Source organism: Lolium perenne, chromosome 7 (genome assembly GCF_019359855.2).
Source record: "Lolium perenne isolate Kyuss_39 chromosome 7, Kyuss_2.0, whole genome shotgun sequence".
Classification (NCBI taxonomy): domain Eukaryota; kingdom Viridiplantae; phylum Streptophyta; class Magnoliopsida; order Poales; family Poaceae; genus Lolium; species Lolium perenne.
The window spans coordinates 136,988,864-137,060,952 of NC_067250.2; the positions used below are offsets into that span (position 1 = coordinate 136,988,864).

At 41.3% G+C, this 72,089-nt stretch overlaps 2 protein-coding genes and 1 long non-coding RNA gene across 3 annotated transcripts; all 3 read right to left on the bottom strand.

Annotated features, from left to right (window-relative positions):
- Positions 1-12,217: 12,217 nt before the first annotated feature.
- On the bottom strand, positions 12,218-14,625 carry LOC127301731 (protein COFACTOR ASSEMBLY OF COMPLEX C SUBUNIT B CCB1, chloroplastic). Its single transcript, XM_051331994.2, has 4 exons — positions 14,322-14,625; positions 13,993-14,117; positions 12,752-12,904; positions 12,218-12,644 (listed from the first exon to the last, which is right to left on the bottom strand). The coding sequence occupies exons 1-4, from the start codon at positions 14,601-14,603 to the stop codon at positions 12,458-12,460; spliced, it is 747 nt and encodes a 248-aa protein (XP_051187954.1). The 5' UTR covers positions 14,604-14,625; the 3' UTR covers positions 12,218-12,457.
- Positions 14,626-26,529: 11,904 nt separating this feature from the next.
- On the bottom strand, positions 26,530-27,567 carry LOC127298184 (uncharacterized). Its single transcript, XM_051328111.2, has one exon. It carries the CDS (start codon positions 27,507-27,509, stop codon positions 26,721-26,723), a length of 789 nt encoding a protein of 262 aa, XP_051184071.1. The 5' UTR covers positions 27,510-27,567; the 3' UTR covers positions 26,530-26,720.
- Positions 27,568-29,761: 2,194 nt separating this feature from the next.
- On the bottom strand, positions 29,762-32,991 carry LOC127301732 (uncharacterized). The gene is made up of 4 exons (XR_007852425.2): positions 32,977-32,991; positions 31,400-31,603; positions 30,944-31,000; positions 29,762-30,062 (listed from the first exon to the last, which is right to left on the bottom strand). It is a non-coding gene; the product is annotated as an uncharacterized lncRNA (long non-coding RNA).
- Between the last annotated feature and the right edge of the window lie 39,098 nt (positions 32,992-72,089).

Genomic DNA, 72,089 nt, shown 5'->3' on the forward strand with positions numbered 1-72,089 from the left:
GCAGGGTTGCTTGAGAGGGATATCTTTGACCTCTTCCTCCCTGAGATCGATAAACCTTGGGTGATCCACTTAAGGGAAACTTGCTGCTGTTATACAAACCTCTGCTCTTGGAGGCCCAACACTGTCTACAAGAATAGAAGCTCCCGTAGACATCAAGCACTTTTCTGGCGCCGTTGCCGGGGAGGAAAGGTAAAAAGGCACTCATACTTCGGTTCCAGGTAAAGTACTTTTCTGGCGCCATTGTGTTTGTGCTCGAAGCTATTTCCTTTAGATCCTGCAATTGCAACTTTTTGTTTCTTGTTTACACTAGTTAGGCATAATGGACAACAATGAGCTTCTTATTTTATTTCCTGAGTTAAGACATGAATTGTGTGATGCGAAAATTAAAGAACCTATGGAGCCTCAATTGCATGCTAGTAGCAATGTTATTAGTATGAACGCAATCACTACTAATGCTATGAATAAGTCTAAGCTTGGGGAAGCTAGTTTATATAAAAATAATCTTTTTTGCTCTTCAACTTTGGAAGAAATATTTTGCTCTGATAATGCTTTATCTCCCATATGCGATAACTCTAATGATGCTTCTGATATTTTAAATCCACCTACTGCAAGTACTTCTTTCAAGATACCCATGAAAATTATTGAACGTGTTATGGATAACCGTTATGAAGGGAATGGAACTGTCCATCCTGGAGATCATTTACTTTTTTTGCATGAATTATGCGGGTTATTCAAGTGTGCAGGTATCTCTATGGATGAAGTGAGGAAGAAGCTATTCTCTGTTTCGCTGTCTGGTAAAGCGGCGCATTGGTATAAATTGTTGGAGAATAGTCATTCTCTTGGTTGGGAGGAAATTGTACCTCTCTTTTATTCTAAATTTTATCATCCTCATGAAGTGCATATTGATAGGAATTATATTTATAACTTTTATCCTCGTGATGGAGAGAGTATTTCTCAAGCGTGGGGGAGATTGAAGTCACTAATGCTCAAATGTCCCATTCATGAGCTCCCCCGTAATGTTATTGTTAACAATTTTTATGCGAGGCTTTCAGGACAACATAAGGACTATCTGGACGCATGTTCGGAGGGATCTTTCACAAGCAAGGAGGTTGAAGCTAGGTGGGATCTTCTTGATCGGATTGAGGACAACGCTGAAGGATGGGAGAACGACAAAGGTAAAGAGTTAGGTATAAATTATGATTATGAATGCATTGAAGCTTTTATGGATACCGATAAATTTCGAAATATGAGTGCTACTTATGGTCTTGACTCTCAAGTTGCTGCAAATCTTTATAAAGCCTTTGCTTCTCATTTTGAATTGCCTAAAAAGAATTTTGATAAGTATCATGAACCTTTTAAAGAGGCTTGCATGAAGAATGAAATTGTTATTAATTATTGCAATAAGCATGCTCAAACTCCTAAGAATGTTATTTCCTATAAGTATGTTAATTTTTGTGGAATACATAGACCTTGTGGAATTAATCAAATCAAAGATGAATATTGTATCCATCATGCTAATGAAAAAACTAGAAAGTGGTTTAGGGCTCTAGATGATCTTGGTAAAAAAGTTTGTGCCCTCTATCCTTTTATTTGTGAAGTTTGCCATGAAGTGGGTCATTTTAATTTTCAATGCTCCTCCAATGATAATTTGAACCCAATGAGTGCTGCAAATTTGTATTGTGATGATGAAATTACTCCTAATCAGCATGATGAACTTACTTTATTTTTGGGGTATGAAGAACTGTCGAGAAAAATCTCTTTGTTACATATGAGTGATCTTGACATTGATGATGTCCTGCATGGGTGTTTTTCTTATTGCATTGATAATAGCCATACAAATACTTACATACAAAATATTTTAGAAGATGACACCTTGCCAAAATATGATAGGACCGCTGTGTGTTTTCAACTAATTAATGAAAAGGAGGGATCCTCCCAAGTTTCTTCTATTGTTTCTGAAAGTAAATCAGGTTATGCGGACAAGCCACCCTTCAAGCCTCTTCCTCCTAAAGAAGGGAACGAGGAGAAGGAAGAGAAGAAGAAGAAGAAGAAGAAGAAGAAGAAGAAGAAGAAGAAGAAGAAGAAGAAGAAGAAGGGAACGAAGAAGAAGAAGAAGAAGGAGAATAAAAAGAAAGAGGTAACGGCGTATCCCCGCGTGAATGAGATAACGCTAGGTAACCGTAAGTATGTTGCTCCTAATGATTATTATGATAATGAATCTGAATATGATGATCTTCCTATGCTCTCTACATACATTAGTGATCATGATTTGAATGAGCACACTACTTTTGACATTGCAAATCTCTGGGAAACTAATTCTGAAAATGATGATGATAATAATTGCCATAGTGTCAGTGCTATCCATGCTTCCTCCCATAATGATATAGAAAGCTCTAAGCTTGGGGAAGAGGTGTTTGAAAATCCTTTTGCTACTGGTCATTATGTTCTTGATACATCTCCTTCTAATAACAATGATGGTGTGGACACAGATAAACCGACTGTGAAAGATAACTATTCTATTTCCTATGATGACACTGTGCCTCCGACCTTTGATGATTATTATAAAGAATGCTATGATATAGGCTATAACTATCCTTATGAAACTTGTCATAGTTATGATTGGATTGCCAAAAACAATTCCCTTAATATGCAACTTGTTTACCATGTTCAAATTCTTGATAATAATCTTGCTCCAATTACTATTAATGAGAAGAACTCTTCTTATGCCAAAATTAATGATACTTCTATGCATACGAACCATGATAAGAATGTTTTAAGTGATGGGTATATTGTGGATTTCATCAATGATGCTACTGAAAGTTATTATGAGAGAGGGAAACATGGTTATATGCATCTTAATAATATTAAGTTTCCCCTCTTTATGTTGAAAATCTTGAAGTTACTCGTATTTTATCCGCTTATGCTTGTCACTTTGTTCTTCATGAATTCATTTGTGTACAAGATTACCCTTCATAGGAAGCATGTTAGACTTAAATTTGTTTTGAATTTGCCTCTTGAAGCTCTCCTTTGCTTCAAATACTATTTCTTGCGAGTGCATCATCAAAACCGCTGAGCCCATCTTAATGGCTATAAAGAAAGAACTTCTTGGGAGATAACCCATGTGTTATTTTGCTACAGTAATTTGTTTTATATTTGATGCTACTGTAGCAACCTCTCCTTATCTTAGTTTTGTTTTTTGTTGTGCCAAGTAAAGTCGTTGATAGCAAGGTTGATACTAGATTTGGATTACTGCGTAGAAACAGATTTCTGTCTGTCACGAATCTAGGCCAAATTCTCTGTAGGTAACTCAGAAAATTATGCCAATTTACGTGAGTGATTCTCAGATATGTACGCAACTTTCATTCAATTTGAGCATTTTCATTTGATCATGTCTGGTGCCTCAATAAAATTCGTCTTTACGGACTGTTCTGTTTTGACAGATTCTGCCTTTTATTTCGCATTGCCTCTTTTGCTATGTGGGGTGGATTTCTTTGTTCCATTGACTTCCAGTAGCTTTGGGCAATGTCCAGAAGTGTTAAGAATGATTGTGTCACCTCTGAACATGTGAATTTTTGATTATGCACTAACCCTCTAATGAGTTGTTTCGAGTTTGGTGTGAAGGAAGTTTTCAAGGATCAAGAGAGGAGGATGATATACTACGATCAAGAAGAGTGAAAAGTCTAAGCTTGGGGATGCCCCGGTGGTTCATCCCTGCATATTTCAAGAAGACTCAAGCATCTAAGCTTGGGGATGCCCAAGGCATCCCCTTCTTCATCGACAAATTATCAGGTTCCTCCCCTGAAACTATATTTTTATTCGGTCACATCTTATGTACTTTACTTGGAGCGTCTGTTTGTTTTTGTTTTTGTTTTTGTTTGAATAAATGCTTGTGTGGGAGAGAGACACGCTCCGCTGGTTCGTATGAACACATGTGTTCTTAGCTTTTAATTTTCATGGCGAAGGTTGAAACTGCTTCGTTAATTATTATATGGTTGGAAACGGAAAATGCTACATGTAGTAATTGGTAGAATGTCTTGGATAATGTGATACTTGGCAATTGTTGTGCTCATGTTTAAGCTCTTGCATCATATACTTTGCACCTATTAGTGAAGAATGCATAGAGCTTGCTAAAATTTGGTTTGCATAATTGGTCTCTCTAAGGTCTAGATAATTTCTAGTAAGGTGTTTGAACAACAAGGAAGACAATGTATAATCTTATAATGCTTGTAATATGTCTTTTATGTAAGTTTTGTTGTACTAGTCCGTGCTTGTGTTTGCTTCAAACAACCTTGCTAGCCTAAACCTTGTATCGAGAGGGAATACTTCTCATGCATCCAAAATACTTGAGCCAACCACTATGCCATTTGTGTCCACCATACCTACCTACTGCATGGTATTTCTCCGCCATTCCAAAGTAAATTGCTTGAGTGCTACCTTTAAACGATTCAAAATTTATCACCTCTGATTTGTGTCAATGTTTTATAGCTCATGAGGAAGTATGTGGTGTTTATCTTTTAATCTTGTTGGGCAACTTTCACCAATGGACTAGTGGCTTCATCCGCTTATCCAATAATTTTGCAAAAAAGAGCTGGCAATGGGATTCCCAGTCCCAAATTAATTAACAAAAATAGACACTCCTCCATGGTATGTGATTGTTGGACGGCACCCGAAGGATTCGGTTAGCCATGGCTTGTGTAAGCAAAGGTTGGGAGGAGTGTCAACATAATAAAACTAAAATAAAGAGGCACTCCTTCATGGTATGAGATTGTTGGCAGGCACCCGAGGATTCGGTTAGCCATGGTTTGTGAAAGAAAGGTTGGAAGGAGTGCCACCCAAAAATAAAATAAAATGGGAGCCGCTCTTTGAAGGTTTGTCTGGCAAGGGGGTTAGAGTGCCCATTACCATTCGTTGACAACAACATACACCTCTCAAAACTTTATTTTTATGCTCTCTTTATGTTTTCAAAATCAAAGCTCTAGCAAAAATATAGCAATCGATGCTTTCCTCTTTGAAGGACCATTCTTTTACTTTTATTGTTGAGTCAGTTCACCTATCTCTCTCCACCTCAAGAAGCAAACATTTGTGTGAACTGTGCATTGATTCTTACATACTTGCTTATTGCACTTGTTATATTGCTTTGCATTGACAACTATCCATGAGATATACATGTTACAAGTTGAAAGCAACCGCTGAAACTTCATCTTCCTTTGTGTTGCTTCAATGCCTTTACTTTGAATTATTGCTTTATGAGTTAATTCTTATGCAAGACTTATTGATGCTTGTCTTGAAGTACTATTCATGAAAAGTCTTTGCTATATGATTCATTTGTTTACTCATGTCGTTACCATTGTTTGGATCGCTGCATTCATCTCATATGCTTTACAATAGTATGATCAAGGTTATTTAAGTAGCATGTCACTACAGAAATTATTCTTTTTATCGTTTACCTGCTCGGGACGAGCAGGAACTAAGCTTGGGGATGCTGATACGTCTCCGACGTATCCATAATTTCTGATGTTCCATGCTTGTTTTATGACAATACTTACATGTTTTGCTTGCACTTTATAATGTTTTTATGCATTTTCCGGAACTAACCTATTAACAAGATGCCACAGTGCCAGCTCCTGTTTTCTGCTGTTTTTGGTTCCAGAAAGGCTGTTCGGGCAATATTCTCGGAATTGGACGAAATCAACGCCAAACCTCCTATTTTTCCCGGAAGGCTCCAGAACACCGAAGAAGAGTCGGAGAGGGGCCAGAGGGCCACCACACCATAAGGCGGCGCGGCCTGGCCTGGGCCCGCGCTAGCCTATGGTGAGGCGCCCCCAGGTGCCCCCCTGCGCCGCCTCTTCGCCTATATAACCCCTTTCGACCTAAAAACACCGTACCAATTGACGAAACTCCAGAAAGACTCCAGGGGCGCCGCCGCCATCGCAAAACTCCAATTCGGGGGACAGAACTCTCTGTTCCGGCACCCTGCCGGGACGGGGAATTGCCCCCGGAGCCATCTCCACCGCCGTCTCCACCGCCATCTTCACCGCCATCGCTGCCCCCATGATGAGGAGGGAGTAATTCACCCCCGGGGCTGAGGGCTCCGCTGTAGCTATGTGGTTCATCTCTCTCTCTTTGTGATCAAGTTGAATATTATCTATGTGCTACTCTAGTGATGTTATTAAAGTACTCTATTCCTCCTGCACGGTGTAATGGTGACAGTGTGTGCATCCGTGTTAGTACTTGGCGTAGGCTATGATTATAATCTCTTGTAGATTATGAAGTTAACTATTGCTATGATAGTATTGATGTGATCTATGCCTCCTTCATAGTGTGATGGTGACAGTGTGCATGCTATGTTAGTTCTTGGTGTAATTGTGTTGATCTATCTTACACTCTAAGGTTATTTAAATATGAACATTGAATATTGTGGAGCTTGTTAACTCCGGCATTGAGGGTTCGTGTAATCCTACGCAATTAGTGGTGTTCATCATCCAACAAGAGGGTGCAGAGTAGTCCTATTATGTGATCGTTGTTGAGAGTGTCCACTAGTGAAAGCAGGATCCCTGGGCCTTGCTTCCAAGCATCGAATCTCCGTTTGTTTACTGTTTTGTTGAATGTTTACTCGCTGCCATATTTTATTCAGATTGCTATTACCACTCACACTCATCCATATTACTTGTATCTCACTGTCTCTTCGCCGAACTAGTGCACCTATTGTATTAGGTGTGTTGGGGACACAAGAGACTTCTTGCTTTGTGGCTGCAGGGTTGCTTGAGAGGGATATCTTTGACCTCTTCCTCCCTGAGATCGATAAACCTTGGGTGATCCACTTAAGGGAAACTTGCTGCTGTTCTACAAACCTTTGCTCTTGGAGGCCCAACACTGTCTACAAGAATAGAAGCTCCCGTAGACATCAAAGCTCTGACCCCATCCGCAGCTGCATCAACAAAATTATCACGATCAGTGTCGACGTTACGCACTGATCCATCTGCGATACAAGTATTATCGGCTGAGGAGGGAAGATCAGCGCGGGCAACTTCAAGATTCATTGGACCATTATATTCATCCTCTAAACCTGTTTGATCAATGGTGTGGAAATCTACTGGGATTGAGGAGCCTTTCCCCTCAGAAGTATTATCCGGTGAATCACGTGTATTTTCAGAAGCCATAGGGATCTGGCAAAGAAGAGTGACAAGTAAGAACAAAGGTAATCATGTCGGCTAAGCAAGGAGCTATAATAGAGATGTGAAAAAAGGAAAATACCCCTGATGGTGGATGATCAACGTCAAGGGGAGCATAAGAAGAGATCAGCGGAATCGAATCTTCCTGGTTGAAGGAAGTAAGACGACGAACTTCATCAAGCAACTCTTTTTCTGATAGATCGGCAGCATTGATCCTGGTCTCATCCTTTGGACCTGAGTACAACCACATCGGGTGAACTCTGGCCATGACTGGCTGAATTCGGCGCTTCAGGAAAACTGCTGCCACCTCCGTACCAATCATAGTTTGGCCGTCAGCCTCTTTGATTCGAAGGAATTTGGCAAACAATTCTTCGGCTGAGGCCCTTTCGTCGGCTGAGAGGATGTTCTTCCAAGAGTCCTTGGGCTTGGCTTCAGTAACGTCGGTATAGCAGGGGAGTCGACATTCGGGTGACGAGGAATCTTTAGCGTAAAACCATTTCAACCTCCATCCTTGCACGGACTCTCTCATTGGGAAATTAAAGTAATTAACTTCTGAGCGAGCAACAAAACCTACTCCTCCGGTGACAAAGTACCCATTACTACTGCTGTATCTTTTCACATAGAAGATCTTCTTCCACAGCCCGAAATGAGGTTCAATACCCAAAAACGCCTCGCAAAGGGTGATGAACACAGCAACATGGAGGATTGAGTTGGGGGTAAGTTGCCATAATTGAATTTCGTACGTCCGCAAGAGATGGAGGAGGAATCCATGAGTGGGGAGTGAAAGGCCTCGATGAAGAAAAGATAAGAACATCACGGAAAATCCAGCAGGAGGATCAGGCCGAGAGATCGCACCTGGAAGGATCACATCTCCCGCGTCGGAGGATATCAATCCTAAGCTTCGAGACCTCTTTTCGTCGCGCTTGGTGACGGTTGAAGCTACCCAGTCCCCAGGTTTGGCCATCGAGCCCGACGGCGCTGGCGGCGCCGGAGCTGGGGGAGGGGCGTTTGGAGCGCTCCCCTTCGGAAGAGAAGACGAGGACTTGGCAGCGGCACCTTCGCTGGTGGAGCTAGCAGCGGCGGCGGTACTCTTCTTCTTCACCATTACGAGATCTGAGGAAGATTGAAACTGTGGCGGCGGCGCAACAATGGCGAAAGAAGGAAGAAGAGGGAGAATGAGGAGATGCTGCGGGAACCGTGGAGAGAATTGAGAACTTTGTGTCCCTTGGAGATTTTAAGGAAAGTTTGAAGTAAGCACGTGGCGCTTGAGGAAGGGAAGGAACTGACGGCCCACTACGCCCACGATTGCGCGAAGATCGAGGAGCCACCTCGGTCGTTACGCGTATAGTGGTCAAGCCCTAAAACATTGATTGAGCAGGGCTAGGGCTAGCTCGTCATGATGGGCCCGTCAAATCAGCTTGCAGCAGTTACACGTTAGCAATGACGTCATAATTTGGAAGCATTCGAAGAAAACATAAAAAGTTATCGGATGAAGGATTTGAGTCCACGCACGGATTTCGAGCATCCGTACCTAGACTCGGGGGCTACTCCCATCGGGAGCGCTGACGCGCACCCGATAAAATAAAGACTCGACAGAATGAGCAGTCGAAGGAAGGAGGTTTGAGTCAGCACTCGGTTGCAAAGCGCTCGCACCCAGACACTCGGGGGCTACACTCCCATCGGGAGCTCGTGATGCATACCTGATAGAAGTTTTTTGCACTCCAGGATCATGCCCGGGGACTTGATTCTGTGTAGGGTAACGGTGTTTTGCCATCGGCAGTTAACCAAACAGCAGTTGGGCACGTTACTCATTATCCTTTGCATAAAGAAAATATATCGGAAGACTTGCAGGAAAAAGCTTCGGCAGAAGGAAATGTTCGAGTAGTACAACTTGAGTCTACGCACGGATTGCAAGCATCCGTACCTAGACTCGGGGGCTACTCCCATCGGGAGCGCTGACGCGCACCCGATAGAAAATAGAAGACGGAAGAAATGCAAGAAGGATCAAGGAGAAGGACTTCGGAAGAAGACATGCTTTAGTCTCTACCCGAACTATGTTCAGCTAGACACTCGGGGGCTACTGACGTGGGCATTACCCTTCGGGTAACCAATGTTGCTCTACCATACGCGGCCCAACTGGAGGCCCATGAAGGTACCCGATGGCAAGATGGGCTACTAGGACGGTGCAGCGGAAGGTTTCTTGAAGTACAAGGCACGGAAGGAGCCGAACAAGGAAAGTTTAGAGATAGATCTACTGTAAACCTAGTCGTACTCGATTAGACCTCTCGAGACCTGGCCTCCTATATAAAGGCCAGGAGAGGGGCTATCGGGACACACGAACAATCTTAGCAACCTTAGCCAGGAAAAGCTTAGAGCTAGGTAACCCTAGCAACACCAATCTCGACTAGATCTCAGCCGAAGTATTCGGCACCCCATTGTAACCTGTTTTCATCATAATCAAAGAACAGACAGGCAGGACGTAAGGGTTTTACCTCATCGAGGGCCCCGAACCTGGGTAAATCGCTCTCCCCGCTTGTCTGTGTACCGATGTCTCGTGTCAGCTTGCAGGATTCCATCAACCCTATGCCCCTATCGGAGGGCATTGCCGAGGAGCACCCTCGACAACGAGTGCACCTTATTCGTTAAAATGGAGGGAGTATATATTTTCTCCTTCAATTGTGAAGGATTCTACTTGTCCATCATTAAACAGTTATCCCTCTGTTCTGATTTAGTTTACGTCCTAGAAAGTATTACACAAACTAGTATTGCATTTATTAGTACTAATTCAACAATCCAAGCTATATTTGAAGTAGTGACATTCAATAGAGAAAGCAAAACTGCTTTGTTTTCTATGTTCTTTGTTGACTAAAACTAGAATGTAGATTAATAAGGACTAAAAATTTGATCTAGAATGTAGACTACAACATAATGGAGCGAGTATTACTCAAATTAGTGAAATTTATAGTTAAAGTTGGGCTTAAATTTTAAGGAGCCTTATAATCCCTATTAGATGTACTATATGTTCCATAATTTGTATAAGTTCGAATATAAACATCAAGTGAGAAACTACGGTCTAGATTATTTGGCATAAATTATTTAGATAAGAAATACTACCTCCATCCCAAAGCTTAAGGCTTATATTTTGTTTGGAAAGTTAAACCAAGTAAAGTTTAACCAGAACTTTTAGAAGAATCTATCAAAAAATATGATATTTTATAGATACCATATGAAAATATATTTCATTATCTATCTAATGATATTGATTATGTATTTTGGATGTTATTATTTTTTGTTAAAAACTTGATCAAACTTACATAGTTTGACTTACTATAAATTGTACAAGCCTTAAGCTTTGGGATGGAGGTAGTAGTAGTAACAATATCCTTTGATCGTTCAAAATAAAATAAAAACTGTCTATGTGATGTCCTTTTGAACATTACAACAAACATTTTTTTCTACAAATAAGGAGAGGCCCGAGTATGTATGGACCGGACCTGATGGACGATCACGGCTGTTCATGGTTTGTGCCTTGATTCAGAACATCCAATCTGGATCAGGCGGGCCGCGATAACTGTACCTTCTTTGCACGCACCCCAAATCGATGATGCGCCATTTGCACTGTTCTGGGCGAATTCAAATAGTAGCTTTATTGATCGCAAGATATACCAGCTTCATCAGCCTGAAGATTGGTACTAAGATAGTCTGGTACACCTGTTAAGCCAACTAGTCCTCAGCATCAAAGTTCAAGCATAATAAAGAGATGGATTTGTCAACCTTAACAAAAGAACTAAAACTATCTCTCCAACTTTTTGAAGGCGCCACAGCTGAACGGGAAGATATTTCGTTTTCCATTGGCCCATCCAGGGATATCAAATCGTTAAATCCATTGATATCAATACCGATTTGCTATCGGCCCATCGGTCTCCAGCGTGGGTTTACTTCCCCCGGCCACCTGGGCCTAGAACCTCTCCCAGTTATCCCTGCCTATGGTTATATCAGAACAGAGGTCAATTCACATGTAGCCATGCTTACATCAGAGACAGAAGTAAGCAGCACGAACAGAGAATTGCCTCATCCTCTCGATCTTATCAAATCCGCACTTGTTCTGCGCGTTTTGGTACTCGTCTTTCCTCTTCTGTAGTACGGGAGAGCTGCCGCTGATAAAAACGAATCTGAAGTAGACACACGACAACCCAAAGTTCCTGGAATATATGCACTTCCTTAATAATCTGTACAAACCACACCGGCGTGCACTGACCTATTTCTTTCTCATGCGTGTCTCCTTTTGAATGGACGAACAACATATCTGGTACTACCTCTGTCCATAAATAGATGCCAAAAGTTTATCTACTTTGAATGTATCTAGCCACGTTTAGTGTATAGATACATCCGAATTTGGACAAATCTTTGGCATCTATTTATGGACGGAGGGAGTACAACATTCGTTGCGGCTTGCGAGCTCCTTTTAATGCACACGAATGTGAATAAAACACCCATATTGTCGACAAGTTCCCCTATTTTCAAAATATTATATTTTATACGTGCGATCCTATCATATTCATGTGGCTTCCCTATTCATATGTTTTTTGTTCCTCTTATCAGTTACTATCCCCGTCCACAGATAATGGTACTTCTAATTCTTGTCTTAGGTCGAAAAAATAAGTTTTGACCAATTTTATTGAAATAGAAGCATGTATGATATCAAATCGATAATAATATGAAACTACATGTCAAGAAGGATCTAGGAATACAAAATTGATGGTATAAATGTTTGTTTCTCATAAAGCTGGTCAAACTTTACAACATTTGACTTGAGACGAGAGGTTTTCTTTAGCAAAACTTGAGACAAGAGGTCGAAGTACACTCATTGAGAACCGGGGGAGTAAGCGATAAGGCTATATTCGGTATTAAAGTAGATTATATTAATCTAAGTATGATGTTTTTTCACTGAGCTAACAATCGTGTTTTCCATTAAAGTTTACCTTTTTTCCTTCTCGTTTCTCTGACAACTTACTTATCTGCTGTCATTAGTACCTTCAACTTCCTTTAAAACAAAACGTTCCTCAAAGGGTGATTGTGCCTTACTATTCAAGTGTGGACAAAACTTCTTACAATTTGAATAGTCTCATATACAAATCATTTGTTTTTCTCGAAGCCAAGATACAGATTTGCCCGTGGGTGTTCAGAACCCACCATCCCTCTTCTCTCACCTTCAGTTTGCATCATAGGAAAGCCTTGTTTTAGCTGTTTGTTTGGTTGCTAGATGCTAGATATGAAGCTACTAGTCATGTTTCAAATATTCCCTTCACATATATCATTCCCTTCTCGCTGAATTTGAGCTCCTTCCTCATCTGCTCAACCTGCACATCATCTCCTCGCACAAGAACTTCGGATACGTTCCCGTCATCTGCCAAGACCATCTTGACCTTGATCTCTTCCGTCCTTGATGCTTTTGTCCAGTAGTACGCTCCCCTGCACCATTAAGAAAGGAGAGTTACTACATTTATGTCGGAAATTTCATTACAAATTTCCTGCTAGCAGAGTTTCATTTTTTTGGGAGTAGAGTTGCAGAGACATACGCCAAGGGGCTCAAGGTCATAAGCCAGAACCAGTTGTTGCCACCTTCTGGGACTGCAATTGACAGAACAAGGCCAACGCTCCCGAGGCTAATGCATGTGCAGAAGGTCAGCAGTGCCGCTTGTCCTCTGCTTGGTGTCATTGTGCCCTCAAAGCTATTTGGAAACGAAGATACGTCAGTTTACATGGGAGGTCCATTTAAAAAAAGTAAACTCAATAAGCTTGTGCCAGATTACAGCTTCCTCGCTGAATGGACAACATATAGAACAGCTAAATACTACAAGTATTTATGATTATGAAACAAGAGAATCTGATATAGGATGGGTATCTTTTTTGACAACGTTTAGATGACATCTTCTTACAACAGAAATCAACTAACGACTGTAACACAGTTAACTGACCCCATAAATGTAAATCTAACATGAAGCACCCTCTATTAACAAGTACAGAGTACTACTAATGATGTGGTTACGCAATAAATTTGAGTGTCTGAAGTCTGAACTGAAACACCAACATACATGTCCAATACTTAAGTTGACTTCAGTTTTAGGCTGGTCATAGTGGGGAGTAACTTAGAGTAGTAACATATGTCATGTTACTAGTCTAAGTTACTACTACCTCCGTTTCAAGGAATAAGGCGCACGCGTATTTCGAGACAAACTTTGACCATATAAATTAAGCAACAAAATCTTGATTATATTATATGTAATTAGTATCGTTGGATTCGTATTGAAAAACACTTTTTAATGATACTAATTTCATACAAACAATCTTCATGTATTTGAAGTAATTCTTAGTCAAACAAAAAGCACGTAAAACGAGGGCGCCTTATTCCTTGAAACAGAGGTAGTACCTCCATAGTGGGTAGTAACTTATACGTGGTGTCATGCATTGTGTCATTTATTATGTTGTAGACTCATCATGTCTTGGGGTGTGTGATGTTATGGTAACATAGCTAGTTACCACCTCACTCTCTTTCTTCATTTATTGATATGCCATGTCACTAAAATGCCTTGAGATGTGTGATATTACTACCTATGTTACTCCCACTATGAGTAGTCTTACTCTACGTGATTTAAACGACTGCAACAGTTAGCTTGGGAAGAGAATCTAAAACCACAATAACGCAAGTAAAGCAATTGTCACGCGATACTGAAGTACAGTTTGATGGTTCTATTTTGGACGCCTGCAGAGCATTGTCAGATATCATGGCACTAAGGTAGAAAGCCAGCGTGCTACTTACGTGATGACCTCGCCACGGTCAGAGACGTTGAAACTGTTGCGCGTGAAGAATGACAGGATCTCCCCAGCCACCAGGCTTGGCGCCATGGGTTGCCCTTCCTCCTTAACAAACGTCTTCTGCACAATCTGCAATAGGAACGGCCAGAAGTGTTAGTACTATCTTTGTCTAAGAACCAAAGAATACATCTAAGAAGTAAAACACATGAGCCTCAGATCGACACTTCACTTCAATCGCTTTCCAGTTGCTATGAGCTTATGATTATTAATCAAGAACAGAACAAGGTGTAAGAAGCCAAGGAAGCAAGTGCGCGAGGAGTAAGGGGAAGAAACCTTGGATTTGACGGAGCGTTTGATGAGCGACCAGAGCCCAGGCACTGACAGCACGAAGAGCCCCAGCGACGTGTAGTAGCTTGCCTGCGAGTACCCGGTCCCGACGGCGGCGTCGAGGAGCACGGCGGCGCGGTCGAGTGATGCGCGGGCCGTTACCAACCGGACCCTTCTTCTAGTACCCGCTCGGCTCCGGTAGCAGGCGACCGCGCCGGCCGCCGCTGATCGCGGCGGCGCGGCGCGGAGCGGGAGGATGACGCTGCTCGTGGAGGTGCAGGCTTCCATTTGGTTGGGGATAAGACCGGGAGGACAAGTAGGACGGTCTGTTGAGTGTTATTTCTGTTTGGGGACCCCACATGTAAGTGGAACACACTATTTGCTTTTAGTGAACCCAACTTGGGAGGAGGGGAATTGAACACGTGGAGGACCAATTGCTTATAACTTTTCTCATAGACCAATTTCTTATAACTTTTCTCATAAAGCATTCTTTTTTTTTTTGCACGGTCTCATAAAGCATTCGGCGTAGTACGGCTTACTCCTTGCTGCCGCCGATAATAATGTTGCGCATAATTTTTCGTTCAAGTTTAAATTTAGAAAAAGTATAAACTATACGAAGATCTATACTAAATACATATAATATGAAAATATATTTCATGATAATCTTAAAAATATTAATGTATGACTATATATATATGTATATTTTAGTCCCTATTGCCTAATAAAGATCGCTATACTGAAAAATCTATATTTTAAATTTTTAATTAATATACATAGTCAAACTTTGCAAAATCTGACTTTGACCAACGTGTTTTAAGCAAACAGGGAGTAGCAAAAGCTTTAATGGGAAAACTTTTAAGTAGAGTTTTTTGGCTTTTCGCAAAGCTATAGAGGCGCACTCTCTGGGGACGCGATCAGAGAAGAAATTTTTTCGGCGACTCCTTCCCCGAACGGCCACTTTGTCAGCGGCTGTAGGGGAGTCGTCGGATGCTACGATATGTTTAGTTGTAGACCATGGTAATTTACTTATCTAGGTTTTTCCATCATCCCCTCTGGCCCCGGTGTGGTTCATGGAGCATGCAAATAAGGTATCTCCAAGCGGCGGCGAGGTGGGCGATGACGTAGTACGAGAGTTTGTTTCTCCCCGTCTCGTTTCTTCTCTAGCGGCACGGTGGAGACATGTACATGAGTCTTGGTTGGTGGCTATCATCACAGCCGGCGCTGGCAATTCGAGATGTGATTATGGTCCAAGATTTAGAAGGTGGACAGATGGGTCCGGGTCTGGCGTTTGGCCTTGACGACGTGGATGGCAAGCGGCGGTTCCGGGACTCGAGGAGCACGGGGATGCTACCCGATTGACATGCCAGCGAGACATCGTCTCAGAAAGCCCTATCAAGCGATGGTGCTTTTCGCGTCGGAAAATGGCAAGAAGCGACGATGGTGGCGGCTAGGGTGTGGCCGGAGTTCGCCGGAGACAGCGGCGACATCGCGGGCGACGCGAGCGTCACCATAGAGAAGGGTAGAATTAGGATTAGGGTTCGGGGAATGCAGCCGGCAGGACGATCGAACCTAACCCATTGGGTTTAGTCTGACCAGTTGACTAAGGGGTATTTTGGACATTTCCAAATTCCATGAAAAGGGAATAAATCCTTAAAACCCCAAATAAAGGCCTAAAAAGAAAATAAAATAGGAAAATTGTAAAATAAACTTTTCTACATTAGAATCTAATTTTATATTTTTTATAACATTTCTTGAAAATTAATATTCCTTAATGTAAAATATGTTTATGAATTATTTAAAAGATTTTCTTAAGTATTAAAAATTGTGAGGAATTATATAAAAATTAAAAATTACATTTTCTTGGAATATTCAAGTCAAAGATTCATAACAAGATTTCTCTCCTAATTATAAAGAATTTAAGGAAAATCTAAACATAAATTATAAAACCATTTCAAAATTTTATGGAAATTCATTATTCTTATTTATTAACAATTGTTAGAAATCTAATAAAAAAAACTTTAGGAGAAATCAAATAAGTTCAAACCTTGAAAATTCATTTGAAATAAATAAAATATTATTATTAAATGAATGTAACTTGTCATAAATCTATAGAAATATAAATTTCCTAAATAAAACCAAAATAACAATTATAGCACATGGGAAAATTAAGATAATACATTTTCCTAAAGCATACTTGAAATTTTAAACATTGCCCTTACTACACAATGGTGCCATTTTGGAGAACCCAAGGTCCCGAGTCGGTCCAAAGTATCCAACTGCACTACCTTAGAGTATACAGACAAGTTCATCACTGGTCATGTCATTTGATTACTTTTATCAAATTACTTGAAAATACTTTTAAAAGTAAAGCATTAATTTTCCAATTATGAATATGAGTATATGGTGGGCAATGGAACCATGGTTTGAGTTACGGTGGAGATTCCATTGCATTGAGTTTATATCCATCTAGGATTAATAATAAATGTTGTACAATGATTTTTGCGCTGTAAAGCTTGTGTTAACTATAATATCCAGTGTCGGACGAAGAAGTCAGCTGGATCTACTTCCTTTCGCATATCAACGGATGCGTTGTACCATAGCTATTGGCGTCTTGCGGGAGCAATATGAGGGTGGGAGCCCTTGAGTCCACATGTTACCAGTGGTTGTTCGCATCAGGCTATCTATAGGGTAGAGGGGAGGACATATGCCCTGATCGGTCTACCAATATGGTAGGTGTGCTGGGTCGCGGAGAAGAACTGTGATGGCTTGGAATTTGGACAAGGTCCCATACTAAAAGTGTATGGACGGAAAGGTACGCCTAGTTGTGCAACAAGGCTACGCTCTCGTATGGGTAAAGTAACCACTTCTGCATAGTGTATTAAAGTGTGGCTTGTCACTTCCTTTTCTAGGAAGAAACTACAAACACGATAGTAAATAAACTCCATGAAAGTTCTAGACACCCTATGAAAACCGACGAAATAGCTTTTCAGAACAAAAGCAATCGTTTAAATAAATTATTATGAAACTTGGATTTCCTACGACTTTCTGGTCTATGGATGTAGTTAGTGCATAAAACACTCATTCTTATAACGAACTTGTTGAGTACACTCGTACTCATGCTTCTTTGAATCCCATTCTTAGACTGTGAGAATACCACCTTGGAGGCCAGCGAAGGAGCTTAAGACACCGAGGATGTCTTATATTAAGAACCGGATCTATTCAGAGGAGTCCACTACATGATTGCCTATGGCACCGAAGAAGTAAAGAAGAAGACCGAGGAGTAGGAGTACTACTTAAGATAGTTAGCCAGGCAGTACCGAACCATATACCATAAAGTTGCTCGATTCGTCATGGTACTTAGTTTACTTTTACCAGTTCAACTTAAGTTCGGGCGATTCAAACTAGAGTTACCGAGTTACCCTCTCTGGACCAATGTGGAACTTGAAGCTAATGTACAATTATGGCTTGTAATGATAAGTGCTTGATGTCTACGGGTGCTTCTATTCTTGTAGACAGTGTTGGGCCTCCAAGAGCAGAGGTTTGTAGAACAGCAGCAAGTTTCCCTTAAGTGGATCACCCAAGGTTTATCGAACTCAGGGAGGAAGAGGTCAAAGATATCCCTCTCAAGCAACCCTGCAACCACAAAGCAAGAAGTCTCTTGTGTCCCCAACACACCTAATAGGTGCACTAGTTCGGCGAAGAGATAGTGAAATACAAGTGGTATGAATGAATATGAGCGAGTAACGGCGCCTTTAAAAGTGCTTGTCAAGGCGTGCGATTGATGGTAGTAATATTGCAGAAGTAAAGATGCAAGAAACAGTAAACAAGCAGCGATAGCAGTATTTAGGAACAAGGCATAGGGATCATACTTTCACTAGTGGACACTCTCAACATTGATCACATAACAGAATAAATAGATAGATGCTAGACTCTACACCCTCTTGTTGGATGATGAACACCACTAACTGTGTAGGATTACACGAATCCTCAATGCCGGAGTTAACAAGCTCCACAATATTCAATGTTCATATTTAAATAACCTTAGAGTGCATGACAGATCAACATAACCAAACCAAGTACTAACATAGCATGCACACTGCCACCTTCACGCTACGAAAGGAGGCATAGATCACATCAATACTATCATAGCAATAGTTAACTTCATAATCTACAAGAGATCACAATCATAACCTACGCCAAGTACTACACGACGCACACACTGTCACCATTACACCGTGCAGGAGGAATAGACTACTTTAATAACATCACTAGAGTAGCACATAGATGAATAGTGATACAAAACACATTGCAATCATAAAGGGATATAAATAAGCACTTCACTATGCTATTCATAACAGTGAATAAGTATTCTGTGAAATATAGCCTAAGAGACCCACACGGTGCACACACTGTCACCTTTACACACGTGGGACAAGGAGTCTCCGGAGATCACATAAGTAAAATCCACTTGACTAGCATAATGACATCTAGATTACAAGCATCATCATATGAATCTCAATCATGTAAGGCAGCTCATGAGATTATTGTATTGAAGTACATAGGGAGAGGGATTAACCACATAGCTACCGGTACAGCCCTTAGCCTCGATGGAGAACTACTCCCTCCTCATGGGAGACAGCAGCGGTGATGAAGATGGCGGTGGTGTCGATGGAGAAGCCTTCCGGGGGCACTTCCCCGTCCCGACGGCGTGCCGGAACAGAGACTCCTGTCCCCCAGATCTTGGCTTCGCGATGGCGGCGGCTCTGGAAGGTTTCTCGTACCGTGGCTTTTCCGTCTCGAGGTTTTAGGTCAGGGAGCTTTAAATAGGCGAAGAGGCGGAGTCGGAGGGCTGACGGGGCCACCACACAGTAGGGCGGCGCGCCTGGCTCCTTGGCTGCGCCGCCTTAGTGTGTGGGCCCCCAGGGCCCTCCTCTGGTGGCTCTCGGGTGTTCTGGAAGCTTCGTGGAAAAATAGGATGCTGGGCATTGATTTCGTCCGATTCCGAGAATATTTCCTTACTAGGATTTCTGAAACCAAAAACAGCAGAAAACAGCAACTGGCCCTTCGGCATCTCGTCAATAGGTTAGTTCCGGAAAATGCATCAAAACGATATAAAGTGTGAACAAAACATGTAGGTATTGTCATAAAACTAGCATGGAACATAAGAAATTATAGATAGGTTTGAGACGTATCAAGCATCCCCAAGCTTAGTTCCTACTCGCCCTCGAGTAGGTAAACGATAACAAGAATAATTTCTTAAGTGACATGCTACCAACATAATCTTGATCAACATTGTTGTAAAGCATATAAGATGAATGAAGTGATTCAAAGCTATAGTAAAGACAATGACTAAACAACTGAACCATATAGCAAAGACTTTTCATAAATAGTACTTTCAAGACAAGCATCAATAAGACTTGCATAACAATTAACTCATAAAGCAATAGATTCAAAGTAAAGGCATTGAAGCAACACAAAGGAAGATTAAGTTTCAGCAATTGCTTTCAACTTGTAACATGTATATCTCATGGATAATTGTCAACACAAAGTAATATAACAAATGCAATAGGTAAACATGTAAGAATCAATGCACACAGTTGACACAAGTGTTTGCTTCTAAGATAGAAAGAAGTAGGTAAACTGACTCAACATAAAGTAAAAGAAAGGCCCTTCGCAGAGGGAAGCAGGGATTAAATCATGTGCTAGAGCTTTTTAAGTTTTGAAATCATATAGAGAGCATAAAAGTAAAGTTTTGAGAGGTGTTTGTTGTTGTCAACGAATGGTAATGGGTACTCTAACTACCTTATCAACCAGACTTTCAAGAGTGGCTCCCATGAAGGACGTTATCTCTACCAGCAAGGTAGATCATCCCTCTTCTCTTTGTTTACACATGTACTTTAGTTTAGTTTTTATTTTTTTATTTTTTTAGATGACACTCCTCCCAACCTTGGCTTTCTCAAGCCATGGCTAACCGAATCCTCGGGTGCCTTCCAACATTTCACATACCATGGAGGAGTGTCTATTTGCAAAATTAAGTTGCTTACTGATGAATCAGAGCAAAACATGTGAAGAGAATTATTAATGCAAGTTAATTAATCGGGGCTGGGCACCCCATTGTCAGCTCTTTTTGCAAAGTTATTGGATAAGCGGATATGCCACTAGTCCATTGGTGAAAGTCTGTCCGAAGTAAATGACAAGATCGAAAGATAAAACACCACATACTTCCTCATGAGCTATAAAACATTGACACAAATAAGAGATAATAGCTTTTGAATTGTTTAAAGGTAGCACATGAAGTATTTGCTTGGAATGGCAGAGAAATACCATGTGGTAGGTAGGTATGGTGGACACAAATGGCATGGTTTTTGGCTCAAGGATTTGGATGCACGAGAAGAATTCCTCTCAATACAAGGCTAGGCTAGCAAGGTTGTTTGAAGCAAACTCAAGTATAAAACGGTGCAGCAAGACTCACATATGAACATATTGTAAACATTATAAGACTTTACATCGTCTTCCTTGTTGTTCAAACACCTTAACCAGAAAATATCTAGACTCTAGAGAACAATCATGCAAACCAAATTTTAACAAGCTCTATGTAGTTCTTCATTAATAGGTGCAAAGTACATGATGCAAGAGCTTAAACATGATCTATATGAGCACAAAAATTGCCAAGTATCAAATTATTCAAGACATTATAGCATCTACCATATGCAGCATTTTCTGTTTCCAGCCATATAACAATTAACGAAGCAGTTTCAACCTTCGCCATGAAAATTAAAAGCTAAGAACACATGTGTTCATATGAACCAGCGGAGCGTGTCTCTCTCCCACACAAGCATTTATTCAAACAAAAACAGAAACAAAAACAAACAGACGCTCCAAGTAAAGTACATAAGATGTGACCGAATAAAAATATAGTTTCAAGAGAAGAAACCTGATAAGTTGTCGATGAAGAAGGGGATGCCTTGGGCATCCCCAAGCTTAGACGCTTGAGTCTTCTTGAAATATGCAGGGATGAACCACGGGGGCATCCGCAAGCTTAGACTCTTCACTCTTCTTGATCATAGTATATCATCCTCCTCTCTTGACCCTTGAAAACTTCCTCCACACCAAACTAAAAACAAACTCATTAGAGGGTTAGTGCATAATCAAAAATTCACATGTTCAGAGGTAACACAATCATTCTTAACACTTCTGGACATTGCACAAAGCTACTGGAAGTCAATGGAACAAAGAAATCCATCCAACACAGCAAAAGAGGCAATGCGAAATAAAAGGTAGAATCTGTCAAAACAGAACAGTCCGTAAAGACGAATTTTAAAGTGACACCAGACTTGCTCAGATGAAAATGCCCAAATTGAATGAAAGTTGCGTACATATCTGAGGATCACGCATGTAAATTGGCAGATTTTTCTGAGTTACCTACAGAGAACCCTGCCCAAATTCGTGACAGACAGAAATCTGTTTCTGTGCAGAAATCCAAATCTAGTATCAACATTGCTATCAAAGACTTTACTTGGCACAACAATGCAATAAAATAAGATAAGGAGAGGTTGCTACAGTAGTAACAACTTCCAAGACATAAATATAAAACAAAAGTACTGTAGTAAAATAAACACATGGGTTATCTCCCAAGAAGTTCTTTCTTTATAGCCATTAAGATGGGCTCAGCAATTTTAATGATGCACTCGCAAGAAATAAGAGTTGAAGCAAAAGAGAGCATCAAGAATCAAATTCAAAACACATTTAAGCCTAACATGCTTCCTATGCATAGGAATCTTGTAAATAAACAAGTTCATGAAGAGCAAAGTAACAAGCATAGGAAGATAAAACCAGTGTAACTTCAAAAAAAATCAGCATATAGAGAGGTGTTTTAGTAACATGAAAATTTCTACAACCATATTTTCCTCTCTCATAATAATTTTCAGAGGCATCATGAACAAACTCAACAATATAAGTATCACATAAAACATCTTTATTCACATACATAAAAGTATCATTACCCTCCACATAAGCATAGTCAATTTTATTGGTAATAGTGGGAGCAAATTCAACAAAGTAGCTATCATTATTATTCTCATCAAGTGTAGGAGGCATAGTATAATCATAATCAAATTCACTCTCCATAGTAGGCGGCACCAAAAGACCACTATCATTATAATCATCATATATGGGAGACATATCATAATCAACATAAACTTTCTCCTCAATACCCGGAGGACTAAAGAGATCATTTTCATCAAAACCGACCTCCCCAAGCTTAAATTCTTCCATAGCATTAGCAACAATGGTGTTCAAAGCATTCATACTAATAATATTCCCATTAGCATGCATAAGTTCCATGGGTTTTTTAATTTTCTCTTCAAACACATCATGTCCTAATTCAAGATAAAGTTCATAAAGATCTCTCATTTTGTTGTTGTCTTCCATTAAGCCTTACTAGTGTAAAACAATAGACAAAAAGATGCAATTGCAGGATCTAAAGGAAATAGCTTCGAGCGCACACACAACGGCAACAGAAAATTACTTAGTTACCTGGGACCGGAGTATGAGTGCCTTTTACCTTTCCTCCCCGGCAACGGCGCCAGAAAAGTGCTTGATGTCTACGGGTGCTTCTATTCTTGTAGACAGTGTTGGGCCTCCAAGAGCAGAGGTTTGTAGAACAGCAGCAAGTTTCCCTTAAGTGGATCACCCAAGGTTTATCGAACTCAGGGAGGAAGAGGTCAAAGATATCCCTCTCAAGCAACCCTGCAACCACAAAGCAAGAAGTCTCTTGTGTCCCCAACACACCTAATAGGTGCACTAGTTCGGCGAAGAGATAGTGAAATACAAGTGGTATGAATGAATATGAGCAGTAGTAACGGCACCAGAAAAGTGCTTGTGGCGTGCAGTTGATGGTAGTAATATTGCAGGAAGTAAAGATGCAGTAAAACAGTAAACAAGCAGCGATAGCAGTATTTAGGAACAAGGCCTAGGGATCATACTTTCACTAGTGGACACTCTCAACATTGATCACATAACAGAATAAATAGATAGATGCTAGACTCTACACCCTCTTGTTGGATGATGAACACCACTAACTGTGTAGGATTACACGAACCCTCAATGCTGGAGTTAACAAGCTCCACAATATTCAATGTTCATATTTAAATAACCTTAGAGTGCATGACAGATCAACATAACCAAACCAAGTACTAACATAGCATGCACACTGTCACCTTCACGCTACGAAAGGAGGCATAGATCACATCAATACTATCATAGCAATAGTTAACTTCATAATCTACAAGAGATCACAATCATAACCTACGCCAAGTACTACACGACGCACACACTGTCACCATTACACCGTGCAGGAGGAATAGACTACTTTAATAACATCACTAGAGTAGCACATAGATGAATAGTGATACAAAACACATTGCAATCATAAAGGGATATAAATAAGCACTTCACTATGCTATTCATAACAGTGAATAAGTATTCTGTGAAATATAGCCTAAGAGACCCACACGGTGCACACACTGTCACCTTTACACACGTGGGACAAGGAGTCTCCGGAGATCACATAAGTAAAATCCACTTGACTAGCATAATGACATCTAGATTACAAGCATCATCATATGAATCTCAATCATGTAAGGCAGCTCATGAGATTATTGTATTGAAGTACATAGGGAGAGGGATTAACCACATAGCTACCGGTACAGCCCTTAGCCTCGATGGAGAACTACTCCCTCCTCATGGGAGACAGCAGCGGTGATGAAGATGGCGGTGGTGTCGATGGAGAAGCCTTCCGGGGGCACTTCCCCGTCCCGGCGGCGTGCCGGAACAGCTGTCCCCCAGATCTTGGCTTTGCGATGGCGGCGGCTCTGGAAGGTTTCTCGTACCGTGGCTTTTCCGTCTCGAGGTTTTAGGTCAGGGAGCTTTAAATAGGCGAAGAGGCGGAGTCGGAGGGCTGACGGGGCCACCACACAGTAGGGCGGCGCGCCTGGCTCCTTGGCCGCGCCGCCTTAGTGTGTGGGCCCCCCAGGGCCCTCCTCTGGTGGCTCTCGGGTGTTCTGGAAGCTTCGTGGAAAAATAGGATGCTGGGCATTGATTTCGTCCGATTCCGGGAATATTTCCTTACTAGGATTTCTGAAACCAAAAACAGCAGAAAACAGCAACTGGCCCTTCGGCATCTCGTCAATAGATTAGTTCCGGAAAATGCATCAAAACGATATAAAGTGTGAACAAAACATGTAGGTATTGTCATAAAACTAGCATGGAACATAAGAAATTATAGATACGTTTGAGACGTATCAGTGCTTAAATAAAGGATCGGCTATGTTTCTGTTGTATCACCCCAAGGGATGTAATATTTGCAAATTAGTACTTCACAAATGTTATGCCAACGGCTTTCGTACTACAACATGCAGTGCTATCATGGGTCACCTCATTTGTTTTGGATAAGAAAATCTGAGGGCTTGTTTGATTCAAAGGAATTATGTACCATTCTTACATAGAAAATTTTCTTTTAGAGGTCGTTTTATTCAAAGGATTAAACCCTCCAAAATTTCTATGGATTGCTTTCCTATACTGCAATCCAATAGAATTTCTAGCAAGAGGTTAGACTTTGAAAAAAATTCTATGTGAGACATGTATTCAATCTCTATAGGAATTTTCTGCGGTGCAATCAAACTACTTTTGCCACTAATTCCTGGGCGGTTTTTTCAAACAAATTTGGCAAAAGGACATGCAAGAAATAAATGATCGACGGTCTCACAAGAATCATAAAAACAATACTTTTGAGATCCATTCCAACTCCGCTTAGCCAGGTTATCCTCTGTTAACAACACTTTGTTACTTAGGGACTACATAAATATTTTTGATCTTGAGGGAGATTTTCAACTTCCATAAATACTTATGAAGAAACCTCGTATGACCATTCATTAAGTCTAAATGCATCGATTTTACCATAAATAAACTAGAATTTGTGAGTTTCCATACAAATTTATCTGGCTCATTTGAAATGGTATCCGCTGGCTGCTGACATAAGTGTAACCATTTGTTCACTTAAGTTCCTGAAACAACCTCCTAAAACAAATATTAAGAGGAGTTTGAGCTAGTACAATCGTCACCAAAACATTTTTGTATTGAAAGATGTTATATAAAGAGGGATATTGATGCACAAGAGGTAAATCGCACAACCATTCGTTCTCCTAAAAATGCACAATAAACATCTACTGAAAAAATCTTGTTTAACCCGCATAAGGCCCTTTCAAATGGATAGTCCGTTGATTTTACTTCTACTTGAACCAACAAAGTCTTATTGGATTTTAAAATATATGTTACCATGTAGGAATGTGTTCACTCTGCTAGTTGAGGTTAAATCTCTCCGTATCATTTCTCGGTCTGAATTGCTAAATGGCAATCAAATGTTCCTCTCTAGATCGACGAACTCTAGATTTAGTTTCAAATAGCTCCATTATTGGCTTTAACTTGTGTCTAGCAAGTAGCAATGGTTTTGTTATATCTTGTTGAACTCTTGTGTAGAAATAACAACTAATTTGGAATCCAACTTATAATTTCTATTTCCTCTGTTCTAAATTTTTTGATGCAGTTTTTTTCCAAAATAAGTAAACCTACACTCTGAAACTCGTCTAGATAGGTCGACTGAGTCGGACCAGAGGTGCGCCAACTAATTTGAAACTGAGGGAGTATGGTAATAAACATTTTAAAACAATTCTATAATAATAATAATAATAATAATAATAATAATAGCCCCTTTGATTCAAAATAATTTTCGGAGGGAGTATTAGATTAGCTCAAAATACGCGACACTTATTATGGGTCGGAGGGAGTATTACATTTGTTATGAGCAAATATTGCTAGGAAAGCAATCAAGGTTCTCATTTTCCATTTCCAACTAAAGTTTAAGTAGGTCATCCACATATACTTCGATAGTGAATTTTGTTTGCGTAAAAAGTATTTCTTAATGTGTAAAGATATAAGGATTTCCATAATTAAATTTAGCAACTGAGAACCAAGATATTGCGCATGCATGGGTGGGTTCACTGTGCTAGTTGAGGTTAAAGCCCTCTGCAAACATTTTAAATCCCAATCACTAAGCGGCGGGCAAATTTGCCGCTCTACTAAGGAGGGAATCTAGTAATTATTGGCGTAAGCTGGCTAGTAGTGGTTTTGTTTTACCTTGTTGTACTCTTGTGTAAAATAACAAATAATTTGAAATTCAAATTTCTATAATAATAGTACATGTAGGGTACATCTCTTTTTATGATCATATATTGCCAGGAAACCGATCAAGGTTCTCCGTTTCCACTTTACAGCAAAAGTTAAAGTAGGTCATCCACATATACTAGTTCGATAGTGAAAAAAACATTACTGCCCCTCAATAAACCACAATCAGAAGTAAGGGGTCTCCTCCAGGTGCTGCAGCCTGCACCGCCGCCCCAACGGAATGGGCCGATCATAGAACATTTCCGCCTTGTCAGCATCAACGCCAGGATGGCGACCAGCCAGCCTACCGTAGGAGCCCTTCAGGGCCCTGGAGCGCGCGCGCAGCGCCGCAAGAACGAGCACGAGCCTCTCCAGGTTCATCAGCACAGTGGGAGCCGGCACGGTGGCACCTGCAGCACCGATCCCTGCCACCGGGCCACCATGGTCGAACTCCTCCGCAGGCACGATCACCATCTGCTGCTCGTAACCAGGAACGGCGCCGTGCTGATCTTTGGTGATGGCAAATGGCGGCGCCTCCTCCTCCTCGTCTTCGTCTTCGGCTCGACTCGTGTCGTCGTCCTCGCCGAAATCAAACACTACGATGGCGCTATCTTTCCAGCTGGAGTCGTCGAACGGGTCGGCCATGTCTGGCTCGCTGGGCTGCTTGAGGTCGAGATTGGACGGCGCATCCATTCTCAGGAGGTCCTGTAGGCTTGGCCTTTTCGTCGACTGGTTGTCGTCTGTAGTTGCACTGGCACGCGCGCACGCCCTTGATCTGAGGACGGCAGCGAAGGGCGAACAGATAAGCCTGGCGATGCCGTGCCTCCTCCTTCCCGCGGAGCTCCTCTGGGCGTTGGCCGGTAGAAGCAGGGGCGAGGGAGACGACGCGCCCGAGAGCGGCGGGGACTGGCCGAACGGTGGCGTAGCCTCGCCGTGGCCAAGGATACTGGAGTAGGCGTCCTCGGGCCTTCCCATTTCTAAGGAGCCGTGGCTACCACCCTGCGCATGCGCTTCACGCAATTGCAAGCTTCGATCGAAGAGGTGGCTGAAAAGTGAAGGTGTTACGCGTGAGGTTTTATACTACTGCTGAATGCTGATGCGTGAGGTGGTTGCGGAGTTTGTTCTGAGTAGATAGGCTAAAGTGAGATTTCGGAGTCAGAGCTGCTACTGTTGCACTGGTTTGCTCAGCTACCGTAGTTAGAGCAGAGTGTTGGTTAGGGAGGTTTCGAAATATCAGAACCTTTTGGAGCTATGGATGGATAGGAATCGTGTAGGACTCTGCGAGGTCTCTATGGCACATGGAAGACTCTTTTTTGTGTTTGGTGCTGAAGAACATGAAATTTGCTAGTTCTCAGCTAGCTGAGAATTAACTTCGTCCTCAGTCATGGCTTACATCACTTGATTGACATCGTCATATGAAGTCAAATGTTGAACCTTGGTGCGGTAGGTTCACGTCGGAAGGTAGCAAGATGATTCTCATCGACTCTGCCTATCTAATCTTCTCATGTTTACCGTGGGAATGTACCTCCTTTCGAAAGGGTGCATGGTGTTGTCGATAAGGAGCTTTCACGCTTCTTTTGGCAGGACCGGATAGGCCGCTAGAAATATCACATGGTAAGTGGGCGGACGTGTGCGTCCCCATTTGACCATGGGGCATAGGCATCTTATCCTCAAGACACACGAATGTATCTCTGATGATGAAATGGGTGTGGAGGATCCTTAAGGAGGATGGGGGTCTTTGGCTTCAGCTGGTGAAGGCCAAATACCTAAGGGGTCGTCCGCTCCTAGCCTGTGAGCGCCGGGAGGATCTCATTTTTGGAAGACCCTCCAGGAGATCAAGCACGTGATCCGAGCCGGACTGCCTCTCACCATAGGGGATGGTAGAGGGACCTTGTTTTGGCTTGATTTGTGGCTTTATGGGGGACCTCTTAGGGTGGAGTTTCCGGAGCTTTTTGCCATCTGTGTGGATCATTACGTTTCGGTGGCGGAGGTTGCAATTAGTTGGGTGGGTAGTCCCGTTTTGATGGGGCCTTACCCCTGGGGAGACCCTTGAGAGCCCGACTCCCAGGGGCTCTCCCTGATGACTCGGACAGTGCCCACTGACGCATGTCCCCGTACAGCAGTTAGGTCGGCCTACAGGGCCCTATTTAGAGCGCCAGGCTTAGTTGGACGTCCCTTTGTGGAAAGTGCCTATCCCTCTCAAGATAAAGATTTTTGTGTGGCAGCTGCTTCGGGACCGCCTCCCTTCGGGGGTGGAGGTAGCCAAGCGAAACAAGTCGGGCAATGCCTTGTGGCTGTTGTGTGCGGCACGCTGCATATCATGTTTTCGTGCCCCGCGGCACTATTTCTTTGGATCTTTCTCCATGAGGCGCTAGGGCCTGAGTGGAAGGCCCTAGACCATGGAGGTTCAGGCGAACCAGACTGGACTTAGGAGGCGCCTATTCGGGTTACTGTTTGTGGCTATGTTTTGGACCTTATGGAGTGTGCGTAATAAGATGGTGAACCAGCGTATCTTTGTGCGATGAGCCTCTATCTGCAGTAGAGGTACCCGTTGTGTAGACAGCGGGACGGAAACCAGTTGAACGGCATGTTGGAGGATCTTCTAGCGGTTGCTCGTTGTTATCTACGCCTTTCAGCGGTTGACGTGCCCTAGGTCTTAGGGATATATCACTTGTTTCATCTTTCGGGTATGTTGTGATGTTATTCTAGCAGACATTTTACATTTTCTTGCTCTTATTGTGTGTGAACTTTCTGTGAATATAGTTGGTTGATTTTCTTGCTCTTATTGTGTGTGAACTTTCGGTGAATATAGTTGGTTGATTTGTAAAGCGAACGAATGCCCATCTCGGGGATTCAGAACTTGCAGCTGAAATTGAAAGCTGAAGTTGAACTCCGGCAGTAGTGGTTAAAGTCGCTGGAAGCTAACCGACAAAAAGTTACTCACTTTTAATTGGGTCTTTTTTTTTGAGGATTTTTAATTGGGTCATCTAGGTCGCTTCCTGTGGCCGCTTGGCTTATCCTAGCACTAGCAGCAGCCAGTTCTTTTTTTGTTTGGGCCATACCAGCAGAAAGTACGGGCCAAAGAAGGAAACGGGCCGATTAGGCGCATCACCCTTTTTTGACTGTTCTTGCTAGCCTTGTTCGTTCGTTCCGTTTTTATGGTTTTTCATCTGCCATTTACAAAGCTACATGTAGCACACGATTCCTTCAAAAAATATAGCACAAGATCGAGCAAATAAATTTGATTATTTGATTGTGAGAATCAGCATTTGAAATTTGCTCCCAACGGTGAACATACAGTCAGATTATACAGTGAACTGTTCTGCTACCTTGCAGAGTTGCAGTAGTAAAATGATAGATTGCTTTTCTCTGTGATAACGATTTCAATCTTCAAGGCATGGATACAGATGTTCTCTCGTGATCCAACTTCTTCATCTTAAGTCTCACTGGTTTGGCATTGGGGGCAGCAAGCTTGAGGCAGCAACTGCATAACTTGCGGCAAAATCATCAGCATGATCATCATCCAACCTACAAACAAATAGATCACATGAAAATTGGAAGAACGACCAACGTAGGAGTTCTGATTAACTCTTGAGTGTATCAAGTCGATGATAATAAGTTTCCAAACACAAATTTGGACCCTGTGCGAAGTTTAGAGTATCACATTGTAGCCATGGGGCTTATAACTCATCGAAAGAAGATAAAAATAAATTGCTATGATTTTTCGTCGGTTAGTTGTTTCAACATGAGGTACTAAACACTCATGCTGGAGGTAATAATATTCATTTTACAGCACTCATCCTGGTTACTTGTATAGTCTATATAATTCCATTACAATCACACCTTAGAGTTTGGAATAAAAAGTGTGCTAAGTATGTGTACCATCACACAGGTAAGTTTCCCTAACACACGTTATATAAACTGATAATCAGGGTCATGTTTTTATTGGAGCACCAAACCTACAAATGTTATTCACAAGTACAGTGCTTTAGTACACATAACTTATGAAGTAAATAAAAAGTAACAGCACTTACATTTCAAAGGGATATCTAGGGTAGTAACTGAAATTGCAATGCTAGGAGGGAACATGCTAATGCTCCATACTTTTGAAGTTTAGGCGTCAATTGACATTGATACCAAGAAAAAACAAAATGTGGATGACAAATCATAGTCCAAAGAGTATTTTCCTTTTGACTGGACACATTCCTGTTACCAACATTTTTATTCTCCTGTGGGATCTTATCCTTGTCGATTGCTCAAACTAATTAAGGTGAATATGCCAAAGAACAGATGGATCTAAAAATTGCAGTGGAAACTCTCCCAGTGTTTACCCTAAAAAACATATGGATCTAATTAATTTCCAAAAGGTGCTGATGGTTCTATTTTTAATGGTCGTTAAGAAATCTTACGAGCATCTCGCAAGTTATGCAGTTGCTGCCTCCAGTTTACTGCCCCAAATGCAAAACCTACAAACGAGAAACAAGCAACAGTTAGCTCAACGATTTTCCATGCATAATTACTGTGCAGTGTTCCCCAGAAAGTGATATGATCTCATGTATCAAACTGGTATAATGGGTCAAGCATGCTATAGTTAGCCATGACAAGATCTGTATTGACCCTTATATTGTATGTTCCACAAGATGAACATAAACTTCTTGCTATGTTTGTAGAAACAAGACACTGCAATCAAACAGGAAAACACAAACTATGTATACAAAACTGAATGGAAGATGTGGAAAATCAAGACAAGCTTTGAAAAGCAAAGCTAATTGATTCACAACAATAGCAACCAGATCATGTACCACAACAAAATCACGGGTGGTTCAAAGGTAGAACTTTGTTACCCAATTAGTTTAAGTAAATACCTGGATATATAGATCAGATAGTTGTACTGACACCACGAGTAAACTTGCAGCTCCACAGCACCCTTGGACCTCTCATCACATATAACCCTAGAAGAAGGGGACAGTAACACAGAGCTGTGTTTGTGTGAAGGGAGAGACGAGGGGAATCTGCTTTTATAGCCCAAAGAGCAAAGAGATAAGAAGAGGCTATGGGGCCACCAAATCCTAAAACACAATTAAGAGGTAAGTAACTCATTATTAATTTCATTAGTGAGAAGCAATGTCACATTGTACTTGGAGACAAGAGAAAACTACCACTTGCCCGGAGGCGCTTCGCTCGGCTTGGAAACAGCCCAATTTAAGATGATTATAAGCTTATAAAATTATACTGTCTTTGACTATAAATTACAAACTGGATAGCACATTTATAATTATTTCACAACTGTAGGTCCCAAGGTCTCTCCTTGTGTGTTCGTATTATAATTAAACAAAAATCAAGCAGACTTATAATTACCTGATAGATTAAACCTGAGTAATACAGTAGTTATATTGTTTCTGTGGCCTAGTGGGGCAAGCTAATCTAAACATATACAAAGGGTCAAAAAAATCTGAGCATATGTCTTTCTCTTCAGGAAAAACAATTCTAGACATATTACTTATGCAGGCCTATGTCGATGGAGCCATTAGAAACCAGTTCAGTAAATCCGCAGTAAAGTTTCAAGCATAGTTAATCGTAGGTAATAATTGCATGGGTGGTTAGTTCGTACAATACACCGCAGCAATTTCGTATACAGATGCTTTGTAAGCTCTCGTTTGTTTATTTGCTGTTTGAGTTGATGTGGCTTCGCCGAAGCTGCACGAGGCACAGCAAGGCAGAGTATATTTTTGCATCTTGGATTCTGCCTGTCGAGCTGGCCATTAAACAGGGCACAACATCCAATGTGTGTTTTCCATCGCTGGCATCTAGATCTCAATCAGCTTCATTAGAAAAGAGAATTTGTCATTTTTTTACCATCCAAGCCCCAGTGCCCCACAGTGCAGGTGGAGCTGAACCTAATGTATTCTATTAAGGACTGATGTGATGGCAGCCATCAATTATTGAGTGGCCCTATACCTTCATAGTCCCCGAATGCCTCTGATGTAATTCTGGCGAAATAGATTGAAACGGTGTATGCAGACCATTGAATTTTATATGATTGAACCAGGATAGTATTTAAAGCATGCACCTAAGAGAAATAGACACTAGAGAATGCAAGATCAAATCCTAACAAAGCTACAAATTCAAATAACATGTAAGAAAACTTCAAAATAATTGATGGGGAATAAAGACATAATAATGTTCAAAGAATATAATTTATGTTCAATACAAATAGCCGGATGCCTTATTTGTTAAACTAACAGCAAACAGCAGTTGGATGGAGTAGATGCGGACACACAAACTAAAAAAATTGAAGTACTAGTGGAGAAACACGAGGAATCCATATCATAAAACAATACACGCTATATTTCTATGTTAACAATTACGGTGTTCTGGTCTCCAAATCTACTTTAGTAGCATCAAAATACAATTTAATGCCTGTTGTGAAATTCTGATATACCTGTCAGCAGTCCCCTAATTATTTGCCCCACCATGAACTGTATGTCTGTATGATAACAAAAGAGCATCACACGAGCCCACAAATAATGGTATATGGTTTAATAGCAACAGTCCTGTGTTAATTTCAACAAGAAAAAAGAAGCAACATGAGACATCAAATGTGCACTACTGACAACTCTATTGGTGTCTCAGACTCTCAGTATATAATTATCACACCCAAGTAGCTCCAATGCTAAATTAATCAAAATGCACACACTGAATGTAACAATATAGTGCAAAAATTACTTTGTTTTGGATCAGATAATCCGATCATTGTCCCGAAATTTTCCTAATACAAAATTATTTGTATTTGAACAACTTGGTTGGATTGTTATAACTGTCACAAACTTGAAATCAATGGACGTTTAAACAAGGCAAATCAAAGCCGTTTCCGATGGAGCTTCAAACCATCAGCTCCAGAAAGTTGAATCAAGTATAGTATTGTCTTCCACTTGGTAGCCTAGTTCAGTGTACTTTGACAGGAAAGCAGGTAGACATATTGCCAATAATTACCATAGCAAATTGAGAAGGCAACAGCATCGTGCTATATTATTCTCTGCAGCCACGTCAGGTTCCTGATCGATTGTCCAAGGCACGAGTATCTAATGGTGCATTATTGATGGTGCGAGTATTTAATGGTGAATTATTGGTGATGTGAGAGAGTATTTGATGCCCCCAAAACATTCCATGTCTTAACCTTTCTTTAGGCAAGGGAGGAGTGCCTTTTGAAAATATTTTAATCAAAGGTGCTAGCATTCAGGAGATATATATTAGACTGACAGAATTGTAGCAAGTACTGATGCCTTGATGGTTACACATGGTTGAAAGTGTGTTCGGGACAATGGCTTGGAGAAAGTTAAGGCTTCATAACTTTGCGAGCAGGATATATCATTTTTCTTAATGGGAAAACCTACAAACTCCGTGGTTGAGTTTTTAAGCAGAACTGTAGACTTGTTAAAGGAACTAACCAGGTGCAGAGTCTTACGTGGTAGACTACAACGGTGCGTCTTCTCCATGCTTTTTACAAGATCTGTGATACAAAATAACCTCCTCACTTGACCAGCGAACTGCAAAACTGAACTTACTATGCTAACAGTTAAACAACTTACTCCTTCTATGCCTTTTTAACTATTCCCCTTTCTATGGGCATCGATTCTACCCATTTTACTAGATAGCTGCAGACAAAGAAAATTCTAGCATTCCCACGGCACTCAATTTGCAAAAAAGGGGATATGATTAAGTAGACTTTCCATATGTTCTTTTCCTGTAACTGGCATCGCCGTTGCATCAGCTGTGCACCGTTTGATGTCGGCAGTGTACTAAAGCAATTTTGAAACACAGCCAGGGCATGACACGAATTGGGCATCAAAAGGCAGAAGATTAAATAAAGAAGACACAGTTAAACTGCCTACTAATCTGTTGGCCTAAAGTGCAAATTGTTAATAGAAACCTACCTCAATCTGTCGGCGCGGCGACCACACCAGCAACTCCACGAGGACACTGGCGTGGCATGGGTTCCTTGGAAAGCCAAGAAAGATGTGCCCGCGCCCCAGAGAAAAGCAATGAGGTGGGCAAGAGCCAGCCTCCATCAGAGGCTGCCGTAGGATCGGAGCGCTCCACATGGCCACCAGCTCAGCGCCATTCTTAGAGGCGTTTCATGGAACTGTTTGGCGTGCGTTTGTGTGTGGTGTTAGGGTTTGGGTTGGGCACATGTGCGTGGAAGCCTACTATCATCGGCCGCCCAATGGCCCATCACCACAGCCCAACGCCGTAGCCGCCTAGCAGGGGGCGGTGCTAACCATCACCTACGGGTGATGAATAGGAATTGCCCTAGCAGGCACCAAGCAGCGACTGTAGAGCTTCCGCCCGTGAGATCGACGGCCCGTAAAACAACATACGGCCCATTTGTAATCTGGTCGACGTTTTCTTTTAACAAAAATAAAAAGGAAAATTTTGCTAAAGGACACCGTTATTTTTGGCATTTGCTCAAACATACCGTCCGATTGTGTCCTTGCCAGGTACCATTACAATGTTGTGAAACATTTGCCAGAACACACCACCTAACTAAAAACGGAAAGTTTTGCACTTTTGCGTGGGATGATTGGTTTTGAAGACAAAGGGCAAAACTTTCCGTTTTCAGCCAGGTGGTGTGTTCTAGCAAATGTGCCACAAAATTGTAATGGTACCTAGCAAAGACACAATCGGGCGGTGTGTTTGAGAAAATGCCAGCCTGTAGCAAATTTTCCCAAATAAAAAATATCAAAAAGATTTTCATTTTAGTAAAACAAAAAAAAAGAGTAGCAAAATCTGCATGACGCCGACCACCGTTTTATTGTTAATTCTTAGCATGTAACTTCGATTGGGCTGATTTTTTGGCACTTATAACTTCCCATCCCCCACACTCAAAAAAATTGGCAAAAAATCTTAGGATGTTTAAGCAGGGCAAAACTGTTGGCAGATTTTCATTTTCATCACTAAAAGTGGCTAGTTGAACTTGCAAATGGTTTAAACTGAATGCTATACTTCTATATGGATCCCAGCCACATGAATTGTCATATTGACATCATTTTATTGAGATTGCTGATATAAGAATAAGATGTTTTGAGTGAACCAAGTTTAAATTTCTTAATTCTATATGCGAGCAGTTCAAGTTGGGTGAGGAAGAACAATAATGATGGATATGTATCTGTATGTGAGGATTGATAAAAGATGTATGACACCTTTGCTATATTCATGTATGAACTTTAACGATAGCAAATACTTGTGCATAGTTTCATCAATACTTGGGGAAGTGATAGAACCCAATGAGTCGCTTATTATGACGATGTCAAAGAAAGGGCTAATAAATGCATGAAGCTACACTAAATGCTTTTATGTTTCAAAGGGGAAGAACCTCTACCACTCATATAAGGTGTAAAACTAAGAAGCGAATACATGTCCAATTTCCACTCCAATAATATGGTCAACTAAAGATATTAGCTACTTACCCATGTATGAGTATTCTATGACAGTTTGAATGTTAAAGGACTGAAATGATACATCCTTCCATTATTTGGTTTTGCAATGCAAGCATACTGAAATTACTATACTAGTCAACAACTGAAAGAATTAAAGGTCTCGAAAACCTTGCCAAAGATTCAATCAAATGCGATGCGAGAATGTTGTTTTTTGCCACTATCGATTAATCATGTCCAAGTATTGTTGACATATACTACATATTTTACACCATGTATAGATAGAGGAACATGAACATAGTGCATATTTAGTAACACTTTACCATTCATTTGTGAAGCTATGTATCAAAAACTTGTCATGTTAAATTGTTTATGCATGCATAGAGCAAAGTTCTTGTCAAAGTCTTTTATTGCTTCTGCACTACGTTTGAGTTGTTTGAGGATAAAATACGAAGCACTTTGCTCAAAGATTTGCTCCGGAATCTCACCATACTTAGATTAAAACTGTTGAATCTGATGTAGCAAAGTCTTGTTTCTATTAACTTTCGCAGGAAATAAAATCAGGGAAAATACCAGGGGAGTTTTTCACCCAAAACAAGGGACATGGAGCTTTGGAATTGCACGGGAGGGGCCCCGAGGCCCAAAAGGCACCTGATGGCGCGCCCATCACCATGAGGCGCGCCACCCAGGCCCTTTTGGACCTCGAGCATCGCATCGCCTCCTCCTTTCGCATACCCCCTTATATACCCTAAAATCCTATGTTGCCAAAAGGGGGGTGATGTTTCACGAAACAGAGCGCCGCTGAGACCATGATCTTCGTTTCGGGGGCTAGATTGATCCTGCTCTACACCCCGAAAGAGGGATTTCGAGGGCTTCTTCATCATCACCGCCACCAACGTCATCACCAACCACCATGGGCTCACTCTCCAACACCATGAGTGATTAGTTCTCTATAGGATTCAAAGATGGATCGGGTTTGGATGAGATTGATCATGTAATCATCCATATGTATCGAGATAAGTATTACCCAATTTATTGATTCGACACAAGGGGAGCCAAAGAATAAATATAAGCCTTGACAGTTGAGTTGTCAATTCAGATGCACCTGGAAATAGACTAGCTCGCAGAGGTTTATCAGTAGCAACAGTTTTATAGCAGTGGCAGTAATAAAGTAATAGCGGAAATAAAGTAAAAAACCGTAGCAGTGGTGGATGCGGTAAATAGCAGGATTAAAATAATGTAGACATAGGGATGGATAACCGGGCGTTGCATGAATGAGACGACTCATATAATAGCTAACATGGGCATTTGCAGATAAAGTGATACAAGTATCCAAGAATAAAATAACCATAGGTGTGTGTTCCTATTTAGTCGCACGTGCTCGCAATGAGAAACTTGCGCAACATCTTTTGTCCAACCAGCCCGTTGCAGCGGAGCCTCGAGGGAAACTACTGGTAATTAAGGTACTCCTTTCAATAGAGTACCGGAGCAAAGCATTAACACTCCGTGAGCACACATGATCCTCACATCAAAGCCATCCCTTCAGGTTGTCCCGATTATTGTCACTTCGGGGCCTCGGGTTCTGGACAATGACATGTGTATACAACTTGCAGATATGATCAAGAACAATATATAAAGCATCATCATGAAAACACAATATGTTCATATCTGAGATCATGGCACTCGGGCCCAAAGTGACAAGCATTAAGTATAACAAGTTGCAACAATGCATAAAATACTCACAACGGATACTAGGCACTATGCCCACAACAATTCTAATGCTATTACATGAACGAACTCATCCAATCCCGACCATCCCCTTCAGCCTACAGCGAGGGAAATACTCACACATGGATGGGGGAATCATGGATGGTTGATGGAGAGGCGTCGGTGATGGCGATGGCGATGATCTTCTCCAATTCCCCGTCCCGGCAGGGTGCCAGAACGGAGTTCCTGCCTCCGAAATAGGGTTTTGCGAGGCGGCGGCGCTACGGACTTTTCTCTGGAATAACTTCGAACCCCCTGGGGTTTTCTCGTGACGAGGATCTTATAGCCGAAAGGGGAGGCCGAAACGACGAAGGGGTCGGGAATACACCCCCCAGGCGCGGCTAGGCCTGGGCCGCGCTTGGGCCATGTACTCCCAGCTCCAGCCCCCCTGCTCTTCACCTTCTGGCTCCGTGAGTTCCCCGGGAAAATAAGGCATTTGGGTATATTTCTAGGATTTTTCCCAAAAGTTGATTTTATGCACAAAAACAAGACACCAGGGCAATTCTGCTGAAAACAGCGTTAGTCTGTGTTCGTTGCATTCAAAACACACAAGTTTGAGGGCAAATAATAATAAAAAGGTTCGGGAAAGTAGATACGTTTTGGACGTATCAGTTTGTCCTGAAGATATTCATGTATGAGTGTTGGTACACCTTTGCTATGTTTAATGTTTGTTACTAAGGTCCGAGTGACATGATTTTAGTACTGAACCTTTATTGTTTGATCATATATATGAGGTTGGTATCTATTTGTAAGGTGTATTGCTTATTATTATGTTGACCCTGCGAATCCCTAAGGTGACAAATAGGAAAAACAAGGGGAATATGTGATAGTTTGAGGATATTGTGTGTTCATGAATCTTAATGCTTTGTTCCTAGATATTCGAAAGGATAGACATTAACTGCTTCTAGTTCCCAGTTTGCCCGGGTAAAATGGGTAAGCATGATAAAAGATGTTATGCAAATTCTCTTTGTTAGTATGCATAGCTATATTTTAAGCACCACCTACACACAACTGAATTAGAGATGGATGATATGTTAGTTGGATAACATTATATGATCAATATCATTCATACAACACCCCACTACTACCTCATGCCTACGCTTTTAGCCACTAAAATTTACATAATAATACTTCCGGTGAAAACTGGAAATCTGATGCTACTGTTTACAATTTGTTTTTTACTGCTTTGAATCAACTGCTATAAAATCACCACTTGATTTGTGATTTTATTGATATACAAGTGTGGTTGAGAGTGACGTCTCAATTGCTAAAGTCATATTGGTATTTTGTGTTCCCCTTGAGTCGAACTATAAATTTGGGTAATACTTCCCATCGGAGATTTAAGCGATCCCCTATACTTGTGGGCATCGGGAACCTGTTGTTGGCGTAATGGGACCCATGGTCCGCACGATTACGCCGCGGCACGCGCGTGCTCCAGCTCACGATCTCCCAGATGCTTCCATGGCAAGCAGCCTAGGTATGACTCATGGTGAAAACTGTTTAACTGTGCTGAGATTTACCTTATGACGTAGGCCACCTAGTGGAGAACAAACGCTCGCAGACAAATGCAAGTCTGGACGAACATACAAGGCACGAAGAACAGGACAAACTGGGCAAGGAGCTGCCCTTGGCCTCTTCCCGGGAGCATACCATGGGGAGAGACTAAGGCACAGAAGCGGAGCAGCCGAGCCAAGGCGTTGCTCGGACTGCCACAGGAAGGACTCGGGAGCCTCCTATCCTTGGCCAGGCGAGGCCAGGGAGTAGGGAATAGCTGGGATCGATTGGACGCGTCAAGACTTGCGTGGGGAACAGGCGAGGCGTCTGCACCCCTACGCGCCATCATGGCGCAGACTGACAAAGGCCCGCGCCACGAAGAGGAGTGACAGCTCGTTGCCCTAGCTGTCCCGCCATCATCACGAGCGTTAGCGCACCGCCCGTGGCCATCCATTGGCCACACACACCACCCACCTGTCCGTCACTCGCGTGGCTCCATCCGATTGAGCCCGGAACGGTCTTGGGCGGTGCTCGGGCGAGCCGTTGAGACCACTTCCAGAGGTATATAAGTCGGAGTTCAACAGAAGATGAGAGAGTTCTTCGGTCAGTGGGGATTAACAGTGATAAGAGGTTCTTTCCGGTCGGTTGAGATCAACAATTAGGGTTTGTTTCAGCTAGGACACACTTGAGTCTGGATGGAGAGAGAAGAGAAGAGAGGATAGTGAGAGCTTGAGCCTTGTTCTTGACAACGCCAAGGCCAAGATTGAGTTGGAGAGAGTGAGGAAAATAAAGAGGAAGACCAAGAGGAGTAGGAGTTGATCAAATCATCCTCCCGACATCTGAGAGTTCCTCACCTTTGTACTTTGTCCATACAAGATAATCCACCAAACCAGGACGTAGGGCTATTAGCAGAAGGGCGGCCTGAACCTGGGTAAAAAATGATCATGTGTGCTTTGTGTATGTTCTTCCTTCGCCTGGGAATAATCCTAAGGCGGCGTTGAGGCCGAAACGCCTTTGTGCCCACTAACCAACAAGAAATGGGGGTGTGTTCATCTTCGGTGTCCGCGTAGGCGAGATGGGACACCTGTCGACCAAGGCCCAATACGGCGAAGGAGCCCAGCGATCCATCAAGACCAAGTGGACAACGAACAAAGGAATCAATTAACGGTGGTAGTCGACTAGGATTTTAGATGACTAACCCGCATGGTGAAAAACCCTAGGCCAAGTCATATATATAAGGCTTGTCTAGGACTACGTAGAAAAAGACCATTCATCCTCTTAGCAGCCATAGCCTTCGCAACTTCCATCTACATTGTCTGCAATAGTATAATCCATATAGACATCAGTATAATCAAGCAAGAGTAGGTCTTTACCTCCATCGAGAGGGGCCGAACCTGGGTACATCGTGACATGTACCAATATTGTCTAGGTTCTCCAATGTCATCATCGTTAACCACCATAGTAAGCTACCCCTGTAGCATCTAATTTGTTAATATCACGACACGTGTCATTACAAGTCGTGCCCCACTCGAGGAACTTGTCCCAAAATGGAGAGTTCGGGCCAGAAGAGGGATTGTGCTACAGATCCGATGGCATTAGATCTTGCCGTAGTTGACCTCGAGGTGGCGGGCATGCCCTTGTCGTGGCACGGGTGCCATTGGGATCCTTGCATGGTTTAAATGCTACCCGTCTGGGAAGTTGACATCAGGCCATGTCACATGCCATTTATCCCCTCCAAAAGGTGAGCTAAACATCCACAATGGTGTACACGAGGTTGCACATGCCTCAACGGTGTCACCCCGACAATGACCCGACCTCATGGTCGTTGCCGATGACCTTCTTACACTACCATGCGCCCTTCTCCATTGCTGTTGCCGATGATGGGTGTCGGGGTATTGATTCTTGGTTAGAGATTTTTATGTAGGCGGGTCTTGTGGTCACGATTGGATGGGCTAAAAACCTAATGCACACAAGATGTATACTGATGTGTGTAGTTGACACGTCCGTTGGGAACCCCAAGAGGAAGGTGTGATGCGCACAGTAGCAAGTTTCCCTCAGTAAGAAACCAAGGTTTAATCGAACCAGTAGGAGTCAAGAAGCATGTTGAAGGTTGATGGTGGCGGAATGTAGTGCGGCGCAACACCAGGGATTCCGGCGCCAACGTGGAACCTGCACAACACAACCAAAGAACTTTGCCCCAACGTAACAGCGAGGTTGTCAATCTCACCGGCTTGCTGTAAACAAAGAATTAACCGTATTGTGTGGAAGATGATTGTTTGCGAAGAACAGTAAAGAACAATTATTGCAGTAGAGTGTATTTCAGATGTAAAGAATAGACCGGGGTCCACAGTTCACTAGTGGTGTCTCTCCCATAAGGTAGCAGATGTTGGGTGAACAAATTACAGTTGGGCAATTGACAAATAAAGAAGGCATAACAATGCACATACATATATCATGATGAGTACTATGAGATTTAATCGGGGCATTACGACAAAGTACATAGACCGCCATCCAGCATGCATCTATGCCTAAAAAGTCCACCTTCAGGTTATCATCCGAACCCCCTCCAGTATTAAGTTGTAAACAACAGACAATTGCATTAAGTATGGTGCGTAATGTAATCAACACAAATATCCTTAGACAAAGCATCGATGTTTTATCCCTAGTGGCAACAGCACATCCACAACCTTAGAACTTTCTCACATCGTCCAGTATTTAATGGAGGCATGAACCCACTATCGAGCATAAATACTCCCTCTTGGAGTCACAAGTATCAACTTGGCCAGAGCCTCTACTAGCAACGGAGAGCATGCAAGAACATAAACAACTCATATATGATAGATTGATAATCAACTTGACATAGTATTCAATATCCATCGGATCCCAACAAACACAACATGTAGGATTACAAAGAAACGATCTTGATCATGATAGGCAGCTCACAAGATCGAGCATGATAGCACAATTAGGAGAAGACGACCATCTAGCTACTGCTATGGACCCATGGTCCAGGGGTGAACTACTCACACATCAATCCGAAGGCGATCATGGCGATGAAGAGACCTCCGGGAGATGATTCCCCTCTCCGGCAGGGTGCCGGAGGCGATCTCCTGAATCCCCCGAGATGGGATTGGCGGCGGCTGCGTCTCTGGAAGGTTTTCCGTATCGTGGCTCTCGGTACTGGGGGTTTCGCGACGGAGGCTTTAAGTAGGCGGAAGGGTAGGTCAAGAGGCGCCACGGGGGCCCCACACAACAGGGCCGCGCGGGCCCCTTGCTGGCCGCGCCGCCCTATTGTGGCGGCGCCTCGTGGCCCCACTTCGTCTCCTCTTCGGTCTTCTGGAAGCTTCGTGCAAAAATAGGACCCTGGGCGTTGATTTCGTCCAATTCCGAGAATATTTCCTTACTAGGATTTCTGAAACCAAAAACAACAGAAAACAGCAACTGGCTCTTCGGCATCTCGTCAATAGGTTAGTGCCGGAAAATGCATAAATATGACATATAATGTATATAAAACATGTGAGTATCATCATAAAAGTAGCATGGAACATAAGAAATTATAGATACGTTTGGAACGTATCAAGCATCCCCAAGCTTAGTTCCTACTCGCCCTCGAGTAGGTAAACGATAACAAAGATAATTTCGGAAGTGACATGCTATCATAATCTTGATCATACTATTGTAAAGCACATGAGATGAATGCAGCGATTCGAAGCAATGATGAAGATAATGAGTAAACAAATGAATCATATAACAAAGACTTTTCATGAATAATACTTTCAAGACAAGCATCAATAAGTCTTGCATAAGAGTTAACTCATAAGCAATAAGTTCTTAGTAGAAAGCTTTGAAACAACACAAAGGAAGATATAAGTTTCAGCGGTTGCTTTCAACTTCAACGTGTATATCTCATGGATAATTGTCAACACAAAGTAATATAACAAGTGCAATAGGTAAATATGTAAGAATCAATGCACACAGTTTACACAAGTGTTTGCTTCTAAGATAGAAAGAATAGGTAAACTGACTCAACAATAAAGTAGAAGAAAGGCCCTTCGCAGAGGGAAGCATTGATTCCTATTTTGTGCTAGAGCTTTTCATTTTGAAAACAAGAAACAATTTTGTCAACGGTAGTAATAAAGCATATGAGTTATGTATAAGACATCTTATAAGTTGCAAGCCTCATGCATAGTATACTAATAGTGCTCGCACCTTGTCCTAATTAGCTTGGGTTAACACGGATTATCATTGCATAACATATGTTTCAACCAAGTGTCACAAAGGGGTACCTCTATGCCGCCTGTACAAGGGTCTAAGGAGAAGGTTCGCATTGGATTTCTCGCTTTTGATCATTCTCAACTTAGACACCCATACCGGGACAACATAGACAACAGATAATGGACTCCTCTTTTAATGCTTAAGCATTCAACAACAGTTAATATTCTCATAAGAGATTGAGGTTTTATGTCCAAACTGAAACTTCCACCATGATTCATGGCTTTAGTTAGCGGCCCAATGTTCTTCTCTAACAGTATGCATACTCAAACCATTTGATTGTGAAAACCGCCCTTACTTCAGACAAGACGAACATGCATAGCAACTCACATGATATTCAACAAAGGTAAAAAGTTGATGGCGTCCCCAGAAAACATGGTTACCGCTCAACAAGCAACTTACTAAGAAATAAGACACATAAGTACATATTCTTCACCACGATAGTTTTTAAGCTATTTTGTCCCATGAGCTATATATTGCAAAGGTAAAGATTAGAAATTTTAAAGGTAGCACTCAAGTAATGTACTTTGGAATGGCGGAGAAATACCATGTGGTAGGTAGGTATGGTGGACACAAATGGCATGGATTTTGGCTCAAGGATTTGGATGCACGAGAAGAATCCCTCTCAATACAAGGCTAGGCTAGCAAGGTTGTTTGAAGCAAACTCAAGTATAAAATGGTGCAGCAAGACTCACATATAAACATATTGTAAGCATTATAAGACTTTACATCGTCTCCTTGTTGTTCAAACACCTCAACCAGAAAATATCTAGACTTAGAGAGAACAATCATGCAAACCAAATTTTAACATGCTCTATGTAGTTATTCATTAATGGGTACAAGGTACATGATGCAAGAGCTTAAACAAGATCTATATGAGCACAACAATTGCCAAGTATCACATTATTCAAGACATTATACCATTTACCACATGCGGCATTTTCCGTTTCCAACCATATATCAATGAATGAGGTAGTTCAACTTTCGCAATGAACATTAAAGATAAAGCTAAGAACACATGTGTTCATACGAAACAGCGGAGCGTAATATCTCCAATATAAAGAATGCTAGGATCCGACTTTATTCAAACAAAACAAAAACTAAAGCAAACAGACGCTCCAAGCAAAGCACATAAGATGTGACGGAATAAAAATATAGTTTCATTAGAGGAACCTGATAAGTTGTCGATGAAGAAGGGGATGCCTTGGGCATCCCCAAGCTTAGATGCTTGGGTCTTCTTAAAATATGCAGGGATGAACCACGGGGGCATCCCCAAGCTTTGACTTTTCACTCTTCTTGATCATATTGTATCATCCTCCTCTCTTGACCCTTGAAAACTTCCTCCACACCAAACTCAAAACAAACTCATTAGAGGGTCAGTGCATAATTCATATATTCAGAGGTGACATAATCATTCTTAATACTTCTGGACATTGCACAAATCTACTGAAAGTTAATGGAACAAAGAAATCCATCAAACATAGCAAAACAGGCAATGCGAAATAAAAGGCAGAATCTGTCAAAACAGAACAGTCCATAAAGACGAATTTTAAAATGGCACCAGACTTGCTCAGATGAAAATGCCCAAATTGAATGAAAGTTGCGTACATATCTGAGGATCACGCACATAAATTGGCAGATTTTTCTGAGTTACCTACAGAGAATTCTGCCCAGATTCGTGACAGCAAGAAATCTGTTCCTGCGCAGTAATCCAAATCTAGTATTGACTTTACTATCAAAGACTTTACTTGGCACAAAAATGCAATAAAATAAAGATAAGGAGAGGTTGCTACAGTAGTAAACAACTTCCAAGACTCAAATATAAAACAAAATACTGTAGTAAAAACATGGGTTGTCTCCCTTAAGCGCTTTTCTTTAACGCCTTTCAGCTAGGCGCAGAAAGTGTGTATCAAGTGTTATCAAGAGATGAAGCATCAACATTATTACTAGGGGTGTTGGGAGTTGCCTCAACAATGCATTGTATCTGGTCTATATAAGTAACTCCTCTTTGTATGCTTTTAGGCTTACTATTCTCATCAAACAAATTTTCAGGAACAAGCCAAGCATAATTATTTTCTAGAGCTTCATGCATTCCTAGGAGCTTACTAGGTATCGGTGCTTTAATTTCCTTACCATCATTAACATTACTAGTGTACCTTATTCTATCCATGTCCATCTTTTCAAGTGTTCTTTTAAAATCAGGGAACATACCAAGCCTCTTATGCTTGATAAAAACTTTTCTAGCTTCTTTAACTATATCCTCAAATTCTCTAGCAAGGACTTTTAAAACAAAATTTCTCTTTTCTCCCATCTCCATATCAGAAAGTGTAAGAAATATATGTTGTATTATTGGATTGAGATTAACAAATCTAGTTTCTAACATGTGTACTAAACAAGCAGAAGCACTTTCATAAGTAGGAGCAAATTTTAATAATGGTATATCTTCAAAATCTTCATCCATACTAACATGGGTGAAAAATTCTTCTATATTATCTCTTCCAATGATAGACCCTTGTCCTACCGGTATTTTTTTCAGAGTGAACTTAGGAGGAAGCATGAACAAAAAGTAAATAAAGTAAATGCGAGTAACTAATTTTTTTGTGTTTTTGATATAGAGAGCAAGACAGTAAATAAAGTAAAGCTAGCAACTAATTTTTTTGTGTTTTGTTTAAGTGCAGCAAACAAATTAGTAAATAAAATAAAGCAAGACAAAAACAAAGTAAAGAGATTGGAAGTGGAGACTCCCCTTGCAGCGTGTCTTGATCTCCCCGGCAACGGCGCCAGAAATTTGCTTGATGCGTGTAGTTGACACGTCCGTTGGGAACCCCAAGAGGAAGGTGTGATGCGCACGATAGCAAGTTTCCTCGAAGAAACCAAGGTTTAATTGAACCAGTAGGAGTCAAGAAGCACGTTGAAGGTTGATGGTGGCGGAATGTAGTGCGGCGCAACACCAGGGATTCCGGCGCCAACGTGGAACCTGCACAACACAACCAAAGAACTTTGCCCCAACGTAACAGCGAGGTTGTCAATCTCACCGGCTTGCTGTAAACAAAGGATTAACCGTATTGTGTGGAAGATGATTGTTTGCGAAGAACAGTAAAGAACAATTATTGCAGTAGATTGTATTTCAGATGTAAAGAATAGACCGGGGTCCACAGTTCACTAGTGGTGTCTCTCCCATAAGATAGCAGATGTTGGGTGAACAAATTACAGTTTGGCAATTGACAAATAAAGAAGGCATAACAATTCACATACATATATCATGATGAGTACTATGAGATTTAATCAGGGCATTACGACAAAGTACATAGACCGCCATCCAGCATGCATCTATGCCTAAAAAGTCCACCTTCAGGTTATCATCCGAACCCCCTCCAGTATTAAGTTGTAAACAACAGACAATTGCATTAAGTATGGTGCGTAATGTAATCAACACAAATATCCTTAGACAAAGCATCGATGTTTTATCCCTAGTGGCAACAGCACATCCACAACCTTAGAACTTTCTCACATCGTCCTGCATTTAATGGAGGCATGAACCCACTATCGAGCATAAATACTCCCTCTTGGAGTCACAAGTATCAACTTGGCCAGAGCCTCTACTAGCAACGGAGAGCATGCAAGAACATAAACAACTCATATATGATAGATTGATAATCAACTTGACATAGTATTCAATATCCATCGGATCCCAACAAACACAACATGTAGGATTACAAAGAAACGATCTTGATCATGATAGGCAGCTCACAAGATCGAGCATGATAGCACAATTAGGAGAAGACGACCATCTAGCTACTGCTATGGACCCATGGTCCAGGGGTGAACTACTCACACATCAATCCGGAGGCGATCATGGCGATGAAGAGACCTCCGGGAGATGATTCCCCTCTCCGGCTGGGTGCCGGAGGCGATCTCCCAAATCCCCCGAGATGGGATTGGCGGCGGCTGCGTCTCTGGAAGGTTTTCCGTATCGTGGCTCTCGGTACTGGGGGTTTCGCGGCGGAGGCTTTAAGTAGGCGGAAGGGTAGGTCAAGAGGCGCCACGGGGGCCTCACACAATAGGGCCGCGCGGGCCCCTTGCTGGCCACGCCGCCCTATTGTGGCGGCGCCTCGTGGCCCCACTTCGTCTCCTCTTCGGTCTTCTGGAAGCTTCGTGCAAAAATAGGACCCTGGGCGTTGATTTCGTCCAATTCCGAGAATATTTCCTTACTAGGATTTCTGAAACCAAAAACAGCAGAAAACAACAACTCGCTCTTCGGCATCTCGTCAATAGGTTAGTGCCGGAAAATGCATAAATATGACATATAATGTATATAAAACATGTGAGTATCATCATAAAAGTAGCATGGAACATAAGAAATTATAGATACGTTTGGGACGTATCATATACATGTTCAGCCCTGGGACATAGTCCTAGACTCCTAGTTGTCATTGCAGATGCCCTTTCTACACTACCATGCGCCCTTCTCCATTGTTGTTGCTGATGATGGGAGTCAGGGTATTGATTCCTGGTTATAGATTTTTATGTAGGCAGGACTTGTGGTCACAATCGGATGGGCTAAGAACCTAATGCACACAAGATGTATACAGATTCTGTAGGGTTCGTAGCATAGAAAACAAAAAAATCTACCGCAAGAACGAATAAAACCAAGATCCAGTCTATGGAAAAGCCACGATCTAATCTATGAGATCGGAGCAACGAGATAGATGAGAGACTAACCCTCGAAGATCCAAAGCCTTAACGAGATTTGATCTCGTGGTTGATGAAGAGGTTTCTTCCGGTGCTGCGATCCGGTAGCACTTCCGTACTCGGTCACACGTATGGAGTCGATGAAGACCTTCCTCTCCCCATTCCAGCGGGCAGCGGAGGTAGTAGATCCCCACGGAATCCCAGCAGCATGACGGCGTGGTGGTGGTGGTGGAGGAGAAATTCCTGCAGGGCTTCGCCAAGCCTGCGAAGGAAGTAGGAGGAGGGAGAGAGGTGGCGGCTAGGGTTAGAGGGAAGATGTTATTCTGTGCCCCAACCCTCTCCTCTTTCTTATATAGGCGTGGGGGGCTGCCAGGGTCGACCAAGGCAACCTCATGTGATATATACTCTTTAATCGTGCTGTGATATATACTCTTTAATCGTGCCGTGATATGTCATATATACTCTTGGCCCCTCCTCACATGTCATATATACTCTTTAATCGTGTCATGATATGTCATCCCTTGTGACCTAGTCACATGCTTGCAAGCTAATTGGATGACATTCCACCGAGAGGGCCTAGAGTATATCTATCCGTCATCAGGATGGACAAATCCCACTCTTGATCCATGCGCTTAAACTCATACTTTCATAATACTTAATGCCACCTTTATAACCACCCATTTACGAAGTGGCCTTTGATGTCATCAAAGCATCTATTCGGTGTAAGTGATTAACACGATCTCATGGTCGAAGGATTAGGTTACTATGTATTGGAAGATTGTAGCAAAACGAACTTAATGACTTGATCATATGCTATGCTTACTATGGGTGTGTCTCCATCACATCATTCTCCTAATGATATGATCTTGTTATTAATAACATCCAATGTTCATGATCAGGAAACCATGATCATCTATTAATCAACAAGCTAGCTAAATGAGAGGCTTAATAGGGACTCTGGTTTGTTTAGAAAACACACATGTATCAATGTTTCCACTTTATGTAAAAATTTATCATGAACACTAAGATATAACAATAACCACTTTATTATTGCCTCTCGGGCATATCTCCAACAGTCTCCCACTTGCACTAGAGTCAATAATCTAGTATACATTTGTAAAGATCTAACACCTTGGTCTTCTGTTGCTTATCATGTTTTGCTCATGGGAGAGGTTTCAGTCAACGAATCTGACACGCTCAGAAACGTATGTATTTTGCAATTCATTTACGTCTCCACGCATCACTCATTTTTCAAATGAGTCGGCACTAATCGTATATGTTTGGTCTTCTGGTGGAACATTAATTCCGCGATCTGAAATATGTTACCAATATTGTCACACACAATATAGCTTCATAGTTCTGTCATTACCGGAACTACACCAAGTTCTAAAAGAACTCCTTGACTCAAACACCCTCGGTCATTGTCAAAACAATGATATACTTTGTCTTCATTTGTAGAATCCATCACAATATTTAGAACTCATCTAAATCTAGCATAGACTTCTTATAGCCCATTGTGCTACCTTTTAATGAACACTTAGCCTAACTGAGATTGAAATTCATTTTTATATGTGACCAAACTAATATCGGTGCAACACCTTACAGTGATTGTTTGTTAATTATTACCCCATATAAAACTATATATTTATATCCTCGACTCTGACAAAGCACCCAGGGATATTCTTAATGTTGTCCAATGATCATCATATGAATCACTCTGATATATGCTTGAGCACATGACATATGATTGTTTACATATTATTCGTGATTTCAAATCACTCATGTGTTTTTACTCATTGAGTGTCAAATACACTCAAGTCTTGTTAAAATTCCACATGGAAAAGAACACCTTCTTGACGTTTTCATATTGAACTACTTCAATATTCATTCTATGTACTTTGACTAAAACTTATTGTGCGCTTCAATCTATCTTCATAGATCTTGACGCTAAAATATGTTCTTAGTCCATATCCTTTAATTGAATTTAATTTCAATGAAACCTTTTAATCACATCAAGTACATAACTATATCATTTCTAATTAATGATATGTCATCCACATAAAGTATTATAAATATGTCTCAGCGCTCCCACTTAATTTATTGCAAATGCAAGCATCTTCATCGTTTCCGATGAAATCAAAACTCTTCTATTATTTCATCCGGTGAAGATTCCAACTCCATGATACTCACTTCATTCAGTGAAGTTTGTATACCTATCTAGTATTCTACGGACTAGCAAACTCTCTGTTGTATCTTGTATACACCTTTAATACACACTTTTGTTAAGGAATGTGTTTCTGCCATCCTCCTAACATATCTCATAAAAGAAATATGTAGCGATTATTAGGATAATCCGCATAGACTATAAGCATCGCTATAGAAGATCTAATCTTATTGAAGTCAACTCTTTGAACTTTGTCATAAAAAACCTTTCGACATGTCGAGCTTCTTCAAGGATATTACATCCATGTCCATTAATTTTATATATCCATTTACTTTCAAAAAGTATTTGTTCATTCAGAAGGTTTACCAAGATCCAAGCTTGATTATAGATACTATCTTCGATTTCATGGCACTTAGCCATTTTAGCAGAGTCCGGGCCCATCATAACTTCTTTATATGCAGTTGGTTTATCATTGTTCAAAATCAATCCTTTGTCCTAAAATCATTTATTTGATCACAAAGTAAACCACACCTGCAAGGTTCAATAGGTACTTCGATCTCCATGGCTATAACACTTTCTAGACATGGGAGCCATGAGCGTCGTGGCCGCTTCCAGAACCATTTCCGACGTTTCGCTACTCTGCTCATCATGCTCAGGTTCATCAACCTTATTGAGTTCCATTGTCCTCCCACTCAAATATTTTGTGATAAACAATTTCTTGGAAATAAGCAAGAAACATCGACAAACACTTTTGTCTTTGACTTCATAGTGGAAAGAATTCCCAGTTTGTTATCTGGGATAACCAACAAAGACATTCATCCGATTTTGGTTGTAAACTCATTTACTTATGCTATGCATACAAAAATCTAAGAAAAATGACTATTAGGGTTTATACCCATGCCATAACTCATATGATGTCATTTCAACGGATTATGATGGCGCTCTATTTAGTGTAAAAGCGATAGTCTCTAAAGCATAATCCATACAAATATAATGACATTATTTTATTTAATATCACCATTGATCCAAAAAGGTTTGGATGCGTCTCTCGAATACTCCATCATAACTATGGTGTTCTGAGAACTGTGAGTTGTGGAACAATTTTGCAACTCTCTTAGATGTTCGCTAAAACTAGTAATTCAAATATTTCCACCATGATCCAATCATATATATTTGAATTTTCCACTACGATGATTTCCACCTCGTGCTGAAATTTATTTGAATTTATTCAAATGTTTCAGATTCTTCCTCACTGAATAAATATATCCATATATATATATATATATATATATATATATATATATATATATATATATATATATATATATATACCCAATTCATTGTTGGAAGTTTTATGAAGTAAAGTAATCTTCCGCACACAACTATGTCCAATGAACCATATACATCATCATGTATGCTTCCACTAAGCTAGTTGCCCGTTTCAACTTTTTGGCCCATGAACGGTATTCTAGTCATTCTCTTTAGAAAAGATTTGCAAGTGCCAAATGATTCAAAATCTAATGACTCCAAAAATACATTTGCATGGAGTTTCTTCATGCGTTCCTTTCTAACATGACCTAAATGGCGGTTCCACAAATAAGTGGAATTCTGATTTCCTTATGGAATTTTAGCGTCAGTGTTATGCATGTGTGTTTCACCATCAAGATTTATAATAACTTATCCATCGAACATGGAGTATGGTCACAATTTGAACAACTCATTGCTTTCATTTGACCAGAGCAAAATAACAATTATTAAGTTCTTTATAATAAATCTGAAGGGCTAGGTAGAATACCAACGACGAATACAATAACAGTTTATTTTGTTCCAGACGTGCATTATTACCATATTCCTTGTCTGTCACTAGGCCATTGTATTCTTGTATTGCGTTGTATTGTATGACACCTCGTACCAACCAATATGGTACAAATACCCAAGAATTCCATTGTGTGACCAATCCAACAATACATCCATAACATGTATATCATCTATATACACCTGAGCTAGACTTTCTAGTCTTTTCTTTCTTACTACCAAAATCATTTGTAGTTTCTCTTTCAGTTTTCCTCTTATTTCAGAAAACAATCAACATCAATAACTTCTAGGTTTGTTGGTCAAATACCAACACCCTTGAGTTTCGTGCTTTGAAGTTGACCATCACATGACAAGTGTTCCTGATTTCACTACTAGTAATCTTTTAATGTGATGAACAATTTCACTCATAATTGTATCCATCAAATCATGACAACTTCATGATGAAGCTACTATGGCTCATATGGATATGCGAATATCGTTAGTGCCCAACTAGTTGGAGGATCGGGACGCCTAGCGTCTTCAGCCTTTGTACATTCCCATAAAACTTATGAGTTTATGTAGTCTCACTAAATCATATTCTATCATCTTGTAGTAAGGTCTTAGATATCACTTATATCTCACACCTCGCTTATTTCTAAAAACAAACTTTTCAGCTCCTTACTTTTCAAATGGATTTGAACATCAAGTTTCACGGAGACAAGATAATTTTAGATACTAATTGAAACCATTGCTCTTCGAATTAGAAATTTTAGGATTACCAAAAGTTTTCAATGGGACTTAATCATTTCTTGATTCTTTAACAATACGGTACCAGTCCGTAAAGTTACTTGTCAGATTTAACAGTGTTTCTATCTCAATTACAAGACTAGCGCATGGTAGATAACGGATGCCAATTCTACAAAACTAATTCAAAATACAATTTAGACTATGTTCAGGATAATTAGTTCAAGTTTTAATCAAATTATTAATGAACTCCAACTGAATTCAACATCCCTCATAGTTGTTTAGTGGCACACGATCCAAATTCACTACACCAAGTCTGATCATCATGTGAGATGATGTAGTTTCAATGGTGAACATCAACATGTTGATCATATCATCTATATGACTCGTGTTCAACCTTTCGGTTTTTCCTGTGTTCCGAGGCCATGTCTGTACATGCTAGGCTTGTCAATCAAACCTAAGTATTTTTGCGTGTGCAACATGGCTTACACCCGTTGTATGTGAACGTAGAATCTATCGCATCCGATCATCACGAGATGCTTCAAAACGACAAACTTTTGCAATGGTGCATACGAGGGGAGAACACTTTATTATCTTGATATTAATGTGAGGGATCATCTTATAATGCTACCGTCGCGATCTAAGCAAAATAAGATGCATAAAAGGATAAACATCACATGCATGGATAATGTGATATGATATGGCCTTTTCTTCTTGTGCCTTTGATCTCCATCTCCAAAGAACACCAACATGATCTCCATCATCACTAGCATTGCGCCAAGGTCCGTGGCGCCGCTTCATGGTTGTCCACCATCCATAGCAACTATTAAAACTCATTGTAATGAAATAAAGCTAGTACATGGTGATTGACACGCAGGTGATGCGTGCAATTAACACACGTCCGTTGGGAACCCCAAGAGGAAGGTGTGATGCAGACTAGCAAGTTTTCCCTCAGAAAGAAACCAAGGTTTATCGAACCAGGAGGAGCCAAGAAGCACGTTGAAGGTTGATGGTGACGGGATGTAGTGCGGCGCAACACCAGGGATTCCGGCGCCAACATGGAACCTGCACAACACAACCAAAGTACTTTGCCCCAACGAAACAGTGAGGTTGTCAATCTCACCGGCTTGCTGTAACAAAGGATTAGATGTATAGTGTGGATGATGATTGTTTGCGAAGAACAGTAAAACAAGTATTGCAGCAGATTGTATTCAATGTAAAAGAATAGGACCGGGGTCCACAGTTCACTAGAGGTGTCTCTCCCATAAGATAAATAGCATGTTGGGTGAACAAATTACAGTCGGGCAATTGACAAATAGAGAGGGCATGACCATGCACATACATGGTATGATGAATATAGTGAGATTTAATTGGGCATTACGACAAAGTACATAGACCGCTATGCAGCATGCATCTATGCCTAAAAAGTCCACCTTCAGGTTATCATCCGAACCCCTTCCAGTATTAAGTTGCAAACAACAGACAATTGCATTAAGTATGGTGCGTAATGTAATCAATAACTACATCCTCGGACATAGCGTCAATGTTTTATCCCTAGTGGCAACAGCACATCCACAACCTTAGAACTTTCACATCGTCCTGCATTTAATGGAGGCATGAACCCACTATCGAGCATAAATACTCCCTCTTGGAATTAAGAGTAAAAACTTGGCCAGAGCCTCTACTAATAACGGAGAGAATGCAAGATCATAAACAACACATAGGTAATAGATTGATAATCAACATAACATAATATTCTCTATCCATCGGATCCCGACAAACACAACATATAGCATTATAGATAGATGATCTTGATCATGTTAGGCAGCTCACAAGATCCGACAATGAAGCACATAAGGAGAAGACGACCATCTAGCTACTGCTATGGACCCATAGTCCAGGGGTGAACTACTCACTCATCACTCCGGAGGCGATCATGGCGGTGAAGAGTCCTCCGGGAGATGATTCCCCTCTCCGGCAGGGTGCCGGAGGCGATCTCCTGAATCCCCCGAGATGGGATTGGCGGCGGTGGCGTCTCAGTAAGGTTTTCCGTATTGTGGCTCTCGGTACTGGGGGTTTCGCGACGAAGACTATATGTAGGCGGAAGGGCAGGTCAGGGGGCCACACGAGGGGCCCACACGGTAGGGCCGCGCGGCCAGGGGCTGGGCCGTGCCGCCCTGTTGTGTGGCCACCTCGTGGCCCCACTTCTTATCTCCTCCGGTCTTCTGGAAGCTTCGTGGAAAAATAGGCCCCTGGGCGTTGATTTCGTCCAATTCCGAGAATATTTCCTTACTAGGATTTCTGAAACCAAAAACAGTAAAACAAAGAATCGGCTCTTCGGCATCTCGTTAATAGGTTAGTGCCGGAAAATGCATAAATATGACATAAAGTATGCATAAAACATGTAGATATCATCAATAATGTGGCATGGAACATAAGAAATTATCGATACGTCGGAGACGTATCAGCATCCCCAAGCTTAGTTCCTGCTCGTCCCGAGCAGGTAAACGATAACAAAGATAATTTCTGGAGTGACATGCCATCATAACCTTGATCATACTATTGTAAGCATATGTAATGAATGCAGCGATAAAAACAATGGTAATGACATGAGTAAACAAATGAATCACAAAGCAAAGACTTTTCATGAATAGTACTTTCAAGACAAGCATCAATAAGTCTTGCATAAGAGTTAACTCATAAAGCAATAAATCAAAGTAAGGTACTGAAGCAACACAAAGGAAGATTGAGTTTCAGCGGTTGCTTTCAACTTATAACATGTATATCTCATGGATATTGTCAATGTAAAGTAATATAACAAGTGCAATATGCAAGTATGTAGGAATCAATGCACAGTTCACACAAGTGTTTGCTTCTTGAGGTGGAAAGAGATAGGTGAACTGACTCAACATAAAAGTAAAAGAAAGGCCCTTCGCAGAGGGAAGCATTGATTGCTATATTTGTGCTAGAGCTTTGGTTTTGAAAACAAGAAACAATTTTGTCAACGGTAGTAATAAAGCATATGTGTTATGTAAATTATATCTTACAAGTTGCAAGCCTCATGCATAGTGTACTAATAGTGCCCGCACCTTGTCCTAATTAGCTTGGGTTAACACGGATTATCATTGCATAACATATGTTTCAACCAAGTGTCACAAAGGGGTACCTCTATGTCACTTTGTACAAGGGTCTAAGGAGAAAGTTCGCATTGGATTTCTCGCTTTTGATCATTCTTCAACTTAGACACCCATACCGGGACAACATAGACAACAGATAATGGACTCCTCTTTTAATGTTTAAGCATTCAACAACAGATAATATTCTCATAAGAGATTGAGGTTTTATGTCCAAACTGAAACTTCCACCATGAATCATGGCTTTAGTTAGCGGCCCAATGTTCTTCTCTAACATTATGCATACTCAAACCATTTGATTGTGAAAACCGCCCTTACTTCAGACAAGACGAACATGCATAGCAACTCACATGATATTCAACAAAGGTAAAAGAGTTGATGGCGTCCCCAGAAAACATGGTTATCGCACAACAAACAACTTAATAAGAGATAAAGTGCATAAGTACATATTCAATACCACAATAGTTTTTAAGCTATTTTGTCCCATGAGCTATATATTGTAAAGGTAAAGAATGGAAATTTTAAAGGTAGCACTCAAGCAATTTACTTTGGAATGGCGGAGAAATACCATGTAGTAGGTAGGTATGGTGGACACAAATGGCATAGTGGTTGGCTCAAGGATTTTGGATGCATGAGAAGTATTCCCTCTCGATACAAGGTTTAGGATAGCAAAGTTATTTGAAACAAACACAAGGATGAACCGGTGCAGCAAAACTTACATAAAAGACATATTGTAAACATTATAAGACTCTACACCGTCTTCCTTGTTGTTCAGAACTCAATACTAGAAATTATCTAGACTTTAGAGAGACCAATTATGCAAACCAAATTTTAGCAAGCTCTATGTATTTCTTCATTAATAGGTGCAAAGTATATGATGCAAGAGCTTAAACATGAGCACAACTATTGCCAAGTATCAAATTATTCAAGACATTTTAGAATTACTACATGTAGCATTTCCCGATTCCAACCATATAACAATTTAACGAAGAAGATTCAACCTTTGCCATGAATACTATGAGTAAAGCCTAAGGACATATTGTCCATATGCAACAGCGGAGCGTGTCTCTCTCCCACACAATGAATGCTAGGATCCATTTTATTCAAACAAAAACAAAAACAAAAACAAACCGACGCTCCAAGCAAAGCACATAAGATGTGATGGAATAAAAATATAGTTTCAGGGGAGGAACCTGATAATGTTGTCGACGAAGAAGGGGATGCCCAACGCTTGAGTCTTCTTAAAATATGCAGGGGTGAACCACCGGGGCAACCCCAAGCTTAGAGCTTTCACTCTCCTTGATCATATTGTATCATCCTCCTCTCTTGACCCTTGAAAACTTCCTCCACACCAAACTCAAAACAACTCATTAGAGGGTTAGTGCACAATAAAAATTTACATGTTCAGAGGTGACATAATCATTCTTAACACTTCTGGACATTGCACAAAGCTACTGGACATTAATGGAACAAAGAAATTCATCCAACATAGCAAAAGAGGCAATGCGAAATAAAAGGCAGAATCTGTCAAAACAGAACAGTTCGTAAAGACGAATTTTAAAGTGGCACCAGACTTGCTCAGATGAAAATGCCCAAATTTAATGAAAGTTGCGTACATATCTGAGGATCACTCACGTAAATTGGCATAATTTTCTGAGTTACCTACAGAGAATTAGGCCCAGATGCGTGACAGCAAAGAAATATGTTTCTGCGCAGTAATCCAAATCTAGTATGAACCTTACTATCAACGACTTTACTTGACACAACAATGCACAAAACTAAGATGAAGAGAGGTTGCTACAGTAGTAAACAACTTCCAAGATTCAAATATAAAATAAAGGTACTGTAGTAAAAACATGGGTTGTCTCCCATAAGCGCTTTTCTTTAACGCCTTTCAGCTAGGCGCAGAAAGTGTGTATCAAGTAACATCAAGAGACGAAGCATCAACATCATAAGTTGTTCTAATAATAGAATCATAAGGTAACTTCATTCTCTTTCTAGGAAAGTGTTCCATACCTTTCTTGAGAGGAAATTGATATTTAATATTACCTTCCTTCATATCAATGGTAGCACCAACAGTTCGAAAAAAAGGTCTTCCCAATATAATGGGACAAGATGCATTGCATTCAATATCCAAGACAACAAAATCAACGGGGGCAAGGTTATTGTTAACCATAATACGAACATTATCAATCCTCCCCAAAGGTTTCTTCATAGCATTATCAACAAGATTAACATCCAAATAACAATTTTTCAATGGTGGCAAGTCAAGCATATCATAGAGTTTCTTAGGCATAACAGAAATACTTGCACCAAGATCACATAAAGCATTACAATCAAAATCATTGACCCTCATCTTAATGATGAGCTCCCAACCATCTTCTAACTTCCTAGGAATAGAAGTTTCAAGTTTTAGTTTCTCTTCTCTAGCTTTTATGAGAGCATTTGTAATATGTTTTGTAAAGGCCAAATTTATAGCACTAGCATTGGGACTTTTAGAAAGTTTTTGTAAGAACTTTATAACTTCAGAGATGTGACAATCATCAAAATCTAAACCATTATGATCTACAGAAATGGGATCATTGTCCCCAATGTTGGAAAAAATTTCAGCAGTTTTAGCAATTTCAGGTAATTTTGCACGCTTTGCACTAGGAGTAGAAACATTGTCAACACCCATTATTTTACCATTGATAGTAGGAGGTGTAGCAACATGTGAATCATTATCATTACTAGTGGTGGTAATAGTCCAAACTTTAGCTACATTATTCTCTTTAGCTAGTTTTTCATTTTCTTCTCTTTCCCACCTAGCATGCAATTCAGCCATCAATCTTATATTCTCATTAATTCTAACTTGGATGGCATTTGCTATAGTAACAATTTTATTTTCAATATCCTTATTAGGCATAACTTTCGATTTTAAAAGATCAACATCAGAGGCATGTCTATCAACCTTAGAAGCAAGAATATCAATTTTATCAAGCTTTTCCTCAACAGATTTGTTAAAAGTAGTTTGTGTACTAATAAATTCTTTAAGCATAGCTTCAAGTCCAGGGAGTACACTCCTATTATTGTTGTAAGAATTTCCATAAGAATTACCATAACTATTACCATTAACAGCAGGATATGGCCTATAGTTGTTACCAGAATTATTCCTATAAGCATTGTTGTTGAAATTATTACTTTTAATGAAGTTCACATCAACATTTTCTTCTTGTGCAACCAATGAAGCTAAAGGAACATTATTTGGATCAACATTAGGATCTACCATTCACAAGCATAGACATAATAGCATCAATCTTATCACTCAAGGAAGAGGTTTCTTCGACAGAATTTACCTTCTTACCTTGTGGAGCTCTTTCCGTGTGCCATTCAGAGTAATTTATCATCATATCATCAAGAAGCTTTGTATCCGCCCCCAAAGTGATGGACATAAAGGTACCTCCAGCAGCTGAATCCAATAGGTTCCGCGAAGAAAAATTCAGTCCTGCATAAAAGGTTTGGATGATCATCCAAGTAGTCAGTCCATGGGTTGGGCAATTCTTTACCAAAGTTTTCATTCTCTCCCATGCTTGAGCAACATGTTCATTATATAATTGCTTGAAATTCATTATGCTACTTCTCAAAGATATAATTTTAGCGGGAGGATAGTATCTACCAATAAAAGCATCTTTACATTTAGTCCATGAATCAATACTATTCTTAGGCAAAGATAGTAACCAATCTTTAGCTCTTCCTCTTAATGAGAAAGGAAACAATTTTAATTTTATAATGTCACCATCTACATCCTTATATTTTTGCATTTCACATAGTTCAACAAAATTATTGAGATGGGCAGCAGCATCATCAGAACTAACACCAGAAAATTGCTCTCGCATAACAAGATTCAGTAAAGCAGGTTTAATTTCAAAGAATTCTGTTGTAGTAGCAGGTGGAGCAATAGGTGTGCATAAGAAATCATTATTATTTGTGCTAGTGAAGTCACACAAATTAGTGTTTTCAGGAGTATTCATTTTAACAGTAGTAAATAAAGCAAACTAGATAAAGTAAATGCAAGTAACTAATTTTTTTGTGTTTTTGATATAATGCAGCAAACAAGAAAGTAAATAAAATAAAGCAAGACAAAAACAAAGTAAAGAGATTGGATCTCCCCGGCAACGGCGCTAGAAAAAGAGCTTGATGTGTGCAATTAACACACGTCCGTTGGGAACCCCAAGAGGAAGGTGTGATGCAGACAGTAGCAAGTTTTCCCTCAGAAAGAAACCAAGGTTTATCGAACCAGGAGGAGCCAAGAAGCACGTTGAAGGTTGATGGTGACGGGATGTAGTGCGGCGCAACACCAGGGATTCCGGCGCCAACATGGAACCTGCACAACACAACCAAAGTACTTTGCCCCAACGAAACAGTGAGGTTGTCAATCTCACCGGCTTGCTGTAACAAAGGATTAGATGTATAGTGTGGATGATGATTGTTTGCGAAGAACAGTAAAACAAGTATTGCAGCAGATTGTATTCAATGTAAAAGAATAGGACCGGGGTCCACAGTTCACTAGAGGTGTCTCTCCCATAAGATAAATAGCATGTTGGGTGAACAAATTACAGTCGGGCAATTGACAAATAGAGAGGGCATGACCATGCACATACATGATATGATGAATATAGTGAGATTTAATTGGGCATTACGACAAAGTACATAGACCGCTATCTAGCATGCATCTATGCCTAAAAAGTCCACCTTCAGGTTATCATCCGAACCCCTTCCAGTATTAAGTTGCAAACAACAGACAATTGCATTAAGTATGGTGCGTAATGTAATCAATAACTACATCCTCGGACATAGCATCAATGTTTTATCCCTAGTGGCAACAGCACATCCACAACATTAGAACTTTCTGTCACATCGTCCTGCATTTAATGGAGGCATGAACCCACTATCGAGCATAAATACTCCCTCTTGGAGTTAAGAGAAAAAACTTGGCCAGAGCCTCTACTAATAACGGAGAGCATGCAAGATCATAAACAACACATAGGTAATAGATTGATAATCAACATAACATAATATTCTCTATCCATCGGATCCCGACAAACACAACATATATCATTACAGATAGATGATCTTGATCATGTTAGGCAGCTCACAAGATCCGACAATGAAGCACATAAGGAGAAGACGACCATCTAGCTACTGCTATGGACCCATAGTCCAGGGGTGAACTACTCACTCATCACTCCGGAGGCAATCATGGCGGTGAAGAGTCCTCCGGGAGATGATTCCCCTCTCCGGCAGGGTGCCGGAGGCGATCTCCTGAATCCCCCGAGATGGGATTGGCGGCGGCGGCGTCTCAGTAAGGTTTTCCGTATCGTGACTCTCGGTACTGGGGGTTTCGTGACGAAGACTATATGTAGGCGGAAGGGCAGGTCAGGGGGCCACACGAGGGGCCCACACGCTAGGGCCGCGCGGCGAGGGGCTGGGCCACGCCGCCCTGTTGTGTGGCCACCTCGTGGCCCCACTTCTTATCTCCTCCGGTCTTCTGGAAGCTTCGTGGAAAAATAGGCCCCTGGGCGTTGATTTCGTCTAATTCCGAGAATATTCCTTACTAGGATTTCTGAAACCAAAAACAACAGAAAACAGCAACTGGCTCTTCAGCATCTCGTTAATAGGTTAGTGCCGGAAAATGCATAAATGTGACACAAAGTATGCATAAAACATGTAGATATCATCAATAATGTGGCATGGAACATAAGAAATTATCGATACGTCGGAGACGTATCAGCAGGTCATTAAACAATAAATAAAACCATTAGGCCGATGTCAGTTGCCATATTAAAATAAGGATCACCTCATACATCAAATATAAATATAATCACATAATGGCCATTCACATCACATGCCCCTGTAAAAGCAAGTTAGACGCCTCTAATTTTCTTTGCATGTTTTACGTGACTTGGAGCTTTAGAATAAGACCCGATCTTACCTACGAACAAAAACCACAACGCTGATACAATTGTTGTCAAGTGCAGATTGTAAATTGTATCTTAACTATGGTGGGAGAGACATACACCCACAGAGCCACTTATGCAATACAAGTTGCATGTCAAGCGTGGAGCAGGTTTCATGTGCGCGGACATGTAAGGTTAGCCCGGGTCACTTCATCCCACCATCCCGCAAGATGCAAAGTACACGAAAAGCAAATGAGAACAAAAGCATCAACAACCATAAAACCATTATGTTCTACTCGTGCAACATATCTACGCATATACACGGCTCTGATACCACTGTAGGGTTCATAGCATAGAAAACAAAAAAATTATACCGCAAGAACGAATAAAACCAAGATCCAATATATGGAAAAGCCAAGATCTAATCTATGAGATCGGAGCAACGAGATAGATGAGAGAATAACCCTCGAAGACCCAAAGCCTTAACGAGATCTGATCTCATGGTTGATGAAGAGGTTCCTTCCGGTGCTGCGATCTGGTAGCACTTCCGTACTCGGGCACACATACAAAGTCGATGAAGACCTTCCTCTCCCAGTTCCAGCGGGCAGCGGAGGTAGTAGATCCCCTCGGAATCCCAGCAACACGACGACATGGTGGTGGTGGAGGAGGAGGAGAAATTCCTGCAAGGCTTCGCCAAGCCTGCGCATGAAGTAGGAGGAGGGAGAGAGGTGGCATCTAGGGTTAGATGGAAGATGTTATTCTGTACCCCTAGCCCTCCCCTCCCTCTTATATAGGCGTGGGGGCTGCCTTGGCCCCTCCTCCAAGCCCTAGGGTCGACCAAAAAGGGGGGCAACTTTCCCCTAAGTTAAGTCTATATTTTCAAGGGATTTGATCTTATCCACTTGATCCAGCCGCATGGGCCTTGGGCGCTGGTGTGCTTGACCCATGTGAGCCTATGCGACCCCCTGAAAGAACATCTCTCAGATTATAGTTTTGTATGTTTGATGACAATATATGTGATACACTAATGTGCGTTTCTATAGTGCAGAAATTAGTTGTAGTTGAAATTGTGTTGAGAAAGAAGAAAAATGAAGCAGGAAAGAAACACCAGGCCGAATAATCAGGGCCCGGATATTTACAGAATATCCGGCCCCTGAAAAATGGCTAAGGACCTCAGCGGCGACCTCCATGGACTCGGGCCGGATATTTGGCCAGATATTCTTGTCGAGCCCGGATATTCCGGTGTGGCCGGATTATCCGGCCCATACTTAGGCTGGATTATCCGGCCCAAATTCCTGCAACGGCTCGATTCTCAGGGGGTATAAATACCCCTTCTTCCTCAACCTCAAGCTACTCATTCTTGCTCAAGTTCATCCACAATTAGAGCCACACCAAGAAACACAAGATTCACTAGATCTCCTCCTCCAACAATCCAAAGCTCTTGATCTTTGGAGAATCGAAGGAGAAGACCCCATCTACATCTTCACCGAAGCGATTTACATTTCCCCCTCATTTGTTTGAGGGCTCCTTTGCTAGTGTTCCATTTGGGAACCCTAGTTTCTTGTGGTTGATTTGTTCTTGTTATTGTTGTTGTGTTGTCACAGCTATTGGGAGCCACTGATTCAGTTGTGGATGTGTGCCCCAAGAACCTTGTAAAGCCCCGGTTTCCGCCTCGAGGAAATCCCTTAGTGGAAGTGGGCTAGGCCTTTGTGGCGTTGCTCACATGAGACCTGAGTGAGTTCTTCGTGGCGTTGGTCTGGCCTTTGTGGCGACCACACTCCTCCAAACGTAGACGTACTTCCCCTAAAAAGGAATGAACTGCGGGAATCATCTTTGTGTCTCCGCGTGCTCCACTCTTGGTTACCTCTATCCTTAATAGATCTATTATATCTTGTCTAGCTATATCTTGCTTAGTTGTATATCTTATCATATAGGTAAATTCGCATAGTTGCATATCTAGAGAATTTATCTTTGTGTCAAGCTTATTTTGAAAAATAATTAAAAATTGGGTAGCACCTAATCATCCCCCTCTAGGTGCGGCATACGATCCTTTCAATTGGTATCAGAGCCTCGGCTCTTATTTCGGGCTTAACCGCCTAAGAGTATGCCGGATGATGGGCTTGCGGTAGGGGCCACAAAGCCAGCCTCCATGGAAGATCTCAATTTAATGGAAACATCCTTGAGATCCTCCATGGAAGCTCAAATGGAAAGTATGCAAATATACTTTTCGGGGCTTATAACATCGCTCCCTCCCGCCGTCCCCGTCATAGAGGAAAATTAAAAGGACAAGGACTCTTTAGAAGAGGGAGATACCTCTTCTAGAAATACCTTGGATTTTGATCACTTAGACAAAATTAAAACCCCCATTGCTTCTCCTAGAGCGTGTGTCAGTGAGAGCTACAATGTTGTTCCTCCACCTTTCCGCTCTCCCGATATCCCGGTTCCCCCACCCTCATATAAACAATAGGGGTGACCCACCCAAATTTAATGTTGAAGATTTTAATAAGTGGTAATTTGAGTTTCGCTCTCATGTTTGAAGTGCCTCCACTGATATTTGGAGAATCATTATGGAAGGTTACAAGCCTTACAACCCCAAAAAGTTGACTATAATAGAAGAGGTTGATAACCAACTCAACTCTATTGTCTTGAACCTGATCCAAACAGCTGTGGGGAAAGGACTTGGCTTATGTTCGGAACTTCACCACCGCCAAGGAAGCTTGGGAGGGTTTGTTCGTAATCTTTATGGGAAGTGAAAGCATGAAGAGAAACAAGTATAGTGCTCTTCGGAACCAAGCCGAAGGGTTCATGAGGTTGCCAGATGAAGATCATCATGAGATGTATAGAAGTCTTATCACCATTGCTGATGCCTTTCGAAATGTGGGTGCCCAACATATTGATGACTTTTGGATCAAGAACAAGTATATTGATTGCATGATGCCTTATGAACCCATTGATGTCAAGAGTCTCCTTGGAAGAGAAAGTTATCATACGCTAACCTCCTATCAAGTGGTGCACGAGATGCAAGCACTCAAGGTGGCCGAACAAAACTCTCAAGACTCACGTAATCGTGCTATAGGAATGGCAAGAGGTACAAATCTTGCTTTGAAGGTCAATACGGTGGAAGAGGTGGACACTTAAGAACCATATAGGACCTCTTGAAGCATGTCCTATCCAGAGGATTTGGAATACCAGTACCATGACCATATGGCCTTCCATGCAAGAACCTTTTGGGTTGATCCATCCAAAGCAAAGGAAGAAAACATCAAGAGAAACAACGCAAGTGGGTTCAAGAGCTTGGGCCCAAGATCAAGATCTTGCTTCAATTGTGGTGACAAGTTCCATTTCATCGCTGAGTGCCCCTATGAGAATAGAGAAACTCGTGGTGGAAGGCTCATTCCCAAGGACAAGAGCAAAGATTCAAAGGCCCCCAACAAGAAATTCTACATCAAGAATAACAAGAACAAGCGGCCATCAAGGATTGTGCTAATGACTAAAGAAGAGTACTCCTCCGATGACAATGATAGTGATAGTGATGAAGAGACCTCAAAGGAAGTGACCGCCATTGCCACCACCAATATTCTCTCTTCATCCCTATTTGAATCCCCCAATGAGAACCCTCACATCAAAAATGCACATTGCTTCATGGCAAGGTCTTCCTTGGATACATCTATTGTGCTCTCAACTCAAGAACAATACACATACGGGGATGGTGATGATGAAGGAGAAGATGAAACTTCCAATGGGTTGGTTGCTCTTGCTTCCATCTCCACTACCTCTTCATCACCAATTGAATCCCCCAATGAGAATATTCACATGAAGGAAGAAAATTGCTTCATGGCTAAATCTTCCGAGGTATCATCCCCTAACCCCTCTATTCCTAACATTCCAAATGCTCTAGGGGTTGATCATGCTAGCTTAAAATTTAAACAAGAAATGCTAGAGTTTGATGCTTTCATCTTTAACTTGAATGGTGACAACAAAAAGCATGTTGGGGCTCTCATGACTCGTCTAGCACAACTAGAACATATGCTTGATGAAAAATGTAAAATAGAAAGAGAGGACTCTCTTGAACTTGCCACTCTAAAAAATTACCTTGAGGAAGGACAAGAAACTATAGCTTCTCTTGAAGAGAAACTAGAAACTCTTGAAGAGCCTCAAGATGAAATTGCTAAACTCACCAAAGCAAGAGATCTTGCTAGGGCCAAGGTAAAGTGCTTAAAAAGGAAAAAGGCCAAATTTGGTGTTGATCATGAGAAACTTGTGATCTAGATGAATTAGACAAGGCTCACAAAGCCTTGAAGAGTGAACACTCTCTCCTCTCCAAGTCTAATGAGCAACTTCAAATTAGGCTTGCTAAATATGATGTGCCTAGCTATTCTACCTCTACTTGTGTGATCATGGAAATATTGTTGATGAAAATGCTAGGTTGAAGGATGAACTTTCTAAGGCCTCCTCTCCCCAAAGTAAGTTATCTTTGGGTGACCTCTTGAGTAAGCAAAGGTCAAACAATGAGAAGGAGGGCATTGGCTATAATGCCAAGGCAAAGAAGGCAAACAAGAAGAAGGCCAAGCCCGCACAAGAAAATAAGAAGGTGGTCATTAATGGTGATGCCCCAAAGGCCAAAACCATTAATGATGATCATGCAGGAATTGCTAACCCTCACTATGTTTTATTTAAAGATTATTATGGTGATGTTTATGCAAAATATGTTGGCCCTTATGATGGTTATATTGCTTGGTCTATTTGGGTCCCAAAGACCCTTGTTGCTAACAAAAGAGGACCCATTGAAAAATGGGTACCTAAATCCAAGAATTGATCTCATGTAGGACTATGTTGCCGGAGGTTCAAAATGGGTGCTTGATAGTGGATGCACAAGTCATATGACCGGCGGCAAGAATCTCGTCAAGGAGTTGAGGCCCAACATTAATGAAATCACTTCTTATTTGGTGATAATTCAACATCCAAGGTATTGGGTTTTGGCAAGTCTGTGGTTGCACAAAACATTACTCTTGTGGATGTCATGCTTGTCAAAACCCTTGGTTACAATTTATTGTCCGTTTCCGCCCTTGGCAAGATGGGTTTCGTTGTCTTTATTGATAATGATATTGTGGACCTCTTGTGGAGCAAGACTCTAAAAGTCACTTCCGTTGGGTATCGCGAACACAACTTGTATGTGGTGGACTTCTTGGGGGCCACCACGTCAAGTGCGATGTACCTATTTGGAAAGGCGGATGTGGGTTGGTTGTGGCATCGTCGCTTGGCCCATGTCAACATGAGAACTTTGCAAAGTCTTCACAAGGGGAACCATATTGTGGGACTAATGGAAAATGTTTCTTTTGCCAAAGAACGTGTTTGCAGGGCTTGTGTTAAAGGCAAAATGCACGACTCTCCGAACCCAAGCAAGACTATTATCTCGTCCAAGAGGATCTTGGAGCTCCTTCATGTGGATCTTTTTGGTCCTACCACTCATGCAAGTCTTGGTGCGAAGAAACATTGCTTGGTGATTGTTGATGACTATTCAAGATATACTTGGGTCTATTTTCTCAAGAAGAAAGATGAGACTCAACAAATCTTCATTGACTTTGCCACCGAGGTGTAATGTCAACACAACCTCTTTATATTGGCTATAAGAAGTGATAACGGCTCCGAGTTCAAGAACTACACACTCAATGATTTTCTTAGTGATGAGGGGATAAGACATCAATATTCCGTTGCATACACCCCTCAACAAAATGGTGTTGCAGAGAAGAAGAACCAGACTCTTATGGATATGGCAAGGTCTGTGATGGCGGAGTACAAATCCCGCTATAACTTTTGGGCTGAAGCCATCTCCACCGATTGTCATTCTTCTAACCGGCTCTATCTCCGTAAGGGCTTGAACAAGACTTCATATGAAATACTCACCAGGAACAAGCCTAATATCTCATACTTCAAGGTGTTTGGGTGTTAGTGTTTCTATAAAATCAAAGGTGTTCGTTTATCTAAATTTTCTCCTAAAGCTTTGGAGGGTATATTTGTTGGTTATGGTGTCGAATCTCACACTTATAGAGTCTTTGACATATCCTCCCGGATTATCATCGAATCTTGTAGTGTGACATTCGAGGAAAATGATGGCTCCCAAGTGGGGCAAGTTGATGTTTGTGCAGGTGAAGAAATACCTCAAGATGCCATAGTAAGAATGGGTGTGGGATTTTTCCGCCCCATTGAGGGACACGGTGTGGCGTCTCGGGAAGGACTATGCTCTACTATGGTGGATCCCTCATCTTCACAACATCAACAAACTCCATCTCTTGAAGCTAATGATGCATGATACGTCTCCGACGTATCGATAATTTCTTATGTTCCATGCCACATTATTGATGATATCTACATGTTTTATGCATACTTTATGTCATATTTATGCATTTTCCGGCACTAACCTATTAACGAGATGCCGAAGAGCCAGTTGCTGTTTTCTGTTGTTTTTGGTTTCAGAAATCCTAGTAAGGAAATATTCTCGGAATTGGACGAAATCAACGCCCAGGGGCCTATTTTCCACGAAGCTTCCAGAAGACCGGAGGAGATAAGAAGTGGGGCCACGAGGTGGCCACACAACAGGGCGGCGCGGCCCAGCCCCTGGCCGTGCGGCCCTAGCGTGTGGGCCCCTCGTGTGGCCCCCTGACCTGCCCTTCCACCTACATATAGTCTTCGTCGCGAAACCCCCAGTACCGAGAGCCACAATACGGAAAACCTTACTGAGACGCCGCCGCCGCCAATCCCATCTCGGGGGATTCAGGAGATCGTCTCCGGCACCCTGCCGGAGAGGGGAATCATCTCCCGGAGGACTCTTCACCACTGATACGTCTCCGATGTATCGATAATTTCTTATGTTCCATGCCACATTATTGATGATATCTACATGTTTTATACACATTATATGTCGTATTTATGCATTTTCCGGCACTAACCTATTAACGAGATGCCGAAGAGCCGATTCTTTGTTTCTGCTGTTTTTGGTTTCAGAAATCCTACAAAGGAAATATTCTCGGAATTGGACGAAATCAATGCCCAGGGTCCTATTTTTGCACGAAGCCTCCAGAAGACCGAGGGGGAAAGGAAGTGGGGCCACGAGGCGCCGCCACAACAGGGCGGCGCGGCCCAGGTCTTGGCCGCGCGGCCCTGGTGTGTGGGGCCCTCGTGTGGCCCCCCGCGTTGCCCTTCCGCCTACTTAAAGCCTTCGTCGCGAAACCCTCAGCACCGAGAGCCACGATACGGAAAACCTTACTCAGACGCCGCCGCCGCCAATCCCATCTCGGGGGATTCTGGAGATCGCCTTCGGCACCCTGCCGGAGAGGGGAATCATCTCCCGGAGGACTCTTCACCGCCATGATCGCCTCCGGAGTGATGAGTGAGTAGCTAGATGGTTGTCTTCTCCTCATGTGCTTCATTGTCGGATCTTGTGAGCTGCCTAACATGATCAAGATCATCTATCTGTAATTCTATATGTTGTGTTTGTCGGGATCCGATGGATAGAGAATACTATGTTATGTTGATTATCAATCTATTACCTATGTGTTGTTTATGATCTTGCATGCTCTCCGTTATTAGTAGAGGCTCTGGCCAAGTTTTTACTCTTAACTCCAAGAGGGAGTATTTATGCTCGATAGTGGGTTCATGCCTCCATTAAATCTGGGACAATGACAGAAAGTTCTAAGGTTGTGGATGTGCTGTTGCCACTAGGGATAAAACATTGATGCTATGTCCGAGGATGTAGTTATTGATTACATTACGCACCATACTTAATGCAATTGTCTGTTGCCTGCAACTTAATACCGGAAGGGGTTCGGATGATAACCTGAAAGTGGACTTTTTAGGCATAGATGCATGCTGGATAGTGGTCTATGTACTTTGTCGTAATGCCCAATTAAATCTCACAATACTCATCGTATCATGTATGTGCATTGTCATGCCCTCTCTATTTGTCAATTGCCCGACTGCAATTTGTTCACCCAACATGCTATTTATCTTGTGGGAGAGACACCTCTAGTGAACTGTGGACCCCGGTCCATTCTTTTACATTAAATACAATCTACTGCAATACTTGTTCTACTGTTTTCTGCAAACAATCATCATCCACACTATACATCTAATCCTTTGTTACAGCAAGCCGGTGAGATTGATAGCCTCACTGTTTTGTTGGGGCAAAGTACTTTGGTTGTGTTGTGCAGGTTCCACGTTGGCGCCGGAATCTCTGGTGTTGCGCCGCACTACATCTCGCCGCCATCAACCTTCAACGTGCTTCTTGGCTCCTCCTGGTTCGATAAACCTTGGTTTCTTTCTGAGGGAAAACTTGCTACTGTGTGCAACATACCTTCCTCTTGGGGTTCCCAACGAACGTGTGTGTTACACGCCATCAAGCATATTTTCTGGCGCCGTTGCCGGGGAGATCAAGACACGCTGCAAGGGGAGTCTCCACAATCCAATCTCTTTACTTTGTTTTTGTCTTGCTTTATTTTATTTACTACTTTGTTTGCTGCACTAAATCAAAACACAAAAAAATTAGTTGCTAGCTTTACTTTATTTACTATCTTGTTCTCTATATCAAAAACACAAAAAAATTAGTTACTTGCATTTACTTTATCTAGTTTGCTTTATTTACTACTGCTAAAATGGCTACCCCTGAAAATACTAAGTTGTGTGACTTCACAACCACAAATAATAATGATTTCTTATGCACACCTATTGCTCCACCTGCTACTACAGCAGAATTCTTTGAAATTAAACCTGCTTTACTGAATCTTGTTATGAGAGAGCAATTTTCTGGTGTTAGTTCTGATGATGCTGCTGCCCATCTTAATAATTTTGTTGAATTGTGTGAAATGCAAAAGTATAAAGATGTAGATGGTGACATTATAAAATTAAAATTGTTTCCTTTCTCATTAAGAGCAAGAGCTAAAGATTGGTTGCTATCTCTGCCTAAGAATAGTATTGATTCATGGACTAAATGTAAGGATGCTTTTATTGGTAGATATTATCCCCCTGCTAAAATTATATCTTTGAGGAGTAGCATAATGAATTTTAAACAATTGGATAATGAGCATGTTGCACAAGCATGGGAAAGAATGAAATCTTTGGTTAAAAATTGCCCAACCCATGGACTGACTACTTGGATGATCATCCAAACCTTTTATGCAGGATTGAATTTTTCTTCGCGGAACCTATTGGATTCAGCTGCTGGAGGTACCTTTATGTCCATCACTCTTGGTGAAGCAACAAAGCTTCTTGATAATATGATGATTAATTACTCTGAATGGCACACGGAAAGAGCTCCACAAGGTAAGAAGGTAAATTCTGTCGAAGAAACCTCCTCCTTGAGTGATAAGATTGATGCTATCATGTCTATGCTTGTGAATGATAGGACTAATGTTGATCCTAATAATGTTCCGTTAGCTTCATTGGTTGCCCAAGAAGAACATGTTGATGTAAACTTCATTAAAAATAATAATTTCAACAACAATGCTTATCGGAACAGTTCTAGTAATAACTATAGGTCATATCCTTATAATAATGGTAACGGTTATGGTAATTCTTATGGGAATTCTTACAACAATAATAGGAGTGTACCCCCTGGTCTTGAAGCCATGCTTAAAGAATTTATTAGTACACAAACTGCTTTTAACAAATCTGTTGAGGAAAAGCTCAATAAAATTGATATTCTTGCTTCTAAGGTTGATAGTCTTGCCTCTGATGTTGATCTTTTGAAATCGAAAGTTATGCCTAATAAGGATATTGAAAATAAAATTGTTACTACAGCAAATGCCATCCAAGTTAGAATTAATGAGAATATAAGATTAATGGCCGAATTGCATGTTAGGTGGGAAAGAGAGGAAAATGAAAAACTTGCTAAAGAGAATAATGTATCTAAAGTTTGGACTATTACCACCACTAGCAATGCTAATGCTCCACATGTTGCTGCACCTCTTACTAATAATGGTAAAATAATTGGTGTTGGCAATGTTTCCACTTCTAATGCAAAGCCTGCAAAACTGCCTGAAATTGCTAAAACTGCTGAAACTACCTGTGATAAAACTGCTGAATTTTTTTCCAACATTCGGGATGATGATCCCATTGCTGTAGATCATAAT

Excerpts from the sequence above, each read along its gene's own strand:
- LOC127301731 (XM_051331994.2), bottom strand. The coding sequence starts at position 14,603 with ATGGAAGCCTGCACCTCCACGAGCAGCGTCATCCTCCCGCTCCGCGCC. Across the intron at positions 14,118-14,321 it reads AACGCTCCGTCAAATCCAAG|ATTGTGCAGAAGACGTTTGT; the intron begins GTTTCTTCCCCT and ends TTCCTATTGCAG. Across the intron at positions 12,905-13,992 it reads GACCGTGGCGAGGTCATCAC|CTTTGAGGGCACAATGACAC; the intron begins GTAAGTAGCACG and ends GTTTCCAAATAG.
- LOC127298184 (XM_051328111.2), bottom strand. The coding sequence starts at position 27,509 with ATGGGAAGGCCCGAGGACGCCTACTCCAGTATCCTTGGCCACGGCGAG.